The sequence below is a fragment of the Papaver somniferum genome, chromosome 7 (genome assembly GCF_003573695.1).
Source record: "Papaver somniferum cultivar HN1 chromosome 7, ASM357369v1, whole genome shotgun sequence".
In the NCBI taxonomy this organism is placed as follows: domain Eukaryota; kingdom Viridiplantae; phylum Streptophyta; class Magnoliopsida; order Ranunculales; family Papaveraceae; genus Papaver; species Papaver somniferum.
This window is the reverse complement of record NC_039364.1, coordinates 150,792,291-150,864,379: the sequence shown is the minus strand read 5'-3', so window position 1 is coordinate 150,864,379 and position 72,089 is coordinate 150,792,291. Positions and strand designations below refer to the sequence as shown.

General features: G+C 36.1%; 3 protein-coding genes and 1 long non-coding RNA gene across 5 annotated transcripts; 3 read left to right on the top strand and 1 right to left on the bottom strand.

The window, feature by feature from the left end:
* Positions 1-14,039: 14,039 nt before the first annotated feature.
* On the bottom strand, positions 14,040-14,654 carry LOC113295373. Its single transcript, XM_026543711.1, has one exon. It carries the CDS (start codon positions 14,652-14,654, stop codon positions 14,040-14,042), a length of 615 nt encoding a protein of 204 aa, XP_026399496.1.
* A 17,428-nt stretch (positions 14,655-32,082) lies between these two features.
* Positions 32,083-34,708, top strand: LOC113293072 (late embryogenesis abundant protein ECP63-like). Its single transcript, XM_026541838.1, has 3 exons — positions 32,083-33,753; positions 33,887-34,044; positions 34,159-34,708. Exons 1-3 carry the CDS (start codon positions 32,173-32,175, stop codon positions 34,460-34,462), a joined length of 2,043 nt encoding a protein of 680 aa, XP_026397623.1. The 5' UTR covers positions 32,083-32,172; the 3' UTR covers positions 34,463-34,708.
* Positions 34,709-34,880: 172 nt separating this feature from the next.
* Positions 34,881-39,319, top strand: LOC113298745 (magnesium transporter MRS2-11, chloroplastic-like). 2 transcript variants are annotated; one of them, XM_026547564.1, is made up of 13 exons: positions 34,882-35,407; positions 35,508-35,580; positions 35,753-35,823; positions 35,962-36,047; positions 36,155-36,245; positions 36,412-36,480; positions 36,974-37,054; positions 37,157-37,322; positions 37,442-37,487; positions 37,866-37,946; positions 38,327-38,409; positions 38,557-38,600; positions 38,757-39,319. In XM_026547564.1, the coding sequence occupies exons 1-13, from the start codon at positions 34,976-34,978 to the stop codon at positions 38,853-38,855; spliced, it is 1,422 nt and encodes a 473-aa protein (XP_026403349.1). In that variant the 5' UTR covers positions 34,882-34,975; the 3' UTR covers positions 38,856-39,319. The 2 variants fall into 2 exon arrangements, with proteins under 2 accessions (XP_026403350.1, XP_026403349.1); XM_026547565.1 differs by lacking the exons at positions 38,327-38,409; positions 38,557-38,600; positions 38,757-39,319 and having other exon boundaries at positions 34,881-35,407; positions 37,442-37,533.
* A 15,663-nt stretch (positions 39,320-54,982) lies between these two features.
* On the top strand, positions 54,983-57,880 carry LOC113298744. The gene is made up of 3 exons (XR_003334361.1): positions 54,983-56,458; positions 57,071-57,156; positions 57,647-57,880. It is a non-coding gene; the product is annotated as an uncharacterized LOC113298744 (long non-coding RNA).
* The last annotated feature ends 14,209 nt before the right edge of the window (positions 57,881-72,089 follow it).

The window sequence follows — 72,089 nt, the reverse complement described above, 5'->3', positions numbered from 1 at the left end:
ACTAGGTTCGCGGACTTAAGCAACCGGAAAGAGTTTACAAACTCCAACATAAAATCTCGGCAAAGACTTTCCGCCGGTTCGCGGACTGGTACTCACGCAGCTAGTTTGTCAACTCCAGCAGAATTTCTCGGGATGAGAAGTTCGGCAGTTCGCGGACTTGGAAACAAGCCATTCTTCCGGTTTCTCTTGATCAACAAAGTTCGCAAACTTTGGTTCAAGGGATAAGACTTATGCACATATGTGTTTCCACAACAATACTTATGTCCCTCATTGGTTATGTAATCTAAACTCTTATTCCAATCATTGAAACATTCTTAGAGGACGTTAGTTGTTACACCATTTCTCGTCAAAGCAATTTTCAAAGTAAACGAAACATATCATGACTTTCGTCACTAGGTAAAGATAAACATGGTCTAAGCGAAAAGCTTACCAACACATATTTCGAGATATAGATAGGCGAGGTATACTCGGCTCGAAATACCAAATGTGTATAATCTAAGTCTATATATATAGCATACGACTTTTTGTCTCAAGAAGTAGGAGGTAGAATAGATAGACTTTTGAGTGATAGATAAGTTCAAGTCTTCACATACCTTTTTTTCGAGAAGTTCCACCTGTTCCTTGAGTAGTTCTTCTTCTTGTATGATGAATCTCCATGAAGTCCTTGAGCTCAACTACACTTTCGATCCTAGTCCGAGACTCAGCTATAGTAGAATAGAAATCAAGACTCATAGTTTTGATCACTAACATTGACAAACATGCTTGAGATAGAAACGCATGCGAGTTCGACCGAGCAATGCTCTAACAGGGATGTTTGATTTAGGTTTTATTACCTTGATATTCGATCTCATAATGTGTGAACCCTTATTGTTTGGTGACTTTTTGATTTAGCGGGATTAAGTTCTAGCCCATGTTGGTAGGCTTTATCAAAGGATCATGAGGGGTTCCTGTAGAAACAATATGTGAAAAAGTCATAATATGTTGAATATTTTGGTTTAGCATAAAAGCATATGTGCTTCGAGGTTTCAACTTCGCATAGTTAAAACTGGTTTTCAACCTTTTTCTGGTAAAGGTTTCTCTTGGTTGTTGTTCTTTTGTTTTGGCGGGAGGATGACAACTTTAATGGGGGATAGTATTAAGTGAACTTGCGCTTAACAACATATCTTAAGGGGAGAAGAGGATGCGGAATTTGAGGTAACAATCTTGTTAGTTAATTGTTTTCCTGTTTAAGAAAAGCATAATTTTATTTCATATCCTTATTGCTTTTTCTTAACAAAATTTCGATACAATTGATGTTGATTCCATTATTTGTGTATGGATGTTTGATTGTGATTCAATTGTCTTCGGTTAAGAAAAACTATTGTTATCTTTCGTTATTGTTTCGTATCAATTGTTTAGGCTTACAAAATTTCGGTGCAATTGCAGTACTATAATGTCTATGTTTGTTTCAATTGCTTCCGGTTAAGATAAATGATTATGCAAGTTGATTTATTTGGTTTGTATGGATTTTTTATAGCTTAAAAAAAAGTGTTTCGGGATCATTTGTTTAGTCCAAGTGATTTCCAGATAAGAGAAACTAAGTTTTTCGGATCTTAGTTAGACTTATGAAATGTGAAGGTTTCGGTTATTCAAGTCTAACCGAATGTCATAACAAGAATTACTAGTTAACTAACCTAGTATTTGTCTTTTTTAAAAGTGAAAGGTCTAAGTTATTTTTAAGAATAATTAGAGCCTGATGAGAAAGATAAAGTTAATTTTGATCTTTATTTTGGTCTTATCGAACAAGCAATTGTATTTGTACAATCGGTTTAGCAAAAGAACTAAGGTGCTTATTCGATTTTTGATATTATAAACTATTAGGGAAAATTGCTTCAGGCAATTGTTTCCTAGATAACGTGTTAAAATAAAATTACTTGTAGTTTCGGTTTTGATATTGGTTATCTAAAATAGTATGTAAAACCCTCGTGCTCAATTCTTATAGGTTTGCAAATTCTCTTTGTGAGATTTGTAAGATCCTTTCGGTTTATCCTTTATTTTTTCGTTTCTTTGTCATTTTGTGACAAAAAGGGGGAGAAATATATGGATTAAACAAGTGATATTGACTTGTTATGAGTTGGTATCACTAAGGGAAAGGACGTTTGTGATAAAAAGTTTATTCTAACGAAAATAGTGAAAGCATAGACTAAGGGGGAGTCACATCCCCTATGATATGTAGTTATGAGGAACTACATGAAAATAACAAAGACGTGCGGATTGAAAATATACCTATCTTACCTTTAGGGGGAGTATTAGCTTTGTTATTATAATGTCAGCAACGGCATTTAAGGATTGAATTTAATGCAGGTTTTGTGCTGTTGAACTTGGAATCAAGCGTATGTGTATAATGAATTTTTGTAATTTGTTTATTCATATGATGTAAGAGTTTTGTCACTAAAATTTACAAAGGGGGAGATTGTTAGAGCATAGCTCGGTTGAACCCACCAAGCGTTGGTATGTCAAGTTTGGTTATGATATTTTAGTGAATCAAAACTCATTTAAAGAGTCGCTTGATTATATACTAGAGTCAACTTCGTATAGGTTGGCTTGAAAGTTTTAGGATATGAGAATTACAAGTATTACATGAAGACTTGAAGAATGTGAAGAAGTATGGAGCTACAACGACAACATCATCCTTCCTCTTGCGGTTAGTAATATTTGACTTGAACTGTTTCATTCCCGAACGTATCTTTCAAGTGGTGCATATTGAAAACATAAATGCGAAGCTGTGTATGATACTCTAGTTAAACATAGTATTAAGGAATACAATACGAGGTTTATTGCTTAGCCATTAAACTTTGTATATAAGACATCGACATGATCATACGAATGCTATTGTGATTATATATGGGTATGAGTGAAGATTTCATCCTAGGAAACAATGTTTTACATACGTTTAAAGGAAGTAAGTTCATAAACTTGTTTTGTGAATCGAAAGGGAAATCGCTAGGCTTATTGGTATTATTATTCATTGCAAATCTAATTACCAATATGTGTTTAGTATAACCTCTCATAAACTTGTTTATATATCTTGGTAAAACTATTCACAAGGCCTGATTTATGTATTGGTATGACTTTTATTAGTGAAAATGATCTTAAGTAATCACTCAAGATGGTATGATAGATGCCTTGTAAATAGAAACTTTTATCTAGTCATTGGGGAACCGATCCTAGTAAGAGGTGCAACGCTTTTACAAGAGGTAATCCATCCTTGTAAGAGGTACAACACGTTTTTATTAGATGGGGGAAGCGATCCTATGAACATGTGCAACAAGTTGGTAGTTTTGGGTGAACCGATCCTATGGACATGTGCAACCGAATACAGTTAGTTAGCATAAGTTGTGGGGAACTAATACTATTACCTAGTCAACCGAATTTCGGTAACTAGCGTGAGTATGCACAATACTCACATGGAGGTAACTGAACTTGTTTTGGTGGAACCGTGAAACCCATAATTGGTAATTTGATAGGATAATCAATCACATAGTTCTTGGAATTCAGACGAACCAATTCTAAACTTGTTTGGAAGTGTGGCAAATCGTTTCCAAGATTGTAAGTATGAAAAATGAATTGCAAAGTAAAGATGTCAACATACTTTGAACATGTGCAGTAACTCTTATCATTATTTATTCAAAGATATTTCTTAATAGCTAAAGGAGAATCCTAGGATCGAAATAAATTGAGAATCTTTTAATTAAGGTTTCTTAGTTTTTATATGCTATTTAATTTCCATAAATTAAATGCATATCTTTAGAAAATAATAATTAGAAATGTGCATTTACTGATTATATATTTTTCTATTGGTATTTCGGTCAATATTTGGACAATGCATTTCCAGGAGTTATGAAAACCGATTTTGTGTTTATTGCATATCTTTGAGAATATTCGGTTTTGGAAATTCCTTGGTTTCCAAACTTCCTTGTCTATAAATATTGAAGTTTGCATTTCTAGCAAACTAATCCTCAGAGCCAACAAAACTACCTAGTTGTGTTGTTACTAGTGGAGCCGCCTATTCGGAAAGGAAAGTAACCTAATTAGGCAAAATCTCTTATGGTCGCTAAGTTTAAAGACTTCTTTGGGATTGAGAATATCTATTAGTACCTTTGGTGGGAAACTAGATAATTGCAGTTATTATTAGTTTTCGATTGATTTGATTGACTAACGGTTGTTCAACTTTGATTGTACCTGGTTTGTTTATGCTTGAGAATCTTATCTTCTGATATAAGATTCACTCAAACTAGATCGAAGTTTCGACTGGGATATTTAGGTTGTTTGTAAATCTAAAGACGTCTTGTGATAATCCAACATTAACAGACTCCGTTATGTGTGTGATTGATCACAAGAGATTCAAGTTGATTGTGTGCAGATGCTGATTGAAGATTAAAGAAGATTTGAAGACAAGAAGACTTTTTGGGTTCATAATCTTTGGTGTGCATAATACTTGTTTCGGCTGGAAAGGGATCCAACTATAATCGGTTTATCTTTGTGATAGATTAGATTGATTATTTGAGTAGATCGACATCAATACACATCTTTGTGATTAATAGTATTGATTGCATAGTCTAACAATTACTTCGGTAGTTGTTGAGAGATTAATTTAAGGATCCGACAAAGGAGTTTATTGGTTAAACAGAAGAGCCTTTGTCAAACTCATATCACGTTGTTTGAAAAGAGTTGTTACCGAACAGATTTTTTGTTCCTTTACTGTTTGGAATACGAACCAAAGGAATTGTTCCAAGTGTGTGACTTATTACAAGTTGGAGGCGCAGGAATACTAAGGGAACTAGGTGAACTATAGGTTTAGTTGCTTGGTCTCAACTATACGAAGTTAGTTTAGATTTTGTTTAGCGGCTTAATTCTGAGAGTATTCAATTCTCGACAGGGTCCCGGGGTTTTTCTGCATTTGCGGTTTCCTCGTTAACAAAATCTTGCTATGTCTTTTACTTTTCTATTTCCACAATTATAATTGTTTTTATTATAATTAGAAGTGATATACACAAACATTAATTCATATTTACTTGATAGCAACCCTATTGTGTTTGGTTAAGTCCGAACCTATTATCAAGTAATTATACTTCGTTGTTGTATTTTCTCGATCTTGTATCAATAGTCAATCACACAATTTATCTTGTTGTCGTATTGTCTCGATCTCGTATCCATAGGCGATCACACGAAGTGTGAACCGATTAGTTGTATTGTCTCGACTCAGTCCATAGACAATCACGTTCGGAGAAAGGACTTATAGGTGGAAAAGTTTTTGATTGAGGTATGAAAATGCGGGTTTTAACAACCACAACCAACAATTAGTTTGGAAATCTGAGATTACTTAATCCAATACACTTTCTAGAGAATCAACTAGACAGTCAGACCCAATCTAGAGTAAAGTATATCAAAGAGTTTAATATCTCTAACTCTTAATTCAATCCGCAATCAACAAATAGAAATCCGCGGGCCCGATTGAATATAAGAGGAGTTACTTGAATGGTACCAAAGACCAATGTTCAAGTGTCAATCAATGTAAATCAAAAGCCAAAGGTTGGATATTCTAATTGACTGATCTTAACGCACAACCTGTGATATTTCAATTATATAACAAAATATAATGCTGAAAAGAAAAAACACAAACACCAGAATTTTGTTAACGAGGAAAACGCAAATGCATAAAAACCCCGGGACCTGGTCTAGATTGAACACCACACTGTATTAAGCCGCTCCAGACTCTAGCCTACTACCAATAAACTTCGGACTGGACTGTAGTTGAACCTAATCAATATCACACTGATTCAAGGTACAGTTGCGTTCCTTACATCTCTGATCCCAGCAGGATACTACACACTTGATTACCTTAGTTGATATCACCCACAACCAAGAGTTGCTACTACCCAAAGTCGAAGACTTGATAAACAAATTTGTCTCACACATAAAAGTTATAGATTGAATAAATATATCTTCCACAGAAATACCCAATAGTTTTTGTTCCGTCTTTTGATAAACCAAGGTGAACAGGAACCGATTGATAAACCAGACTTATATGAAGAACAACCTAGTATTATCAATCACCTCACAATAATCTTAATCGTCTAGCGAAAAAAGATATTGTGGAATCACTAACGATGAGACGAAGATGTTTGTGATTACTTTTATCTTGTCTATCGTAGAAATTAATCTCGAGTCAATTATTTCAATTATACTCAACACGATAGAATCGGACAAGATCAGAATACGCAACTACAAAGAAAATATTTGGGTCTGGATTCACAATCCCAATGAAGTCTTTGAAGTCGTTAACCTACAGGGTCTCGATAAAAACCTAAGGTTAAAGGAGAATCGACTCTAGTTTATGCAACTAGTAACACACGGGAGGTGTGGGGATTAATTTTCCCAGTTGCTAGAGTTCTCCTTTATATAGTTTTTCAAATCAAGGTTTGCAATCCAAGTTACTTTGGTAACAAAGAATTCAATATTCACCGTTAGATGAAAAACCTGATTCAACCAAGCTAATATCTTTCAACCGTTAGAACGAACTTAGCTTGTTACACACAAATAAAATGTACCCTTATTTAGGTTTTTGTAATCGTACCTAAACGTGTACACCATGTTGGTTCACAAATAGTTGACCGAGGTTATCCATATGATTACTCTCATATCAACCTTATTCATCTTAACCATCACTAGTTCAAATGACTCAAATGAAACTAGTTAAAGAGTTGTTCAATTGCTATATTCTCATAGAATTATACAAGAACACAATTGAAGCAAAATCGGCTTGATTCACTCGAATCAATCATGAACATTATAGACACGGTTTGCAAAGATTGTATTCCTTATTATATAAATGTTTATGTTCATGTTTAAATCCGATTTTAGAAATTTAACCTTCAAGTATGCAAACGGGTACGCATACTTGAAATACCCGGTCTAAGATTGAGTTATGCCAGTATGCAAACGGGTACGCAAACTTCAAATCCCAGTAGAAATTCTCACACATGAACATGTACGCCAGTACGTAACCGGGTACAATACTTAGGTTCCCTAATTTCTCAAACCAACAGGTACGCAAATGGGTGCACATACTATAGTTCCCGGACATGGATTACATATGTGCAAGAGTGCACAACATGACATATCCAATAATGGTTAAGTGTTCTAAACTCTTATTTCAATCATTAAAACTTTATTATAGGATGATAATAGCCATTTTCACACACTATTAACATCAAAGCAATTTTCAAGTTACTGAAATAATCATTACGAAACATTCCAAGACAACACCAAATGATTGTATCACACAAAACATATAAAATTTTACTCGGCAGTTTTCACATGATATAAGATGAACTTGGTTGAAGCGAAAGCTTTCCAACACATATTTCGAGAAATATGTAAGCGAGTTAAACTCAACTCGAAATCTCAAATGTGTATATAGAAAACTATATCGTAATACGACTTGTCGATGAAGTTCCACAAGCTCCCCTTAGTAGTTCTTCGTATTCAAATGATGAACGCCGTGAAAACTAGCTCAACTACACAATCTATGTCCTAGTCTGAGACATCTATAAATAGACTAGAAATCAAGACTTATAGTTTTGATCACTAACATTGACAAACATGCTTGAGATAACAACACATGCGAGTTCGACCGAGCAGTGCTCTAACAATCTCCCCCTTTATCAATTTTAGTGACAAAACTATCAACACATATGGATTACAAAATAAATAAAAATTTGTAGCTTCTCATCCAAATGGTTGATCTCCTTGGCATCATCAACACGACTCGAAAACTTCGTCACTTCCAAGTACTCCATGATTTTAAACGTGTTCAACTCAGCATCATAGATGTTGAAGATCCGTAGCGATAACAATGAGAAAACAAATGCTCTCAATCATTGTTATACAATGTCATAGTATTATTACACAACATCAAAGTTCAATTGTATCACAACTTTGACAACAATACTATGGTGATATGTATCACTCCCCCTTAGTCAATACGTCATCTCAACATGAAAACCACTCCCCCGTACATAATGATCCGTAAACCATATGTATTTGTAGTATGAAACTACACATTAATTCTCCCCCTTTTTGTCAATATAAATTGGCTAAGGTATGAAAACTAGTGGGATCCTCATGAAATTTTCGTAGAGATACTTCATGACCAAAAGAGAATTATATACCAACTAATTTAGATGCACTCATAAATTCGAAGCTAAATGCATTCATCAAAGAGTTTATAAAGATACAAGATAACCCCTATAATATTACACAGCCGCACTCCCCACAAAGATTTGGAAATTAAGCACAAGTTTAAAAAGAACTCTCCCCCATAATATGTCATTCCCGAAAGAACAACAAAGGCGACCATGCTTTTACAAGAAAAGAAGGGTTTCTTTGGATAAAACCAAATCACATGAAAACATGAATTTGAATCCCTCAATTGAATCAATCACAAAAATGATCATTTTAATTGGTCATGCTCGACATAAGAGAACTTACGAAGCAACACAGTATATGCACAAAAATGTGGATCGGAGAAGACCAATACTGCAGAATAAACAAGGATTCATTATATTTTTCATCACTATTTGCACAATGACATATAATAGACTTAATCCTTGTAAACAAAAGTTTTATCCTCTCTTTTATCAAAATAATGACATAAAAGGATTTTAACTTTTGTATTGTGAAAAGTTTATTCTATCTTTTATCAATACTTTAATACCGACATAATAGAGATAACTTTTGAACAAGTATGGGACAGTCACAGGTTCACGGACGTAAACAACATATCCCATAACAATTGCAATATATAAAATCATAAAGATTAAAATTGCAAAAATCATCTTCCAAATAACTTAGAATTTAAATAAATAAATCTAAAAAAATTGAAGATGAAAACGTTGGAGATAGCTATGTGTACTAAAAATAATGGCTATTCCAAACCCTAGTTATTCTTCTAAAAACACAAGAAATAATTTCTCATAAGAATATTTACTAGACATAAAGACAAACTCGTAATGCACATATAAGATGATTTGTCCTTAGAGGGTAAAATCAATATTTTTCGCATGGATTTACACCAAGAATAGCTACCAAAGGCGTATAAAAAAAGCTTCTTAATAAAGAAGAACATATAAAGTCATTAATGACCATGCACCATAGTTCACATAAGATGATTGTGAACATTCAAGAATTCCATAGCAATACGTACTACTTTCCATTCTTGAACTTCCTTCTTTGTGATTCACCAACAACATTCTTTTAAAAGCTATAAATGATCTTAGAATAGTATTACTCCAAGAATCCAAGTGCCGAAGTCCAAGAGAAGTGGAACAAGTGCGAGGAATCGGAGCAAAACACTCAAAAACAAGAGACATGACAAATACCAATCTTAACTCATCCAAATTCAAGAATTCTCATCTCCATTTCGAATAGAATTCAATAGGAAGATAATGCAAAAAGAATGAGGTCATTCCGAGTTCGGACGACGAATATACGTCGAAAACAAGTTTACCGAATATCGACGTCTACATGCCAGTATGCATACGGATCAGTATGCAAACTGGTATGCAAACGAATTTCCCTGGATTTTATTACAAAAACTCATTTGTAAACTGGTATGCAGACGGATTTTCAGTATGCAAACTGGTATGCAAACGAATTTCCCTGAATTTTGTTACAAAAACTCATTTGTAAATTTGTATGCAAAGGGGTATGCGTACCTGAAGTGTACCATGAAGGCCAAAACATCCCGAACAACTATTTTCAAACCGGAATATTTAAGAACCGTAAACACAAATCAAGTTAGGTAGACATGAATGATACATAAGGTACATAGATCATCATAAAACTTGCTCAAGTTTAGAGACATACCTTTTTAGAAGAATCCTATCGAATTCTAGAACGTTACCAAACATTCAAAATCATACCCAACATAATATGTGTGCCCCAATTATTGTGCTTCCCTCACCGTATACATAACAACGCATTTCTTGGTGAGGATGTACTTTCAACACAATCAAGTTGTGTTTAGGTGAACAATGTCTTGCTCACCATGGCACCAAGAAAGAGTTTCTTTCCAACTATTTTTGCATTCAACAAATTTGAGAAACATCCAAGAATCTGTTTTTACAAGTTTTGCAAAAGACTTTAGAGAGATACACAAAAATTTGAGTCCCTGATGTCTCATTTCCAAACTTAATAAAAACAGTGTCTGCAGATAATGTTTAGTACTGCGCAGGGAAACTTTTTTGGTGTAAGAATACATCCTGACATGTTTATAACAGTAAAAAAAACAATTATCATGACACGGTGTATCAAGAATTGACCAATGAACCGATTCATGCTTTGAGGTGATACCGTCAGATGACTAAGATTTAAACTCCTCTTGTAATATGTTTAGTTTACTACAACCAAGTGGATTACATAGAGAAGGAGCATTGCTCTCACTAATTAGTAAATCAATATAACCTCGACATGAGTATTATTTAGCTTTTTAAGAGATTCTTGATCTTTCTGGAGGTATAACTCAACATCAAGAGATAAGCTTTCAAGTTTCTTTTCAAGCCCTGAAAACACTTCAAGGGATTTTAAACCTGGTGGAGGTTTAGATATACTTTCTTCTATGGTTTTTATTAAATCAGTCATGGAAGAAAATTCTGTAATCCCTGGATCTGGTGGTGCATTTATTGAGATAGCACTACTGTCCATATCAGATCGCTACAAACACAGACTTATAAGGTCTCTAATGTGTTTTCCCGCTCTAATACCAATTGAAAATGCGGGGGTCTAACAACCACACCCAACAATTTGTTTGACAATCTGAGAGGACTTACTCCAATACACTTTCTAGAGAATCAACTAGACAGTAAGACTCAATATAGAGTAAAGTATGTCAAAGAGTTTAATATCTCTAACTCTTAATTCAATCCGCAATCAGCAAATAAAAATCTGCGAGCCCGATTGAATATAAGAGGAGTTACTTGAACGGTACCAAAGACCAGTGTTCAAGTGTCAATCAATGTAAATCAACAACCAAAGGTTGGATATTCTAATTGAATGATCTTAACACACAACCTGTGATATTTAAATTATATAACAAAATATAATGCGGAAAAAGAAATAACACAAACACCAGAATTTTGTTAATGAGGAAATCGCAAATGTGGAAAAACCCCGGGACCTAGTCCAGATTGAACACCATACTGTATTAAGCCGCTACAGACTCTAGCCTACTACCAATTAACTTCGGACTGGACTGTAGTTGAACCCTAATCAATCTCACACTGATTCAAGGTACAGTTGCGTTCCTTACATCTCTGATCCCAGCAGGATACTACGCACTTGATTCCCTTAGTTGATCTCACCCACAACCAAGAGTTGCTACTACCCAAAGTCGAAGACTTGATAAACAAATCTGTCTCACACAGAAAAATCTATAGATTGAATAAATCTGTCTCCCAAAGAAATACCCAAGAGTTTTTGTTCCGTCTTTTGATAAATCAAGGTGAACAGGAACCAATTGATACAATTGAGATGAAGTATTGACTAAGGGGTAATGATACATATCACCGTAGTATTATTGTCAAAGGTGTGATACAATTGAAGATGAAGTATTGACTAAGGGGGAGTGATACATATCACCGTAGTATTATTGTCAAAGTTGTGATACAATTGAACTTTGATGATGTGTAATAATACTATGATGGATCTTCAACAAGTACAGGATGAACACACGCATAGTTGAAGAACAATGAAATTAAGTATGTCGGATTTTGGAGCTGTAATGCTTTTAACAAGTACAATCCATATGTAAAATGGTTTTTTCACTAAAACTGACAAAGGGGGAGATTGTTGGAGCATTGCTTGGTTGAACCCACTAGCGTTGGTATGTCAAGTTAGTTGTCAATTTTAGTTGCCAAAATGCATTCTTGATTTAGTATACTATAGATAGTTTCGTATTAGATTAAGTCTAAGAAGTAGAATCGAAGCTATCCTTAAAGTATGAAGTTTGAAGACTACAAGAAGACATCGACAAGGACTTCATCAACAAAGGTATGTGGTAATTTATTTCATATGGATTCTTGATCAATTCAACCTTTCTAATCTATCGAAAAAAATGCTCACTCTATGGAACAATTCCTATGACGGTAAATGTACATTTATGTATATATACTCGAGGTTATTTGAGCCACGACTTTTGTGACAATAACCTTTATCCCTGTAAAGGTTCTCATGTTATAGTGGATGAGCTTACGAATTCAACGAGCAAAGAATCACTCAATTCCGAGTTATAACGATGAAGTTATGAGTGATTTATTAAAGTAACAATTATAAGTGTTGTTGTAATTGTTACAGTTTGTTAGTAAGAAATAATCCATGAACTGTTTGTAACGGTTCACGGACTTAAGCCCAATTACGTGACTAGAAGCCATTTTTGGTCATGTTTTTGATGTTTCCTTATCTAGGAAAGATAACTATTTACTCCAAACATATTTGATTACCATATTAAAGTGTTTGTGATTCCTTCCTAAGTTAAAAGGTGATTCATTCACATAAATACAATATTTGCTAATTTATTATTTATTAATTATTAATTATTTTGGCAAGAGTTGTAACTTAGGAAAGACTCCCATATTTAGGAGAGTCTTGAAAAAGGAAAATAGCTTTGCGTAGCATTCAAGTTACCTTTCACTATAAATAAAGGGTTCGTGAGTCCTACACGTTTTTCATCGCCTTTGGAAAATTTATGTAAGCTTCATAAGGTTGTTTTTCATGTCTTATGTTCTTCGTGAACAAGAGTGAGATAAAAGTATTTGTATTGGGGATCACAAAGCCGAGTTGGATTTAATCTTCGTGATTGATTATACAACTTGTAATCTAGGTTTTTCACCTCTTGTCTGTTCTAAGGTTTTCTCTTCTGATATAAAACCATTCAAGAGTTGTTTATCATAAACCCTAGGTTTTGATAGATTTCAGTTTCCGATCTTATACCAACACTTGTTACTCGAAATCGGGAGCTAAAAAGAAAACTTCGATTAAGGTATCTCGTAAAAATCCTTAAGAAGTTTTAAACAAGATATCTCTAGATTTATTCTAGTTGTTCTTGTTGTAGAATTATTAGGTTTTCTTAAATTGAAAATTGATCTTTGTAATCTCCCAAGTTCACTTACGAAAATCAGGTTCACGGACTCCTTGTGTGTACGCATACTGATTGTAAGTTAAAACCCTAAGCTATAAGTTTGTTTCGGTATCTCTACTTTTATCTGGTAGTTGTTCGAAACAAACACAAGATTTCCAAAACCTTGATTTACATCTAAAGGGAAATCGATTCGGTGTTTTGTGAAAACAAAAGATCGAAAAGTATCAATCGTGTTGGTGCGTCTAAAGAGAACTAACGTTCTGCTAGAAGATTTATGAGAAGAATTCCTAAAAAGAATTGGTGTTCTGCTAGGAGTTCTATAAGTGCTTGAATACAACTGAAGCAGGTATTACATCTAGTCCGAATTGGTGTAACAACTTATAATCAGTGTGTGTTTACTCTGGACTAGGTCCCGAGGTTTTTATGCATTTTAAGTTTCCTCGTTAACAAAATTTCTGGTGTCTGTGTTATTTCTTTTCCGCATTATATTTGTTTATATAATTGAAATATCACAGGTTGTGCATAAGTTCAATCAATTGTGAATCCGACCTTTGGATTGTTGATTAAATTGATTGACACTTAGATATTGTTTTTTGACCGTACAAGTTATTTCTTATATTCAATCGGGCTCGCAAATTCCTATTTGTTTGATTGCGGATTGAATTGAGAAATTGAGATGTAACTCTTTGATATACTTTTCTTAAGATTGAGTCTGACTGTCTAGTTGATTCTCTCTCTCTTTTTTTTTTTTGCTGAATCACATAAATTTTCATTTATCAAATTGAAAGTTTACAACTCACATAGAAGAGCTCATTAAACAGTTACATACTCAAAGAAAATCACCTAAGACTATTTCTTTTGATCAACAAAATCTATAGTAAATAACATCAGGCATTTCAACTATGAGCAAAAATTGAGGCCTACCAATGTGAACTAGTTTATTTCCTGAAGCTAGAGAAGCACCTTTTTTTGCAACATTGTCAGCTGAAAAGTTAACTTCCCTGTTGTAGTGTAAAAATTTTATCTGATTGAACCTCTTCATAGCCTTCAACCATCTTCCTTTAATAAACCATGGAAAATTCCCTTCAACAAATTCTGAAATCACTGTTTTTGAGTCTGACACTATTATAATGTTCTGCATATTCCATTCAACTGCCAATTCCATTGCACACATTCCATAAGTTTCTGCCAAATAGTTTGAAGCAATACCAATACCTCCAACAAGTGTAGCAATGACCTGACAATCTGGATCTCTTACAACCACTCCAAAACCTGCAGAACCTGGATTACCAAATGAAGATCCATCACAACAAAACATGACAAAACCTTTTTCAGGTGGATACCAGTGGCACCTTTTAATACATTGAAATTTGGAGCTTCTAGCACGTAAGTCAAATCTTGCAATTATTTCAGCATCATAATTATGATTCCACTTGGTGCCTGTAATTCTCAATCCCCCTTCATTTACTAGTTTCATAATTCTGCATTTAAAATCCTGAGCATTTGGCTTTTTTCATTCAAAGTAACACTTATTTTTTTGGAACCAAAATTCTTTTAGAATGGAATAGAACTACATTGTGTAGCACATTTCCATACATCATCAAAAGATTTTGGCTGACTAAATTTGAATATTGAGCAGATCCAAGCCCAAATGTCAGTGCTGAACTTACATTCCCATAGAACATGTTGCATGCTATCTTGTTCAGATGCACATATGCAACATCTTGACACCATATCATACCCATTTTTAACCATTACAATATCATCTGAGTACACACCTTTAAGAAGCTTCCACACATTGCTAGCAATTGAAGGGTGTAGATATGAATTCCAAATATGCTTAGACCAATAAACTTCTTGTTCTCTGTGTCTGATAATGTTGACAACATCTGGAACTAAGAATTTACCTTTTAAGTTACCAGTCCATATTGATTCATCTTCACCTCCATTGATATCAGGTAAACTTCAATTCTGCATTAGTTGTTGAAGATCATCTGGTATTGACCAAATACCATTTGAAATAATATCATCAACTGTTAAATGAATATCGTCCTTCACATAATCAGTATAACCAGTGTTATCTATGAGTGCACCACCATTAGTCCAAGTATCAAACCATAAAGATATCTGTTTACCATCTCCAATTCTCCATCTTATGTCTTCTTTAAGAGTTTCCCATGCCCATTTCAAGCCTGGCCAAACAGAGGATAACTGCCATTTTTTACTCCACTACCCATTTTTATCTTTGTATTTTGCATGAAAAAATAAAGCCCATTCTTCTTTGGATTTACGTATCTTCCACATCATCTTCATCAGAAAAACTTTGTTCAAAACTTCAAGTCTAGGAATCCCAAAACCTCCTTCCTTTAAATGTGTACACACCTTTTTCCATGAAAATTTATTATATTTCCTTGTATCCCCATCACGACCATAGGAAATTCCTAATGATCCTTTCACAAGTTTTGATAATTGATACTGACCACTTATAAATTGCCATACTGTAGACTGGAATGCTACACAAAACTGATTTAATCAACACCACCCTCTCCTGAAAGGATAACAATTTCCCTTTCCATGTAGCTAATTTCTTTTGCAAAATTTCCACCATAGGTCATACTGTTTAAACTTTAACTCTACCAACACAAAGAATAACTCCAAGGTATTTGTCAGGAAACTCACTTCTTTCCATCCGAATAAGTTCTTTAAGCTGATTTTTCCTTAACTCAGATGCTCCATCAATGAACATTTTACTTTAATGTTTATTTATGATCTGTCCTGAACATTTCTGGTAATCTTCAAGCAACTTCATCAGATTTAGAATACTCTTTTTAGCTCCATTGTTGAAAATGAATACATCATCTGCAAATATTAGGTGAGTTGGATGTATACCTTTTCTTTCAACCATTAGAGAGATTAAACCTTCATTGACCATTTGTGTTAGTCTTATGCTCAATGCTTCTTCCATCAATATAAAGAGAATGGGAGACAGCGGATCTCCTCGACTCAATCCCCTGCCCACTGAAAAGAAGCCACAAGGACCCACATTGACCATTACTGAAATTTTTGCAGACTGAAATAATATTTTGATCCATTCACACCATTTCATTGAAAAACCAAACTTTATAAGGACTTTAAACAAGAAATCCCAACTAACTGAGTCATATGCTTGAGATATGTCCAACTTAAGTCCCACATTTCAACATCTCTTTTTTGCCATTTCATTTACCATTTCAAAAGCTAACATAATTTGATCTTGAATGCATCTTCTCTTAACATAAGCCACTTGCTGAGGAGACACTAACATGTGCATAAGCTTTCCTATTCTTGTAGCTATAATTTTAGTGAAAATTTTGAAACTTACATTACTCATATCAATGGGTCTGAACTGATTTGGATTTCTATCACCTTTAGTCTTTGGAATCAGAACTAAAAAGTTGGAATTAAGCCCTCTGGGAATAAATTTTCTTTTCCAACAGAACTGTATTGCTTCTACAACTTCCTTATGAATGATGTGCCAACATGCTCTATAGAAACAACCTGAAAACCCATCTGGTCCAGGTGCACTATCAAGATCCATATCAAACAAGGTGCATTTAATTTCATTCTCATCAGGTATAACTTCTAACATATCCCGATCTTAACTATTTATTACTTTAGGAACTGCATCTACCACATGCTCCAGATTTTCAACTTCTTGATATTTGAATTTATTTTCAAAATGTTTAACTAAAACTTCAGAAATTTTCCTTTGATCAGATATAATCTCACCATTATTATCCTCCAGCTCACTAATTTTGTTTCCTGCTTGTCTTATCTTGATATTTGTATGTAGAAAGCTATTGTTTGCTTCCCCATCTTTTACCCATTTAATTCTTGATTTTTGCTTCAAGAAAGTATTCAGCTGCACTTCTTTTGAGTTAAACAAATTTTGAGCCTCTACCAAATCCCCAAGAGCATTCTCATCAAATGGATTATTATCTGAAATTTCCACAGCCTCTTGCATTTTACCTTCAGCTTCTTTTATTTGAACATTTATGTTACCAAAAACTTCCCAATTCCAATCCTTAAGAATCTTTTTTAGTTTTCTTAATTTTTGCTGAAATACAAAAGCTGGATCTCCTACAATTTCTTCAGACCAACATTGTTGCACAACTTCCATAAAGGATGGATGAGATATCCACATTTTCTGAAACCTCATATGTGGCTTAGGTATACTTGCACAACCCCCCAGCAATGGAGCATGATCAGATGAAATTCTCAAACCCACTTTATATTCCCAATCATGAAATTTTTGTAATCATAATTGATTGAAAACTGCTCTGTCAAGATTGCATAGTATCCTTTTACTTCCTTGTTGACAGTTAGACCAAGAATACTGAATACCAGTTTTGGGATCTTGTAATAATTCACAAATGTCTAAACAATTGTTAAAATCCATCATTGCTCTTTTATTTGGATTTTTACCACCAATTTTCTCATCAACTGAAGTAATCACGTTGAAGTCTCCAATGGATAACCAAGAGAGATTTAAACCACTAATCATCTACATCTCAGACCACAAAAATCTTCTTTGAACAACACCAACATGAGCATGAATACCTGATACCAGAACACCTCCTATCTCAACTGTGATCATCTGACTTGACATAGATACTACTGAAGGAATGGGTAAATTTTTATTCCAAAATAACCATATATTCCCTTTCTTATTTGCTACTGAATTGTGAATTACCATACTTTCCATACCTGGTAGATTTAACTTATTGCAAAATGAAGAATTACATACTACTTTGGGTTCTGCAACCCATACTACTGAAGGATTAAACTGATTTATTAGAGCCCATAATAAATTTTGAGACCTGGCTCTTATAAGGCCTCTTAAATTCCAAAATAATACTTTCATTGTTTGGATTGGAGGTCATTTGTGCCTCATTTTCCTTGATTTTTCCTGAAACTATATTTACTTGGGATTTGAGTACTATAAGAAACTTGAGTTGTTACCTTAACTGTTTCAGTACTGGTTGAGGTAGCATTAACATTTGATGGCTTTTGAACCACCCTTGACCAAGAAGTAACATGAACTTTTTCAGATGAAATTGTACCATCTTTTCCATTAATGAATTTAATCACACTTTTTTCAACTGAGTTATCCTCTACCAGTTGAAGTATCTTTGTTGGAGTAAGAATTTCTTGAGGCAAAGTTTCCTTAGCAGAGTTAACTAAAACTTCATTTTCTTGTAAAGAACTGAACCTTCCATTTGTAATAAAAACTTCATTACTTGATTTTGAGCCATTCTTATTAGGACTGCCTTAACCAATTGGAGGAGGACATATATCAAATGGGTTTTGAGCCATTTTTGGTGTAACATTCACTTTTTCAACAGTTTCAACTGATTGAGTTTCTTTAGGACTACCACCATTCTTCCCATGTTCTTCAGAAGGATGATCTATATGAGGATTCTTGTTAAACCTGCATTCAGTTAATAGATGACTTACAATTTTACATTTGGTGAAAAACTTTGAAGGCTAATTGAGAATAATTCCTTGTGAGAAGCTTCCATACTTCGTTATGATCCATAATTTGTTAAGAACTGTCTTTGCAAGATCAATTTCAACCAAGACTTTTGCAGCATATCCACTTGCATACTTAATGGTGTCATCGGCAACTTTTACCGGATTCCCAATTGCATCACAGATTGTAAATAGTGTTTTCTCATCCCAATACTCAAGACTTGGACCTGGTAGAGAAACCCAAATAAGAGCATGAGATGTTCTTTGGTTCTCAGGACAAAAGTTTGGAATCCAATTTCTAGTTTTCAAAACTTGATCCTGCACATACCATGTACTGCTTTTGATGTAGTTCTTGTCTACTTCATTAGATAGCTTAATTGTGAAAAAACCTTTACCCAAAGGAATTAATAGACAATCTCCAGTTAGCTTCCACTGGTTTTTCAAAATATTCATTGCATCCACAAATTTAATTTGAAGAAAATCTAATCTACCAATTAAGGAAAATTTCCATGAATCATACCTAGTATCACTTTGCTCATCAATTAAAGAAATCAAAGAACAATGTTTTAGCTGGAACTGAGATATCAACAACCCTAGAACCACCTTCATAATCATCATTTAAACTTTGTCGATCCATAATAATTCACTACTATAGATCCATTATTACTTATCTGTTTTGAAACAATAAATATTACCTGAACAAAATAATTCAACTAACAAATTTCACCTGAAAAAATGATTATGCAGAGATCGAGACGATGAGTTGAAGAAATTTTTTCTGAGTTGATCGCCCGATCTTCAGACTTTCTCTCACTTCAACTCACTCTGATCCAGCTGTATGTTAGGAGGATGGTTTTAAGTTGATTCTCTTGAAAGTATATTAGAGTTAGTCCATACAGATTTCCAAACGAATTATTGGGTGTGGTTGTTAGACCCCCGCTTTTTCACTCAACCTAGTTTATCTCTATCTATTCCTGAAGAGACGGGAGAATTGCTCCACACGTCACGAAAAGCAATCTTTATCTTCACCGACCTGATATTAGAGAATTCATATATAAATAAGTCCTTTATCTCCAAGCTACGATGATCTTTCTCATAAAATCTCAGAGCAATTCTTCTTCAAACCCTAGAATTCTTCGATCTCTTTCTTCATTTGCTTCCCTCCCTAAGACCAGCCCGAAATCTCTTCTATGTGATTGAAGCAGCCTTTGAACGGACACTGTGTGTGGTTTAGGTGAAGACTGTTCGTATTCAACCTCCCGTAACTCACTTTCAGAAATCCTAGAATCCCACTTCTAACCTCTCTCAGATTTTAGGTAACTACATCGCCATAATCAGGGGAAACTACACACTAACAGAAGATTGTGTAATTAACTTAAATGTTACATCGATTTCTCTCACATCACGGTCAAATCAATAAAAACTATTATTTTATGATTGGTGTAAAATGTCTCATTGTTCTTTAGTATAAGCTTTTGCCTCTTGAAGAGGAAAATACAATCACATCTAGCAAACAAGTAGCGCTCTATAGGAGGCTACTGGTAGTGCTCCAATTGAGTCTACCAAAGCATCTCCTCGTTTGATGAGAAAGGGATTATAATGCCAGTGGGCGCGGGTAATAGTAAGTCATTGAATTTTTTAATGTACGCATACATTCGAGAATCATGTGGGTGTTAAGTAGTTCCATATCATTTAGATTCCCTGGATTAGTGAAGTGTATATGCCTTGGGCAACCCTAACCTTGTAAGCCGGTTTTCTAGGTTAGTTAGTCCCATGAACTTTAACTTGGTATCAGAGCAGGTATTTAGGTGGTGTGTGGATGTGTGGATATTGTTTGGCCCGTTAGGGATTGTTTGTGACCCACTATGGGTATTGTTTCTTCTCTTGTTATTCCTTGTGTGACCCAGTAAGCGTATTGGTAGTGTCTCTGGCTCTATGTGAGATGGAGTGTTAAGTAGTCCCATATTGCCTAGTTACCTGGATTTGTGAAGTGTATAGCGCAACCCTAATCTTGTAAGCCAATTTTCGAGGTTAGTTAGGCCGATGAACTTTAACAGCGGGATCATAGTAAACTAATAATTGTCGAATATTCATTTATAGTATCCACTTGTATAAATGATGGTGGTTTTCAACCCCTCTGCTGAGAAATATCGATATATGTGATTGGTAATTTGGTAGGCACAAAATCCAAATTATTTTGGATTGAAATCTCGATCAGTTAACGCAATTTTGGATCCAAAACTGAGACCTTCAAATTTCCACGCATATTAACTACAGATTGGTGTAGTAATAATTGCGTTACATAAGAAATATATTCGTTGTAAAACGATTTGACGATTTTATTTTTTCTCAGACCCAAGGATGGTTCAACAGTTTTTATCTCCTTATTTGATGCATATGGCGTGGTAATCCTCCAAGGATTCATATTGCATTCACACAAGAAATGTGATCGGGGAACATTTTCAAATTTGTAATCCTTGGAGGATTCAAATAATATTCAGACAACCACCTGACTCGATTATGTCAGTTTAAACAATCCTTTATGTGTTTTTTTAAAATTTGGTGCAAGATCAAGAATCATCATAGTAAAAGGTATTTTACTGGACTATCACGTTGTACTTTTTTTTTTCCTTCGTCAAGGTTTTGTCCCATTGGGTGTTCCTTGTCAAGGTTTTAATGAGGCAACATATGCATGTCCCACTTCGTTCTAAGTTTACGCAAAATTATACTATTTTCCTTTTTATCAGGCTATATCCATTCGAGATTTCCTGACAAGGTTTTAACGAGGAAATTAGTTTAGACACAGTGTCATCAAGGGAGTGTTATAAACCATTGCTTATTTACTAACACGCCCCCGTGTCTAACATTATAATTTATTCTAGCTTTATAAGTAAAGACCTAATCTCTTGTATTCTATATGCATTAATATAAATATTCTTCTCGTTCTTCTTTTACTTTGCGGCTTCTTCTCTTTTCACAACATAAATATAGTTTTTTTTCTTCGTTTGATAGCTTAGTATAGTGGTCCGTAGACTATACCTAAATCCACTTGTTTAGAATTTCTTTCAGCTATTATAAGGGTTCGGCCACGATCTAAACCTACGCGGTGAGAGGGAGTACGAGAGCCGTAAGTAGTGAAAAATACTAGAACCTCCCTACTATATGGGTTTAACATATAGAAGCCCCAGTAAATGGATCCTTCATTGTCAACTCCATACTTTAAGAAAATGATATTACTAGGCCCAAAATATCAACTTTTCTGTCATATCTGGCCCATAATTAATTATTACCAATTTGAATAATGGCAAGATTACCCTTTACTATATATACAAGAGGAATATCAGAAGATATTTTCATTTATCTATTCTTTTTCTCTCTCGGCTCTGGCGAAAACCCTAGAAAAATTCTTCATCGTCTACAAATTTCACCGATCTTCATTTTTTTCATTTATTTCATCTCCATAATCTCATATTTAGAAATTATTCATCGATTCATCATTTTAAGCTCAGATTCGTTCATTTCGTAATCCAAAACCCATAAAAATTCAGTGAAAATGTCTGTGAAATGAACTCATAATGCGAGGCGATACAAACTTAAAACTTCTAGTTCAAGTATTTAGATAAAAAATCTACTGGTAATATCACAAGATCAGATTTGATTACTTGTTTCTGACTCAGATTCGACTCATTATGCTGTGTTATAAACTCAGTTGAATGAGAAACTGTTCAATGACGATATTCGTAAGGGATCTGTGGTTCAATTGATTGATTACATGTGTCATACTATTCAGAATCGAAAGTAGGTTTCTCTGAATTTCGATCTAATTTTAGGTTTAATTTCAATTTTTTGGTATTACGAATCTTTGAAATGATTCTCAGTTCAGATTATTAGTAGGTTTAATATGATATTGGTGTTGGTTAAACTAGAAATTATACCGTGTTATTGTGTTTATCAACTAAGAATCTGATAGATTTTGTGGTGTGTGTGCCTGCCATTTGATATAGATGAATACTATGTTGAATGCTTGGTGAACTATTAAGCAAGTTGGATCCAAACAGTTACAGGGTATCCGTAAAGGTCTACGTGGTGATTCTGTTGTATTGATGAGAAAGAACACTATGATGAAGCGTTCTGTTAGGCTTCATGCTGAAAAGAATGGAAACCAGGCTTTCCTTAACCTCATTTCTCTCCTTGTTGTAAGTATTTTTTTTTGATTCATTAGTATGTTTAACAGTGGTTAGTTTTGAATTTTGAGATTTAGTTTTGATTTGTTGATTGGGTATGTAGGGAAATGTTGGATTGATCTTCACTTAGGGAGATTTGAAGGAAGTCAGTGGGGAAGTGGCTAAGTACAAGGTTTGTTTACTTGGTTATGTTTTTAGTTTGGATTTGCTGTTTAGATTAGAAATACTTGTTTATGCGGTATTATATGCTTGATGAAGTTACATAAACTAGGTACTCTAAAATGATACTAGTATTTTGAATCTAGTGTTTAAATAGGAGATACATGTGTAATGATTACTCAGATTGTTGTCAAGATACACTCTGTTCATTACACTCTGTTCATGGATCCATGGAAGACACTATACTCTTTTCTGGTTATTTGACACAGAAAACACTACACTTGAAAATAATTGTTAATATATATGATTAAAAGGCTTATTGAAGCAGATGTAGATTCACAACTAGCCCAATATTCATTATCCATTTAGTTTGATTCGTGTTTGTATTGTATACATATGATTAGGTCTTTTTTCTCATATCTCGGTGGTCACATACTCTTTTAATTCTTTCAAGATGGTATATGTTATGCCTTTTTGTCAATTGTAAGAGCTACTGCAATCCCATTCAAGCCATGAACCTTAATTATGTTGGTAGGAAACCCATCTTTTGATGAAATTTTGTGGCAATCAACATGTGTATCTACTAGTTACAAATGCAAAAAAAAAACATGTGTATTTTCTAGTTACAGATGCATTATGATGTGTAATTTCTGGTTACACTTGCATTTTGGATGTGTAATTGCTGATTACACATGCATTTAAGTATGTGTATCTGCTGATTACACTTACTTAGATTTCAGGCAGAGAAAAGAAGAAAGTGTCTTGAGTATGGTGGATGTTATAGGGATTTGAAATGACTTGAAAATGGTTGTATTTATGGCTGTTGAATCTTGCTGTGAAGATCACTGAACCAGGTGGGTGTTTTTCATGGATTCTGGAAGTTCTGGGATGAATGTTATCCTAGTAAAAAGAATGGGAAGAATTCAAGTGGAGATGTTAACCGAGAAAACCGTGGAGTCACCAACAGTTTTCATTGTTCCTGTGATGCTATAGCCCTAGCTCATTGGTCCGAGAAAAAGAACTACATTTTTATCACCATTTGGATGCCTGCAAGTGCTTGACAGAGATCCTAAAAGAGCTCCCATGCACCTGTTCTACTGGAGTTTATAATGGACGTGTGCGTGATTGTCACTTGGCAAGCTAAGATTGATCTGTTTTTTACATATCAATTGGTGAGTGTGTTAATTTGGAAAGATAAAAGTATGTGTAGCTACTAGTTACACATGATAATTAGATGTGTAACTACTAGTTACACATGCTAATTAGATGTGTAACTTATAGATACACATGTTAACTGATAGACATTGAGAAGCTTCAAGATGCAGGAATTTACACCTGCAATACATTGACGATGCATACCAAAAAGGTTAAACTCACTTTTTGATTTTGAATTTTAAGTTCTTGAGAATGCCATGGTTTTGTCAAAATTTTAATTGATTTCTTTTCTTTTTCGTAGAGTTTAACTGGTATTTAAAGGATTATTAAAAGCCAAAGTTGATAGAATCTATGAAGCAGCCTAGAAAATAGTTGTAAGTATTTAAATCATCTTCCTAAACTACTCTGGATTTTGGATTTGTTGATTGTGTTATTTTCCTTTCATCTTTGTTCATTTCTGAATGTTGGATTATTCGTCGTTGTCTTGCTCAGAATTTCAGTTACATCACTGGACCAATGCCTTGTTTAGAGTAAGATCCTCTATATGTTTCCACTTGAAAATTAAAGTAATACATTTATTTTCTATACTATACGTGTATTTTTTTTCTTTTTGTTCATCCAACCTAATCTATGGATGTTTATTTCATTGCAGATATGCAAGCATTTTGGAGGGAGGAAGACAAGAAGGAAAGGTAAAGGTTTAAACTTCATAAAAGCACAAATAAGACGCATGTGTAACTCTCAATTACACTAGATAGATGCATATGTAAATCTCAATTAAACTAGACATATGCGTGTGTAACTTCTAGTTACACATGCTAAGAAATTATTGTAAATGAGTATTAAAGTAATATATGTATTTTTTGTATGCGTGCTTTTTGATGTTTATTTTTTTTGATGTGTAACTTTGCATTACACATGGCATAAGGATGTGTAACTTGTAGATACACATGCTATATGCATGTGTAACTTCTGTTTACACATTCACACTGTATTTTAATAATTCTGGGCCTAGATTTAATAATTTTGGGCTTAAATTTCATTTTTATTTAATTTGGGGCTTGACAATATATAAAAGGGCATGAATGTCTTTTAATAAATCGGGGCCTAGATTTAAACTTCTTTTAATTAAGGGACTCATATTATGGGTTATCCATGAGTTGGGCCTTAGCCTAATTTTCCCATTTCTTAAATAAACCCCATGTTAAAACCCGAGTTACAGTCGGTTTCAAACTCAAACTGTCGAACTAGCGAAGAACGCATGGGAAACTTCATCGAGATTACTTTACTCTGGAAGAACGGACGAGATAAACTTCTGGATGAAGTATCAAAAACACTAGCATGCTCGCCACGTGATACATAACATTTTCCGAGTGGACACAATGTATCTTTTAGAACTCTATTATTGGGGCTTAAAGGGTTGACCATTTTGGGGGCTTATTTGCTTTGGGTAGGAAAATTATAGATAAGAGGAGACTTAAGTGATTAAAAAGTCAGATTTACCCTTTGTAAATAAATAATTTAAAATCAAAACCTAATCTTAATCCTAAATCAAAACCAAACATCAAAATCCATTCATTTTCTATATTCTTCTTCTTCTTCTTCTCAAAAAAACTCTCAAAAACCTAATAATAACCAATCTCTTCCCCATTGATTCTCAAGATGGCAGCAAGATCAAGAGTGACAAGATCCGGCCGGTTGAACCTGGATTCTGAATCAGGTCAAGTTATTGATGTTCTTTTTCATGGAGATGTGGTGAACCAATCTCTCCAAACACTTGCAAATCCTCCTATGGTGAAACAATCTCTCCAAACACCTGCAAATCCTCCTGTAGTAAACCAATCTCTCCAATCTGTTCAAACACATGCGAATCATCCAAAAATGGCTCCTACTATGTAAGAATCGAAAACCCACCAGTTATTTTACCATTAGATTGAAAAAATAGGTTCGATCATCGTTTTAGGGTTTTGAAAAATGGTTTTCTGAAGCGTTTACGACCGGGATATCATATCGTCCTGGCCGTAATGTACACTTAACGGTTGGGACATCAAGAACTCCCAGCTGTTATTGTATCACGCGGTTAGGAATATTTGAGAACCAACCGTGTAATACTATTACGTATAGGACTTTCCCAGCCGTAAGTTGTCCTGTGTTTGCAGAGTAAAATTGAGTGATGAGTGTTTCGGCTGGTAGTTTCCTAACCGTAAATAAATATTCCTAACCGTTATTTGTATTTTCTAGCCGATATTTTGTTTACGGTTTGGTCGTCCGCATATTTCTAAGCCGAGACTATGTTTACGGTTAGGTTGTCTCACTTTTCCCGGACGATATTGTTTCTAACGGATGGGTTATCTGTTATTTCCAATCCGTAATCCTATCTTCTGATATGTTTTTCATCATTTTTAGGAACCCTAGGAAGGAGAAAGAACCACAGGAACTACCAATGTGTGATATTGCTACGATGATGGTACGTAGCCTAAGTATATGATTCTTTTTTGGTATACGTTTCTCAAATTATGTACCACTATTAATTGAATGATGTGAAAATAGGTCAAGAGAGCTAAGTGGATTGCCAGGGAACTGAGGCATAACATTGAGGAGGTTTTATATTTGGATTGCGAGGAACAAAGAAAACTGATTCTCAGGCTTCTAGAGTTACATAATCCAATAAGGGATGATCTATATACTGACGAAGTAATTGATGATTGGATTAGTCTTTCCCAAACTCCCGACAGTTCTTCATCATTTTCTGAGGATGTTCCTTCGATTGTTGGTCGTAGTGGATGATTGTAGATAATTTACTTGTTTAAGTCATTCTAGCTTATGTTTATGCAGACTTTTAGCATGTTTAAGGTTATAGATTTTGGTGATTTACTTTTCAGAGTTACTTTTCATTAACCTTGAATGAATGGATAATAGTGTTTTGATTCTTAATTTATGAGATTCTTAATTTACGTCCAGGATTACCAGCCGGAATTTTTGGTAATGACTAGAATAACCAGCCATAAGTTATATTAATGGCTAAGATTACCAGCCGTTGAACTCTCTGTACCCAGAATTACGGGCAGAAAACATAGCCGAAATCGGGTTTACGGTTTGGTGTCTCAGCCGTAACTTAATAAAATCTGAAACTGGGATTACAGGAAAAGTTACGACCAGGATTACCAGCCGAAAGTTTTACATTACCCAGAAATACGGGTTGAATTCCTAGCCATTACTGAATGTTCGGTTAGGTTTCCCAGCCGTGATTATGCGAATTGCTCACTTGGGTCATTACGGCTAGGTCGTGTTAGCGTATGACCTGGCCGTAAATACCTCTAAATAACCTCATAACTTTATCATATTATCATTACAAACACATAATAAGAGTAAAACTAGATTCTTCATATATAATGAGTGATTCAAAATACATAGGTTCACCACATTGTTATTGTTATCATATACCTTCACACCACATTTACTCATACTCATCCTCATCGGAACTCATTAGTACACACAACGGGCCACCCCTCGATAACTGTAATGTATCCCACAATTGAAATCTTTCCTCGAACCTATGACACCAAGTCGTTGGTAGTTCTCCGTCACATCCGTCTACCTTCCTTAATGGAGGTAATGGACATCCATCTTTCAATTGGAGGCCGATATAATGGTTCATGCTCACGAACCCCATGATGACTATCTTCGGAGATTCTTCTTCGGTAAAAACACGTCTTGTTGGTGCGTATGTAACACTATCTGCATAGGATATGGAATGAATAACGCAATGGAATGCGTTGGCGAGTAGATGGCCACATATTGGCAATCTCATCCAATATTCACTTTTCAAAAACTTGTTGCCCATTAAACGTCGTTCAAATGCTTTGAACTCCTCGTTTAGCATCGCCTCTGTGTCATTTCTTTCGAATCTCATCATTGGCTTGTAGAAATCAGGGAAACCACGTAGTTCAAGCAAACACTTTTGCCTAACATAAGTAATTTGGTCGTCACCCCAAAATTTTGCCTGCTCAAAAGGTCCAAGTTGATCTACGAACACATGGTACCCACAATTTCCATCGACCATTGGTGATTTTCCTTTGACATCATTACCTCGGCTTCTCGCTAATTTCTTAATACCAACCGCACCACTAGCCTTTCTTTGGACATTACTAGCTTCTTTGGTTGTTGAACCTTGTTGGGGTGGAACAACCGGGTCTTTAATTTTGACTCCACTATCAACTTTTCTTTTTGAACTTGATATAACAACCACATTCTTCTTGCGGCGTTTTCCCTTCATTTCACTAGCTCCGCTTGGTCCGCCTTTTTCCATTTCCTTTCTTTTAAGTTTGTACAATTCGTTCAACTTCTCATAAGCACAAGGATCTCTTCGCATTGAAGGAGTCAATTGTGGACCTTCTTGAACCTTTCTCTTAGATTCTTACATTTCTTGTTTCTTTGTTGTTTTGTTCGAAGGCCTACCCTTGCCCTGCCCCTTATGAGGTTCTAAAATATCTTGTCTAGTATCTGGACGGTTGAATCTCCGCAATTCATACAACCAAAGTTGTATTTGCGCCGGTAGTAAAGAAGCATACTTGTCAAAAAGTTCCTTGTGTGCCTCCGTGTCGCAAAACACTTCTCCAAGACCTTGATTTGGTGATGGATCTTTAAATGTTAGTTGTTGCCAAAATGGATCTATATCTTCAATTGGAATCATCCTTGTGGGATAATTTGCTATTAAATGCATACATGGGAGCCCCAAAGCCGACTTAATCGGAAAATTACATATCATTCCCGTTGGAAAATTGTGTTCCTCCCAAGCCTCCACTTCCGTTATCATTTTTAGGATTGCCCATTGAGAAACATATAAACTTATTCCCCGGAGCCAAGGGCTATCCCGGTAGTCGGTAACGAGTCTAGATCGGCTCTTTTCAAAAGCCCATTTAATTCTATCGAGATCACGTTTGAAATACTCAACCATGGCTTCAAAAACAACAACGAATCCACCATCACAACCATTTAACTTAGTCTTGAACCGATAGTGAGCCGACTCCACCGTGCTTGTGGCTTGATTTTCATAATGTCTATAACGGTTTACCCATGCACTAACAAACTTTTCTTTGTGGGGATCCAATAACTCGTTCTTCAAATATGTTATAACGTCCGGGTAGGTTGACAATTTTTCCATTACAAAACGCTCCCTTTGTAAATATAATGGTTCCGTGAGCGACCATATTAGTTGTTCCCAATCACCTTAAAAATCCGCCCAAAGTACCTCGGCTATCTTTTCATTCATCTCAAACTTTTCTTTCTCTTCTTGTTGTATCTCCAACGGTAGATTTTTGATCCTCTCCATTTCGGTCTTCTTTGCTGGCCATATAACCCTCTTGCAATTAGTTTGCACATTGTTCCATATATGAAACGTGCAAAGATGATGACGCGCATAGAGGAAAGCACGTGGTACGTCCCATATCAATGATTGCTCCTTATCCGTAATCAACACCGTAGGAGTATAACCTTCTTGATATAATAACTTGACCTTTTGCAATGCCCACAAATAACTTTCCTTCGACTCGTCTTTCAAGAAACAAAACGCTACGGTAAATGTCGACTTGGTAGATGTTTGCCCAACAAAGTTCAATATCGGCATGTTGTACTTGTTCGTTTTATACGTGCAATCCATAAAGAGAATTTGATGAAACCATCTTGCCAATTGTACACATTCCGGATTCGCGACGAAAAGATATTCCACTTCGTTTTATTCATTCCTGTCATACGCGGTAGAGTACTTTGCCTCCTCAAACAAAAACAATAATTGTTGCATAACCACTCTCTCTTCACATGACTCTTTTCTAAATTTTTCTCTTTCCTTATAGATAGTTGCCAATGAGGATGAGTTTTGGGGATTTAACACCTTGACGCCACTAAGAATATCAATAGGTCTTGTGCGTCTTTTACTCAACACGCGTACTAAATCCTTTTCTAAAGGGTTGAGCCTTGCCGAATAAGGATGGTTGATCAAACTTTCCGGAATAGGATGATTATGATAACCCGAGACGACTTTTTCCATATACCACATTTTGTTGTCGTCGTTAAATTTAAATTTAAGCTTAAAAGGGCATCCGGTCTTCTTCGTATTATATACTCCCTTCTTCCTCGCAGTTTTTGGTTTATACTCACTACCCTTTTTCCAGTGGCTCTCATACTTTCCACTACACTCGCAAACCATTTGAAAGCTCTTGTCTGTAACTTGTTTATTCTGGACTATAATGCACATCTTTTTCAACCCTTGTGATTGAGCCCACAACTTTGCATCTTTCTTATCTTCCCACTCATAGTTGTTTGCATAGTGAGCACTTGTGTCCTCGGAAACTTGCACAGGTGGGGGTTGATCTTCCATAACCACCTCTTCCTCTTCAATAACCACCTCTTGATCTTCCACCGGAATGTACGGTACAATCTATAATAAAATGACATATGTCACATAATTATTCACAAAAGAAATTTAAACACAGAGAAGCGGCTGGGTCCAAGAGTGATATTCCAGCCGTCAAAGTGTACACGGCAGGGTCGACAAGTGATATTCCAGCCGTCAAAGTGTACACGGCTGGGTCGAAAAGTATTATTCCTAACCATAAACCATTTACGGCCAGGAATACCAAGACGTATAGTTTCCTGTAATTGGAGGAGTCATCTTACGGCCTAAAAAACGAGCCGTAAAACTGGTTACGGCTGGGTAACCCAACCGGTGCCGCCAGCATTAAATAGCATTTAATATTTTCGGACATGAAACCTAACCGCCACCGACAATATTAAATGCTTCCCATGCACGTAGAAAATATCTGGCCGTAATTGACTAGTTACGGCTATGAATTTTCCATCGTTCCATCCGTAAGGTTTAGTAACGGCTGGGAGTTCATGAACTGTGAGCCGTATAACTCAATAACGGCCAGGAGTTCATGGTTTCCCAGCCGTGATTGTACCTTGCGGCGGGAAACCTACGGTTTTCGGAAGGAAAAAATCGAAACTCTGAGCTTCAAAACTGAAATAGGAGTTAGAATAGAGGTATACCTGGTAATCTTGAGCAATTGTTTCTTCGATTTCTTTTTCTTCTTGGGTTGGTCCTTCGAAATCGTAGTAGGGTTCATAAGGGTTATTTTGAGTTTGAGAAGAAATTTCATGATTTTGTGAAAAATCAGCAAAGAACTAATCGTTGTTGATGGGTACTAATATGTTATCGTATTTTGAAGATGAGGGTTCACCTACATCAAAAGTTTTGCTTGAATCACTGATTTTCATTTTTTTCCCAATTTTTTTCCCCTCTTCTTCTTCTTCCTCTGTTTTTTTGTTGTCTTGATTTTCAACTTCAACACTTAACTTAAGAAAATGAATTAGTGTTGATTAACTAGCTAATCATGATTAATTAGTAACATTTATCAAGTTTATTATGTAAAATCAGTAAGGGATCATATTAGTCATTTTTATAAATATTGATGAGATGTCCCACTTACTATTTGGCAGCCCTTGACAGCCCCAAAAGACCATGACTTTTCAAGCCCCACCGATAGGATTCATCTTTTATCCATACGTCAAATATGATTCCAAGAAAACAATTTGAAATTGCCAGAAGTTAGCCGACTCAGCATATTTTTCTACAAGCAGGTCGACAGCTGTTAAGTTACTAATTACTAGACACCTGCATGCCGGTGATAACGTGTCATCCTGATCAATCCCAAGTTTAAATCAAGCCAATGTCCACCGACACGTGTCAAGCACCCTATACGTGTCAATAAAATGTATCACTTCATACCATGTGTCATCATATCATTAAATCAGTCCCCTTATCTTTACTTCGTGTATATATACAACCTTCGGTTTGAGCAGGTAAATTCACTAAAATTTTCATTCCATTTTGAGAAACAAAATATTAGAAACTGATCTTCGTTCAAGCGTTCGTGAAAAAATCTGAAAAAGAACAGAAACATTTGTTGAGAGAAATTGTTAAGCATAATGGCATCAAGACAAGCAAAAGAAGAGAAAGCTGAGCATTTAGCCAGGGAAGCAGCAGCTGAATTAAGAGATGTTAATAGAGATAGGAGGTATGAAGAAGAATCGAAGATTAAATATGACGAGGAACCACAGCAACAACAACAAAGACCTGGTGTTATTGGGAGTGTTTTGAAAGCTGTTCAAGGTACTTTTGATCATGCCAAAGAAGCTGTGACTGGTTCTAAAACTGCTGCTCATGATTATGGCACTACTGCTGATCAGACTACTACATTGGGTCAAGGAACTGAGTACTATGAAAGTGGTGTCCCTATGGGCTCTGGTTATGGCGAGGACTATACTGCTACTGCTGCACAGAGAACTAAGGAGATGAAAGATACTTCTGGGGAGAGAACAAAAGAGTATGCCGGGAGTGCCGCTGAGAAAGCCAGGCAGGCGAAAGACTCTACGGTTGATACCTCCAGAGAGTACACTGGCAGTGCTGCTGATAAGGCAAGGCAGACGAGAGAAGCTGCTGAAAGGAAGACTAGGGAGTACGCAGATACCACCAAGGATTATGCTGGAATTGTGGCTGAAAAGGCTAGACAAGCAAAAGATGCGGCTGTCGACACAACCTATGATTATGCTGGAAGAGCTGCTGATACGACCAAAGAGTATGCTGGGGCCGCAGCTGAGAAGGCAAGACAAGCAAAGGATGCAACTGCGGACACTACCTATGATTATGCTGGCAGAGCCGCAGATCAAACTAAAGAGTATGCTGGCGCTGCAGCTGAGAAGGCAAGACAAGCCAAGGATGCAACCGTGGATACAACTAAAAGTTATGCTGGAAGTGCAGCAGATAAGACTAAAGAATATGCTGGATATGCAGCTGATAAAGCAAGGCAAGCAAAAGATGCGACTGTGGACACCACAAAGGAGTATGCTGGCTATGCTGCTGATAAGGAAAGACAAGCCAAGGATGCTACTGTTGACACCACAAAAGAGTATGCTGGATATGCCGCTGACAGAGCAAGACAGGCCAAGGATGCCACTGTTGACACCACAAAGGACTATGCGGGAAATGCAGCTGAGAAGGCTAGGCAGGCCAAGGACGCAACAATAGACACCACAAAAGATTATGCAGGAAGTGCGGCAGAAAAAGCTAGGCAAGCCAAGGATGCTACAGTAGACACCACGATGGACTATGCTGGGAGTGCAGCCGACAAGGCGAGAGAAGCAAAGGATTATACTGCTGAGAAGGCTGTTGAAGGCAAAGATACTGCAGTTGGTAAGATTGTTGATCTTAAGGACTCTGCAGCTGATGCCGCAAGAAGAGCTATGGATTTCTTGACTGGTAAGAAGGATGAAGCCAAAGACAAAACCTATGACACTGCTCAAGCTGCGAAAGACAAGACGTATGACACTGCTCAAGCAGCCAAGGACAAGACGTATGGGGCAGCTCAAACAGCCAAGGATAAGACCTATGAAACCGCTCAAGCAGCCAAGGACAAGACGTACGGGGCAGCTCAAACAGCCAAAGACAAGACATACGAAACTGCTCAGTCGGCCAAAGAGAAGGCAGCTCAAACTGGTCAAGCAACCAAGGTATATATATAAAGCCTTACAACCCATTTTCAATTCACATCAGTTTCTTGCGTTTTAATTCTATTTAATTGGGATTTGAATTTTAGATGGAATGGTTTCATTGAGTTAATCTCTTAAATTACTTGTAATAAAGGACAAAATGGGTGAAACGGAGGAGGCAACAAGGCAGAAAATGGAAGAAATGAAACTAAGGGGAGAAGAGTACAAAGAAGGGGCTAAGCAGAGAGCTGGTTCTGCTCATGCTTATGGTCACGATGATCAAGGTCTTAGACATGTTGATGAAGGTGAAAGGTATGTGCAATGTAGTATAATCAAGGTCTTAAAACATTTTTAAGTTTCTAATTTTTTGTTAATCAAGTTGTGTATATTTACGATTTATTGTGTTAATGTCATATTTAATTGCAGGGGAACTGCAGCACATTCAAACATATTTGGTGCAATTGGAAGTGTAACAGAAGCAATCAAAGAAAAATTTACAACACCAAAGGATGTTGTCGAGAGAGCAAGGCTTCAGACTGATGATTCCAAATCCGGAACTGGTCATGAGAAGATTACTGTGGATGTGCAAAGAGAAACACCAGCTGGTCAAGTTTCATCTAGATTGAAAGCTTCCGATCAAATGAGTGGTCAGACTTTTAATGATGTTGGAAAGGTGGAAGATGCAACCACGACTGTACGCCTCAAGCGTGATAGCCAGGGTAAAATGTAATCATCTAAATGTGTCAAGAGGAAGGAGGCAAGAAATATTTTGGAATGTGATTAGTAAATACGTCCTCATGGATGGATACTATGTTCTTTTTTTCTGGTTGTATTTTGGTTTCAGTTTTTTTTGTTTGTTGTTTGAGTTTTAACTTCGGGGTTTGAAGGTTGATGATGATGATCTTACATTCCTGTTGTTATAGTTAGTTTGTGTTCTTGTTTTTATGTATAATAAAAATACGACTCCTTCTATGTAGTTCTGCCGGTGCTCTTGATAAATTTAGTGCTGGTATAGACTTATTTCTCTCGACAGTCGACTGATAAGATATTTTGTGGACTTATTAGAGCTAGATTATTACACTTAAGAAGACACGTGTCGGTTACTTAACAGTCGGCTGTGGTTCTTATTCTGTTATCTGAAACGAACAAAGAAATCTATACTAATCCTTTTTATTATCAACAACAAAATCCTCCTTCCAGAGAATGAGAAATTTAGATTGGACTGAAGTGGAATCTTGATTCAATGGCCGTTTCACATCGAACAAATCTTCGTCTTCTTCAATTTCCACTCATCTCTTCTTCGGAGAGAAAATGCACTTCTGTGATTTCAGAGGGTTCTTCAAATTCAAGCTCTCTATTTCGGTCTTTGTTTACATCGAAATGTAATTACATATCTCTTCGAAGGAGGAGTGCTTTTTTGTTTGTTCCAGTTACAATATTGTTTTCTCGTAGAGTGAGATGTTCAACAAAATCTACTGATGAGAATTGGGCACTAGGAGAAAGTATTGACCAAGAATGGAACGATGATGGTGGTGCTGAATTGAGTAGTAATTCCAGAGCTGGTGGTGATTTTACTGGTCAAGAAGTTTCGGTTTTGGGGAATCAACACTTGAATGAACCACAGAAGTTGTCTAGTGATTCTCTTTCATTGGGAATAAAGGAGCCTATTTATGAGGTAATGTTGGTGTTCTTGCTGGGATTTTGGATTTTTGGTTGTGGGTTTTATGTTTTTTGGTCATTTATGGTCCTAATTTGTTATAAAAATGTGTATTCAGGTGGTAGAAGTGAAGTCGAATGGTGAACAATCGATTCAGAAGATTAGTCGGCGGCAGCTGTTGAAATCCAGTGGTGAGTAAGATGACTCTTTGAAGAACTTGCCAAGTTAATCTGTGTCTGACATTACTTGTGTTAAAACAGTTGAATTTATGTTTACCTTGCCAAGTTAATCTTTTGCCAAGTTAACATTACCTGTCAAGACACTACGTTTCTGCTCAAAATTTGTAGTTATTTTTACCTTTAGGTCTTCGTCCACGTGATATTCGGAGTGTGGATCCATCGCTATGGATGACAAACTCAGCGCCCACTTTGCTGGTATGTTTGGACCTCCTTATCACTTTGTGCTTCTTAGACTGATGTTTAAACTTCAGGACTCTTTGGCATGAATCCAGATATTGCATTTTTTTAATCAGATTAACATGCTTTCAGAATCTCATACTTTCTCTTTGATAGGTTAGAGAACATGCTATTCTATTCAATCTTGGCTCGCTGCGTGCAATTGCTATGCAAGAGCGTGTGCTTATATTTGATTATAACCGGTGAGATCTTATACTGCGATTAACCATTTGTGGTTTTTTCCAAATGGATAACAAATTTGTCTTGTGAATTAAGAATTTACTATCATGTACATGTTGAGCGTCTCTAGGAAGGGAGCGAAGGCTTTTCTAGAACATTTGCTGCCTCGGTTAGTCCCTAAAGATGTAAATGGAGTGCCATCAATGCCATTTGAACTAGAGGTTAGTTGTTCACTATCCAGGTCAATATTGAAAATATGTTAATTCGTAACTATTTATCCGTGAGGGATAACTTTGCTATGGTTGGAATTGTGATTCTAGTGCCTCTATTGTTTGGGGGAAACTTGGTGGGTCATTTGTATCTTGTCTTTTTTATATATATTATTAGGTTGTTGAAGCTGCACTGGTATCCCGGATACAGCGTTATGAGCGAAGACTGATGGACGTGGAACCTCGTGTGAGTATGTGAATTTGTATGTATATCTTTGAGTATTATTTTGTTGTCTCTTATATTGTGGTGAAAGAATGCTGACCTTTTTGAGACTTCTACAACAACAACAACTACAACAAAAGTTCCTGGTGACTCATAACACTGGAAAGTATTTAAAGGGTGGAACTAGTTTCTATTTGGCTATAATTTTGTGGCATATGCTTCAACTTGTGTTCCTATTTCAAGGTCATTATGGTGAAGGGTTTACTAACTGAGAGCTCAAATGGGCTTCAGCTGCCATTTATCTCAACTTCATTCTTAGTAGAAGATCATTGTGTAGGGAAATTGGGTTAGTACCCAAATGAAGCGAGTTTTATATACTAAAGTTTCATCCATTCTTCTTTCTTTATACTGATTCCATCGTCTCCATGCTAAAACGTTTCCTATTCATTCTTTGAGGGGAAGGGTTTATATTCTATATGTTCTTTTGTCCCTCTCACCTACCGGTGTTCTCGTGTAGGTTGTAAAACTACTGGAAGTTTTGCCCAATCGGCTGACAGCTGATGTATTGGAGCAACTTCGTTTGAGTAAGCAAACCTTGGTACGGTTGAATCTCGATTTTACTTTGAGTTATCTGCAACCAACTGATTTCTGAATCTGTTGGCATTAGATAATGTGTTGCATGTATTCTACTTTTTGGAAGGTTGAATTGGGTTCACGAGCAGGGGCACTCAAACAAATGCTGCTTGACCTTTTGGAAGATCCCGATGAGATACGCCGTATGTGCATCATGGGAAGAGATTGCACCATTAGGAAAGGGAGTACTGACATGGATTGTGCTTTTGATGTAGACAAACAAATCGCTGAAGGTGTTTTGCACAAATTTTTCTTTGGTTGTGTGTCAACAAGCATGATCTCTTTTGAGTACATTCCACATCTGCTTTGCTTAATCGTTTGTTAGTTATAAAATGTGGTTACCTTATTGCAGAAGAAGAGGAAGAAATAGAGATGCTCTTGGAAAACTATCTACAAAGGTTGTGCTCAGAGCCTTTTGCATATTTAAAGAACTTGAGCGATGCGGTATTCTGTGATCACTGATTCTACATATTGCAGAGCTTTAGAATTCAGCATGGGCCGTATGTTATTTTTTCTTTTATTTATTTTCTTGGAATGAATGCAGTTTGTTATGTATTCCAAAGCCTTGTTGGCATTGGGTAGTTATTACAGCTTGATACGTGTAAAATGGGCATAGTAAAAACCTCAAATGTGCATGTGATTGAAACTACAAAGCATCTGATCACGGAATCCGATTATCATTCTCTGTCAAAACATAAAGCGGCACATACGCAGTAATATTAAGCACTAATTAGTTGTCAAATGTGTAATCTGACCATTAGTTTCATATATTGCAGATGTGAATCTTGTCATGCTCAGGCTGAGAGGCTGCTTGATTCGGCAAAAGAAATGGAAGATTCAATTGCTGTCAACCTAAGGTTCTGATGATATTTCCTTTATCTTCTCTATTTTACAAATTCTGAGAAAGCCATCAACTGCTTATATCAGTTCCATATACATTTAATAAACGTACAGTAAAAAAACCTCCTTAGTGGGTAAACTTGTGCCTATGAGTTTGGTTTTCATAAAGGGGGGGGGGGGGGGGGGGGCTATGGATTTGTAGATCCATTGAGGTTTTAGAAAAAAACAAGTTCTGGCTTAAGTTTGTACAAGGGACGTTAATTTTGTGAACAATAAATGTTGAAGACAATCGATACAGACTTCCTGTTATTGCATGCCATTTTGCTTATGTGTTTGTTAAGTCATATAACTGGCCGAGGTTGATGGATGGCCTTTCTTTTTCTCCACCTACTTTCAGTTCTCGGAGACTTGAGGTTAGTAGAGTGGAACTGCTTCTGCAGGTTGGCACATTTTTTGTAGCTATTGGTGCTCTTGTAGCAGGTAATTTTTTTGAAACTAAAACACCACCTGGTAATAGATGTGATAGGTTTTGGAACTTGAAGAATTGGTTGGGCCTTAGCTCTGCGTGAGGTGTTACATCTGAATAGGCTCACGCCCACACTGAAGGTCATTTTTCTATTGCTGCAGGTATATTTGGTATGAATCTGAAGTCCTATCTGGAAGAACATGTGGTATGCATCTCAACTCGTTTATCTTATCATTGTTGATTCCTTGCTCCCTGACATCAATCCTACTTTAACTGTACTGCTGCCTTCATTTCCTGTGCAAGTCTTGTCTATCATTCCTCAGTTTTACGTCTAGCCTTCTAATACTCATCCTTCCTGCAGTTTGCATTTTGGTGGACAACAGGTGGAATCATACTCGGTGCTTTTGCGGGATTCTTTCTTATGTACACTTACCTCAAGGCGAGGAAAATATTGTATTAGATGCATTCTACAAGGTAATGAAAAGCCTTCCCACGGAAGCACTGGTGGTCCAGGCAGAGCCATACCAAGCTTTTAGGAGCTCTAGGCAAAGTGGGTTCAAAATGAAAATAAATCTACAGATAGTATACATTAAAGCTTGCAAATCAAAGAAGAAAGTGCCACATTTCAGGGAGAAAAAAAACAATAAATTGTTGTTCTGTGAAGAAAGATTATATTAAAAAATGAGAAGATTACAAGTTGCCAGAGAAGAAAGACGGGATAGTATCCAGCCATTCTCTCCGACTTCTAGTTCCTCTACAAAACTGAGCTGCTCTATCAGCTAGATCATTATAATCCCTACTAAAGAAATCTACTTTGGCATAAGTAACAGCATTTAGATTATATTGTACTGTTGGACCAACTTATCTGGTTGTTATATGAATACTGATAAGAAATAACTAATTAAGCAGATTTTGTTTTGTCTCTATCTTTAGCCTACACTGATGACTCCAACTAAAGCAAGACTTTCTGCCTCGGCGGCTCTAGCTATCCCTTGGATGATCTTGCAAGCGCTGTATTCAGTTGAAATAATCATCATGACAAGGCCAGTTTTATCATAAGAAGCATCACAATAGGTAAGTACACATCAGCAGGGAGATTATTAGAACAGAATTCAAGTTGTGAATAATAGGAACATTGGCAGCATTTTGCTCCTGGTTGTTCGAATCAGACAAGTAAACTTCTGTGTCATTGACTAGCTTTATAGCTAATCTGCACTCTGCAGTGGTCCGATGATTAAGGTTCCCTTGGAAAATCTGAAAGCACACGTCCGTCCAAATACTCCAAGTATCGGTAAACACAGCACAAATATATCTTTATATAGATCATTACACAGCCATTTGAAAATCCAATACTTTATTGTTGAAATGTCAGTAATTGAAGAAGATATTTTTATTACTCTTGAAGAACACAATAGAAACAGTTGATCCTGTCAATTGTCTTACTCTTCACACAATGTACGTGACTACACACAGATGTACGTACTTATACAGAGACTGTAACACTAACAGCGAAGCAAGAGCCAGCCATATACTAACACGACTTAAATAGACAGCTATTTATTGTGTAAGAGAAGTGTAAGCAAGAAACTATAACTGTTATTAGCCACCCTCAAGCTGAAGTTGTCGTGCAGAGAAAACTTTCAGCTTGTCGCATAGAAAACTAAATCTTGGACCAGCCAATTCTTTGGTGAAGATGTCCGCCACCCGATCAACAGTAGAGATGTAGTTAACTGTAAAGACCCTCAAGCTCGTCAACGCTATTAGACCAGTCAAGAAACGAATTAGCTGATAATAATTCGATTAGTCAAACACGAACGTTAATTAATAAAAATTAATCTAACAACGATTTAGATACGAAACTAGTACCATTGGATAGATCTCGAAAAGTTACGCGGAATGGACTACTTAAACGTGTCAATCGGATGGATGCCGGATGAAGAAGATTTATAAATTTGTTTTCGGAGGGTAAAAGTAATTTTGAATATTACCCTTGTGGCTGCACGTGTCGAAGCGAGTGGGTGTCTCACCAATTCGGTCGGCCTTATCTAAACCTAACTGAGAGGATTATTCTTCTTTCTCATCTTTTCTTTCTTTCTTCTTTCTTCTTTCTCTTTCCTTCTTCCTCTGTTCTTCTTTTCTCTGCGTGCGATTGAGAATCGGTTCGAGAAAATTAATTGATGAGGGAGATGGTGAGGTTGTGAACCAGGATGAAGAACAACTAAGGGAGTGTTGGGTTTTTGTCTGTGGTGACAATCAAAGAGAAGCAGAGTTAGGGTTCTTAGATTTGATTATGATTCTGAAGATCTAGAAGATGAATATGGAGCTACGGTTAGATCAATAACAATGGGTAGATGTTTAATTGGAGTTTTGAAGTCGATTCAGTTGTGAATCATCGATGAGAATTGGATTAGGGTTTCAGGGGAATTACATAAGAGAATGGGAAGATGAAATTGATACCCAAGAGGATTGATTGAAGATGGGTTTTACCTGAGTTAAAGTTTGGGTTTGAAGAATAGATCAGAATCAGTAGTTAGGGTTTGATTAGATTTTAATGAAGGTTGTTGTATGTTGGCTGTGGTGAACTGACAGATAAGGGAGGAAATTGTAATGTTTTGTTTGAGTGAAATCTTCTTAAGGTAATTGTTTCTCAGTTAATTAGTGAAATTATTCACTGTTGATTCTATATGATGATTTATGAGATGATGAGTTCCAGATGGGTTTAATTAGATTGAAGTTGAAATTGATTATATGGGTTTCTAGTAATTGTGTTGTTGTAATTTGATGATAATTGAAGTTGATCGAATTCTGGGAATGAAATTGAGAAATTTCCGAGAAGCTGGTGAGGTTTTTATATTGTTGAGTTTGTGGGTTTGATCATGAATTATGATTTGAGATAGCTATGGTGGTTTATTATTGAGTGTTAGGTGGATGTTATTGTTGAATTTTGTTGATTCAAGTTCTTTTAAATGGTTTTTTGTGGAGTCGAGAAGTAGTGGTGTTGTTATGAAGTGATTTTGTTGTGGAGGTAATGGTGAAGCTGTACAGGATATGGTTGGTGGTGATAACTGTTGCTGCTGGGTTTCAAATTGAGTTTACATAATTGCCGGAGTTGGTAATGTTGAACTGAGCTTGGTGTTTTCTGAGTAGTTTTTATTGCAGAACAGAAGTTGTAGCTTATGTGTGTTTGGTTAAGCTCAGAGTTTGGAGATGGAGGTAAAGTAAATGTAATGGATTGGTTGTGATTGTGTTAGCAGATTCAAATTGTGTTTAACAAGATAATGGTATTGGGGAAATGTAGAAGATGTTGGTGGAGCTGTAATTAGGGCTGCACATGGGTCGGTTTGGGTCGGTTTTGGCCTCACCCACCACTCAACCCACTGATGGCGGGTAACAGAAGTTGTCACCCATAACCAACCCGACATCATAGTGGGTCGGTTTTAACCCGACCCACATTACAATGGGTTGGTTCGGATGGGTGGCGGGTTAACCCGTCATAACATGAAATGAATTGTATGAACATGACAAATAACTAAAAGTGCAGACAATTAGCATCATAACAAGTTACTTACAACTAAAAGTGTTTACAAAATAAAAATGAGTTCAATTTCTAAAAGCTCAAATGGTGAATTACTAGCCTACTGGCTACTGTACTAAATCCTAATAACTATACTAGTAGCTGGAGAAAAGAAAGATCATGAGATGTGATTCATATCAAGCGACCAGCTTCCTCCATCGAAAAATGTAGACGGTTTATCCCTGAATGCGCTGGAAGCCTGAAATCAATCAACGTATGTCAATTAGTTACAACTTACAATAACGTAGATGTAACAGACCAACGAACTCATAATCAATTTACTGACAGTGGCCTTTGGCGTCATTACCTTGTCTAACCCAATAGGAATCAATCATCTATGATGATGTAAGAAGTAGCAAGGTCACCAAATAGATCTGCAAGGGAAATGAACAATTAAAATGAAAGTTGATGTAAGTAATCAAAGCACCGACAATGGGGTATAATTCTGCTATGCCATCCATGTGATGCAACCAGATGACCATGAGAATCATACAAATTAAATGTCATACAACTCAAGCCTCAAAACTAGAGAGACTATATCATACAAATTAAATGTCAGACGTATTCAGTCACCAAAGAGATACATATTGTTGTTTGATTGTATGAGTTAACTTCTACAGTTCTGGCACAAGTTCAATAATCATCATCCATTGCAGAATATAAAACAACAAACGAATATCACCACAGAAAATTATAATAAGAAAAAAGCCATTTCAGGGGAGGATGAAAACATTGCAAAACATATTGCCGTTGATAATTACAGTGCAGGGGGGTCAGTCAGAGCAGCAGAAACCAAAAATGTAAACCAGCTGCTGCTTATGATGATTGTACCTAGATAACAGATTAAAGCTATCTGCTGCCAATTTTAGTTTAAGCAACTCTAAAAGGGGAATCCACCCATAGAATTAGAGCCAAGATTTTTACTCTTTCTTATTTTCAAATACAAACACTAATTTTAGTTTTAAGCTATTTGCTGCCAATTAAAGCTGTCTGCTGCCAGTAATATCACTTTCCATGGTGAAAGATTGAGGATGGATGTTAACATCCATTAAAATAAAGTAAAATTGAAACACAAAAAATTCTGTAAAACAGGAAGTATACCGCACTGTTAGAAACAATGAATCAATTCGTTTCTTATTTACTGCCAATGTGCTCAAGTAATAACATGTTACAGTCTCAGATTTTTAGCAATCATAGTGACCATAAAAATACCATTACACTAACAAAATCCCCAAAATCATTAACAAAATCTCAGATTACTTTTAGCTCAGAATCAATTGGATGTTGCCAGATTGGATAAGGGTCATAAGTATACTACCTCAGAATCTCAGATTACTTTTAGATCCTTTAAGAAGTGAACAAAATCCCCAAAATCCAATTCCAATATACACAAAAGATTAACAAAACAAAGTCAGAATATCGCAAGATCAATTAATCAAAGATTATAACAAAAATAGATACCCCAAATTGAAAAAAAAACAACAAAACCCTAAACAGATACCCCAAATTCAAAATCAAAGAATCTAAAAATTATAAATATATCAATTAGTCTGACTTACGATTCTTACCTTCCGTTATTGGATTTCTGGTGCTGATCTGAGTTGAGAATTGATGCAATTGAAGTGAAAAGGCACAACCGAGCGAAGGAGAGAAGAGGCTGAAGAGGAGTGAAGTGAAAAGGGGTGAGAATGAAAGTTGATAGGATTAGGGTTAGGCATTATATATGGTATTTTCTATGGATGAGATTAATCCTAGGATAGATAATCTAAGGTAAGGAAATTTTGGCGGGTAGGCGAGTAGGGTCGGGTGATGGAAGCAGCTACCCGCAACCGACCCATCATACAGCGGGTTTGGTCGTGCTCACCCATAGTCAACCCACTCCTAAGCGGGTTGGATCGGGTGCGGGTTAATCTTGGCGGGTGCGGGTTGGGTCGGCAGGTAGGGTCGGTTATGTGCAGCCCTAGCTGTAATTGTAATTGAGTTGGTGTTCAATTGTAGTTGCAGATTAGAAGTAATAGTAACTGGAGGTGGTGTTGTTTGTGAAGATGTAGTGAAATGGGGTTGAATAGAGCTGAACTAGTAACAAAGGTTGGAAATGAGTAGTATGAATTGAATTTTAAATTGGGAGCTTAGGAAGAACTCTAGGATATTGTGTGGTGGTTGTGTTCTGATGGTTTGCTTGAGTTGAGAAGATTGTACTGCAGCTACTGCTTTTGCAGGTAAGCTTAGTTTAGTGTTGTATTTGAAATATGAAGTTTGTTTAAGATATTTGATTGGGTTGTTATTGTTTTGTTGAATCAATCTGGTAGAATAAGAATCTAATGAATCAATGGATTAAGATCTATTAGTCATTCCAGTCAGTTTAGCTGACTCGGTTTATCTGACTGAGTTGAATCGGTGTTAACTCACTGAGTTACAGATCCTGACCTGAGTTGACTTGACCTTGACCATTTACCCAAGACTTTGACCTTTGACTGAACGTTGACTGTTAGTTGAACCATTTGACCATCACTGACCGTTAGTTGACCCAGTTGGGTCAGCTCTTGTGTAATGGGCCGAATCTAGTGGATTTGGGCTTAGTGCCATGTATCCTTAGTTAGATATTTTGGACCTTTATGGTCTGAATTGACCTTTGGTTCCTTCTACAAAGTTGTAGATACTCATAAGACATAGCTAATGGACTATAGAATCAACCTAATTGATTTAGTAACTCTTAGATATGCTAAATATAGATACTAAAAGATATAGAATTATAAATGGGCTTAGAACCATTAGATAGAACTCTACGATTCTTGTATGAGCCATTTTGGATAGATTCTTAGAGTGCTTGTGTGATTAACAGTTAGTCTATATTAACAACGATCGATTCAAAGGATGAACCAATGGATCGTGGATCTTGAGGTAGGCGTGGCTTGTCTGCAAAAAAAGGTGGGAATACTTTTAACTCTTTTGTGATTATTGTTGTTTTCTTTTACCAAAGTTTATGTTTAACAAATTCATGCATTGTCTGGTTGTGCTTTCCTTGCATTGTTTAACTTTGACTTACGAAAGGTGTGTTATTTCTTTTAATCTTTCCATTGCTTGGAAAGGAATTGTAATGCTTTGTTTGTCTTTATGAATTGTTTGGGAAATGAGAATTTCCATCTGTGGTATATAGGATACTACTCCTTCATTTATATCTACATGAATTCGAGCTTTTATGCAATCACTAGGTGCGGGACGAGTCACCATATAGCTACATAGGTGCAGGACGAGTCACCATATTATATATTGTTTGGAAGGAGTTAGTTCCATATACATGATTGTTTACCTCTGTGATTTGGTTGTGTTTAGTGTTAGAGAAAACATGAATTGTTTTCAAATCATTTCAATGATTGCATGAAAGTTAAATGTTATTCCTACGGGGCACCCCTTTTAGGGATGATGTGCTCACCCATTCCCACTTTCAGTTTCAGAGACAGATCAGAGTTGCGCAACGGAAGCTTCGAAAAGTTGATTTCATTAGTTGAATAACTTCTACTATGTTTATTATATTGCATATTGTATCTGTAGACCTAATGACTATTGTATATATATCATTTGAGAGGACTTCTTGTATATATATGTTTCTGAACGGGTTAGTTTTGGGTTAAGTTTTGTAGCACATTTTTTAGTTGAATGATTAAGTATATGATTTAGATTTCTAGTGCCTCTATTTTTAGTTAATCTCTTGGATTAGTCAGCTGCTAGCTTTGGGGGCGCTACAGTGTTGGTATCAGAGCTCACTATTAGATCTTATATGGGAAAATTAGTTAATAGCCATTGCCAGTTAGTGAAATAGATTAGTTTAGAACTGGGTTGGGTTTGTGAGATAAATCTTAATCACTAAAAGCTATCAATAATTGAAATATTTATTTGATTGATTGAATTGTCAGCATTCCTGAGAAGCAAAAGATTGAGAGTCCAGGCGGAAAAGACATGCATAGATAGTGGTCTCATGACAAGGGCCTTGTTTTGTTTTGGTTGTTTGTTTGTTATGAAGTAAAAATTGTAGGGTACACCAATTTGTAGTTAATAAGGATTTGAGAATAATTAATCTAAAAACTGTGAAAACGTAGACAGTTTAATACTAAAATTAGTGAAATCAGTATTATTGATAAATCTTGAAAGTCACATAGAAATTTATCGAGTACCTTGACTTATACGTAGGGTCAACAATTTATAATCACCTAAAGGTTAGTGATATTTTGGGACTTAATAAGATTTGTAAGAGTGGTTAGAATAATAATTCGACCATCAGAGTTAATAATAAAATATTATATTAGTAACTAAAGATGATAATAATAGTAATAATAATTTTTAATAAAGAACGCTAGCATTTATCAATTAGTATCATATTGAACACAACTTAACTAAAATCTCATTGAAGACATATAACGATAAAAAGATAATAATTATGAGTAAATAGTTATGGGAATTTGATAGCGCTTATTTACGATTAAGTTTAGTAAATTAAACTAATTACAAATTAAAGATAAATGTTTTGGCGTTTAAATTAGATAATTGATATAATACATATTAGGCATTAGACTTAAGGAAGCGAGGATATAATATATAAGATAAAAAGACACTTGTTAGAAATCTTGTACCGAAATTATCTTTGGGCTAACAAATAATCCAGTAAATCTTTAAAATGAAACAAATATACGTGAAGTAGTAGTATTAGCGTTCAGATACTTAGAGTAATATTAGAATTTAAAAGAAAATAATTTCGTATATTGTTAGGATCCTTCTTTGTAAATAAATTCAATCATCTTTTGAAATGCGAAATTAGGATGACGAACTTAAACTGTTAGAATTTAAACTAGTACTATATTGAGCATAATTTAAATTAAAATCTCAATAACAAATATATAGCGATAAAATAATGATTAAGATTAAAGAGTTATGGAAAATTATTAGTGCCTATGTACGATTAAGTTTTGCAAAGTTAACTAATAACAAAATAGAATTATGTGTTTTGTATTCAAACCAGATAGTTAATATAAGATTTATTCGGTAGGATTAAGAACACGAGGTTATATAATGCATAAAATAGAGACTAAACTTGTTAACAATCGTATACCCAGATTATCTTTAGTCTAATAAATGATTCACTATATCATTAAATTATACACACGAAGTGATATTTATAGTACTCGAATGCTTAGAACAATATGAGACTTAAAGGACAATAAATTTTCCTATGAATAAGATGTTTATTTTTAATACCAAAATCTAGGACATGTTAAAATTTGTGCAGACTCAAATTTAAACCATATTAAATTACCAACGCCAGTCTTTAACAAGATATAGTATACGGATTCAATATGAAATATCAATCCTTACGTGAATGTAAAATTATATTCAAAATATTAAGGCTTAGTGTACCAACTGGACTATTAAATTAAGAATGATAAAGATGATAAAATAATTAAGACAATAATTTTTGATAGGATGAGCAAATAATAATACTATATAATGCTAATTACTATAAAATTTAAAGATGTTGTGAATATCATTTGGATAACAATTATTGGATAGTAATAGCAAAATGTAATTTTATTAATAGTACAACTTAAGGATTATTTAACAATAATATAAATTTAAGGAAATAAAGTTAGATCAAATCAAATCTAGTATTAATAATAGAATTAAACTTGACATTATTATTAACTTTGATCAACTTTTATCGGCCTACGAAATAAGAAATAAATATTATGATAATAATAAAGCATTAATACCAAATAACTATGGAAAAATTGTTAGCGGTTACTTATTTATAGCAAATCACATAGTGAAATAAACAAATAGATACATTGGAAATAATAATAGTAATATTTGGATAATCGATATAACGGTAGTACAACAATGCTAACATATTAAATAATATCAGATATTGTAAAATTGATGTGAAATCGAATTTGGAATATTTGCATTGAATAATAAATAATTCAGATAACTAAATTGCTTAAAATGTTGTGAAATATGTAAATAAATTACGAAGTAAATTTATCAGGAATTACACCAGTTAAGATAGAAGTTAAAGACTAATTAATCTTAATAAAATAAAATTAGCACTTAGTTAATCTTGATAAGTTTGCACTTAGTTAATCCAGCACTGGGGAATAGTGAGGTTGGTAATTCTGATGTGATCGGGTGATACTTGTTACGTAGGTAAGCATTGTCAGGAGTCATGAACCTAGACAGGGCAACTGCATTCTTGTATCACTAGGGATTGAAAGGAGACTTGCTTCTTTTAGTGGACTGATAGATCCCAAATTTTACTTAGAAACTTATTTATAGAGTATTTCCTCTTGTAATTAAAGACACATGTCTTATAAAATATAAATTGTTAATTGAACCTAGAGCCACAAATTTTAGTTGTAGAACGCCATTTAAGTTTGTTCTTTGTTTCTTGTTGTTTGCGTTTAAACGAGAGATAGTATTAGTTTTATAAGGTGGGTAGTTTTGGAAGACTATAAGGATGGTTCGATTTTCGAGGACGAAAATGTATAAGGTGGGGAGAATGTAAAGACCCTCAAGATCGTCAACGCTATTAGACCAGTCAAGAGACGAATTAGCTGATAATAACTCGACTAGTCTAACACGAACGTTAATTAATATAAATTAATCTAACAACGATTTAGATACGAAACTAGTACCATTGGATAGATCTCGAAAAGTTACGCGGAATGGACTACTCGAACGTGTCAATCGGATGCCGGATGAAGAAGATTTATCAATTTGTTTTCGGAGGGTAACATAGTAATTTTGTATATTACCCTTGTGGCTGCACGTGTCGAAGCGAGTGGGTGTCTCACCAAATTTGGTCGGCCTTATCTAACCTCGCGTTTTTAGGGGCCACCCGAAAGGATTTAGGGGCCATCAATTTATACCCAGCCAAAGACTCTAGTTAAGGGGTACCCTATATGATATTGAAGTTACATAAATTCCCTTCTGGTAAAACTGTATAAAAACCAAATCAAAAAATTCTACTCATTTCAACTGTATAAGAATGCGAAGAACGCGTACCCGGCAATGTAGTCGGTGGTGGCGATTCCGATAGTCAAACACTTCATCAACTTCAAATGGCCCCAATTAGGTAAGAATCTATCATTTTTGGGGTTTATTTCGCTTTAATTCGTCGAATCGAGAAAAAAAAATTCTAGGGTTTTCGGTTATTTATCCAGATTCGGGCGATATTCATGCTTATTTAATTCCGAATGTAGTCGTGTTCTTCATTTCTCAAGAATATCGACAGTATTTGGGAGAAAGATTTGATAATTATCTGCCGAATATTGGTGGCCATATCTTCCTGGATACAAACTGCTAATAATCGGTAGTTTAATGAATTTTTTGGCTACCGAATATATTTAAGTAGACACACAATATTCGGAAGAACACTCACTACCGAATGTATATATTGAAAAAATCTCAAAATTTCTGATATAGGAAAAATCCCATTTTGGGGCCAGTATTTGGGCCATCGTACATTCGGAACTTTACAAAAAACCTATCCTCCGAATATTACAAGTTCAAAACAAACCACGCCATGGCTCCAGGTGGTTCCAAGGGCCAATATTGAAGGTTAGATAGCCCACATTCGGAAGTTTTGGTAACTAATTTAACTTCCGATTAGTTCAAAGACAAAATTTGAAAAGTATAAGTTTTTCCCAAATTCTGATTTTTGGGCTATCGTACATTCGGAACTTTACAAAAAACCTATCCTCCGAATATTACAAGTTCAAAACAAACCACGCCATGGCTCCAGGTGATTCCAAGGGCCAATATTGAAGGTTAGACAGCCCATATTCAGAAGTTTTGGTAACTAATTTAACTTCCGATTAAGTTTTGGTAACTTCCAACTTAATCGGTAGATACGAATTTAAGTTTGCCACTGAATGTCTTATTCGGGGGTAATACGTGTATCGTTAACAACCGATTGTAGTGCACCAATGATACGAAACCTCAACGGCCATATTTTCAGAAACCTCAACGGTCATATTTTCAAAAATTAGATCCGTTGGAACTCTAATCTATATAAGGAGGGTAACCCCTCTCAGTTATTATTGAGTAAAAAATCGGAATGAAAAACCTTTTCAATGGAAATTCCATCATCAATCGACAACATACTTCGAAGATGCAAGCGAACAACTACATCAATTGCAACAATGGAAGGAGAAATACAAAAAAGGAACAAACAACCCAAAAAAATTAAACCATCGTTAGTGGCAACGGAGGAGGAGGAAGAGGAAATCAAGGCTAAGAAGCGAGGTCAAGAACAATTCCATCATAGAGAAAGATTAAAACAAGTTGAGGAAGAGACCGAATGGATAAAAAATTATTACATTGTGAAAGATCTACCCAAAGAACAGCAGGACGATCGTATATTTTGGATTAACGTTTCATTGGGTCCTTTTGTTGGTAAGTACAAGAAGCCACGCCACAATTATGAACCATCGCATGTTTCTTCAAGGGTGCACCATGTTATAAAATTGTGCACCGAGTACAACCGTATTCTTGCTAGGCACAGAGACGACAGGTTTGCGGCACAAGATGCTTATTCCAAGTGGAGAGGAGAGTCGTTTCTACATTTCGAAGCCGCGTTGATTGTTGCATCTCGGACTGGGAAAAAAGAATAACATGTGATGTTTGAGTGCTGTAAATTAAAATTTTTAAATTAAAATATGGAATTCTCGAATATGATTAATCGTTGAAGTGTTATAATACTGTTGTTCCGATTACATAGTTTCAAAAAAAATTATAGTAACTCAGCCGATTCCTCGAAAAAAAACGATCAAACATCGTCATCATCCGAGGGGATCAATTCGAGTAACTCAGCGGGAAAGTTGTTGCCCATAACACGATCCCAATCAACCATGTTGGACTCATATTGTTTCACTCAATCCTTGCAATGGTTCATCGGGAAGTAATCGTGCCACTTACTCAACGGAGGTAACAGACAATCTTTCTTTACTCTTAAACCGATAAAATGCATTTCATTCACAAATTCCATTACGATTCTTCTACCTTTAACCGACTCGTCGCAAGACGTTCTTGTGGGTGCAAACGTCATGCTAAGTCCATACATAGGAGGAACAAAGAAATGTACCACGCAATTCAAAACGTCCGCTAGGGATTGTCTTCAATCCCTTTCGACACTTCACACGCGCAACTAAGTCTTTGAACTCTTGTTCTTTGTCGTATCTATCTCCTCGCCTCATCATCTCCATATAAAAACCCTTGTCCTTCACTAGTTGTACCGCCATCTTATTTCTTAAATATTGGCATTGGGTGACATCTTCGATATCCGCCTCTCTAAAGTAACCCATTTGTTCCGTAGCAACGTGAAACCCACAATTTCCATCCCCATCAACCTCGTCGGTCGACAAAACAAATGGAATTATAAGTGGAGGGAGTTGTTACAAATACTCTTTGTATAATGTATATGTGGATCGATTTGGTCTTCCATTAAGATCTCTAGGGCAACGAAGAGTACCTTTGTCCTCTTTTATAGTAAGAATTTCCATTGGTTGGGTTTGTTGCGAGGCGTTCATTTGATCAACAGCTTCTTCAACAACATTGGGTTGACTTACTTGTCGGGTGGTTGGTCCACTTTGATCATTTCTTGGACGACCTCTTTTCTTAGGTTCCGGCTCATCTTCAAATTCGGCTTCCGAACGCTCGTGCCTAGACAATATTCTTTTATTAGACAAATACTCCTTCAACTCTTTTCTTTGGATGGTCCTCGACACTTCGGTGTTCGGCCTACCGGTGTTCTTTTGCTTAATAGGTTCATCAACCTCCCTTAAACAAGGGTGAAGGGCTTCCTCCAAATTATGCATCAATATTTGCTTTTTGGTGCCGTTTGATGTAGCGTAACGCTCGGCTATTCGTGCACACAATTCCGACTCGAAGAAAGACGGACCATCAACTACCGGGGTGTTCGGAGTGAAATTTAATTGCTTCCAAAATGGGTGAATATCATCGATGTCAATCACTTCAACATACCTACCCAACTTATGACGACATGGGAGTCCAATACCTATCATATCCTTGCAAACACAAACCGTATTCTCGTCATCATAAGTTTTATATAACTTCAATTGTTTCATCATGCGATTTATTCCCATCTTGAAACTTTATGAACAACTCCCCTTAGAAGCAATTTTTCCTTAATGTTCCATCGGGAATTGGTGTACACTAAATTGCATACATTTCCTAATCTTTACGAGATCACGATTGGTGAATTCATGGATTGCTTCTTGGATCGACACAACTCCATTTTGACTACCAATTAGTATTTTCTTTAGTCGACCATGAGACCCCTCCGCAATGCTTGTCGCCTCGTTCTTGAAGTTACGATATTCATATGTCCATGCAAACACAAACCTCTCCTTAATCGTTAACCATTGTTTTTTACAATACTCAACCGGTTTTGGGTAGTCCGTGCCGTATTCATCCTCAAATTTCTTCAAGTTACATTCGTAAATTTCCTCGGTCATCGACCAAACGATTTTGTCCCATGCTTTCATGAACATTTTCCAAATTATTCCATCCTCCTTCCACTTTTCTTCAAATAGCCTATCCTCTTCCTTACGTTCTTCCACGGTTAATTTACTAATGCGCTCATCCTCTTCCTTTGACCTCTTGATACCCTTCCTTGGTCTTTTAGCTCGGAAATGATGATGTCAATTGGTTTTGAGATTGCATTGAACGTGCCACGTACATTGCAAGGTTTGGGCTTCCGGAAACACTACCGCTATTGCATGCATTAAGGCTTGATCGTTATCCGTTACAATAACCCTTGGAAAATTATCACCATTATAAATGGACCTCAACGTCTCCAACATCCAAATGAAACTCACATTGTTCTCATGATCCATTAAACCCCGTGCAATCGTAAACGTGTTTTTGTCCGAAGTATGGCAAGCAATGTTCAACAACGGCATGTTATACTTGTTTGTCTTATAAGTAGCATCTATCAACAAAATTTGATGAAAGCATTGAGCCAATTGGATCATTTCGGGATGTGCCAAGAAAATACGAACCACTATACCATCCTTTTCTTCACTTCTCAAGGTGTAGCCGTGTAACTCCGCTAACCACTCCGATTGTTGCATGACCGTTCTACCATCCCAATCATTCCTTTTGATCGTAGCTAGGGCCGACTTAATTGTACACAAAGAAGAAAAGTTGTCGGGATCGTCCGCCTTTATTTTACTTAAGATCGCACTCGCTTTTTGGATCCGCATAGACCTCACCGTCTGCATGTGATTTGGTTTTAACTTGGCAACCATTACATGTCCAATTAAATCCAACGAATCATCATGGTTGTGACAACCTTTATCAACTTTATACATTTTATACTCTTTACCTTTAATACCATCGGGATTATAGAAGACAATCTTAAATGGGCATCCTATCTTCTTGGTATTGCTTCGGTATTTCCTATTCGTCTTCCGTATGTACTTACTATTCTTTCCCTCGTGACTCTTTCGCGTCCCACCTCGATCACAAATCATTTCAAATCGAGTGTCACTAACATGATTATTTTGAACTACCACGCACATGTTATCTTTTTCCTTGTTCATAAGCCATTCCTTTGCCTCCTTCTTACTTACAAATGTATAAACGTGCATAAAACAAAACAAATCTAATAAGCATAACCATTTAACATATAAATTTTGAAAAAAAGAAAAAAGTAGTAATGAGTATACCAAATCGTTTGCATAGTATAGGGAAGTGTCGGGCCTCAAATAGAAGTCATCAACAAACTCTTCAACGGCCTGCATATGAAAGCAACAAATTATTATACAATAATCGGAGGTTATTAAATAAGTCAAACTTCCGAATACTCTATATTCGGAATCCTATCGGTTACCCAAAACACCCGATTTATGCAAATGAATGTACACAGTTTACTGAGTGCAAAAAATGATGTAATCGGAAGCTAAAATATATAGTAAACCAGCCGAATATAAATAACCGGAAGATAACTTTAATCGATAAACATCCGATTTTCAAGTTTTCGAAAATTTTATTTCGAGGCCACTGTTATATTCGGCAGTCAAAGAATGTTAAACTATTACCGATTGTAAAGGATAAGAATACTGAGTTTTGAAATTTTCCGAGGAATTCGTTTTTGGGGCCATTCGGGGGTAAATAACTCTACATAACTACCGAATGTAGATATTTTTGGAAAACCAGTTTGGGGTTTTTTCTCATCTTCGGCAGTAAACTAGTATCTTGTAACTACCGAATATACATATTTGGTACTCAGTGTGTTATATTCGTAGGTTTATTCTACAAATTATCTACCGAATCTGGGTAGTTCATGGCATTCAATGCATGCAATAATCGGTTTTTCTTGTTTACAAAAGCACACAAACACATGCAAATCGAGTATTTGAGTTTCTTAACACAATACCTGTGTTTTACATGCATCGTTAGCTTCAATATCGGGCGATTCTCCATTTTCTTCCATGAAAGGGTCGTCTATGTTTTCCTCTCCACAAAAGTTTGGATCATTCAACATATACCCCAAATCGTCTTCTTTAAACGGTCGTGAACCCTCAACATTTTGTTCTTCGTCATGATTCTCACCTTCTTCTTCATATCCATCCATTTTTGTAGTGATAAAATGGGTTTTCTCTTTTTTTCCTTCACCCTCTTCTCTATAACTCTAACAACTCAAAAATGAAAAAGAAATGGAAAAAATGAAACACAAATCATTCTAGTACTGCACCGACTACAATCGGAAGTCTGGGAAATATTTTGGCTTCCGATTGCAATCGGAGAATAACAATGTTATCATATCCTCCGAATATATAAGGGTAATTTCCATTACGAATTACGCGAGATAAGAGCTGGCTACATTTTCCCTTTGGGTGACCTTTTTTGTTTTATTGTTGGCCCCTAAATCCTTTCCAGTGGCCTCTAAAAACGTGAGGTTATCTAAACCTAACCGAGAGGATTATTCTTCTTTCTTATCTTTTCTTTTTTCTTCTTTCTTCTTTCTCTTTCCTTCTTCCTCTGTTCTTCTTTTCTCTGCGTGCGATTGAGAATCGGTTCGAGAAAATTAATTGATGAGGGAGATGGTGAGGTTGTGAACTAGGATATAAAACAACTAAGGGAGTGTTGGGTTTTTGTCTGTGGTGACAATCAAAGAGAAGCAGAGTTAGGGTTCTTAGATTTGATTATGATTCTGAAGATCTAGAAGATGAATATGGAGCTACGGTTAGATCAATAACAATGGGTAGATGTTTAATTGGAGTTTTGAAGTCGATTCAGTTGTGAATCATCGATGAGAACTGGATTAGGGTTTCAGGGGAATTACATAAGAGAATGGGAAGATGAAATTGATACCCAAGAGGATTGATTGAAGATGGGTTTTACCTGAGTTAAAGTTTGGGTTTGAAGAATAGATCAGAATCAGTAATTAGGGTTTGATTAGATTTTAATGAAGGTTGTTGGATGTTGGCTGTGGTGAACTGACAGATAAAGGAGGAGATTGTAATGTTTTGTTTGAGTGAAATCTTCTTAAGGTAATTGTTTCTCAGTTAATTAGTGAAATTATTCATTGTTGATTCTATATGATGATTTATGAGATGATGAGTTCCAGAGGGGTTTAATTAGATTGAAGTTGAAATTGATTATATGGGTTTCTAGTAACTGTGTTGTTGTAATTTGATGATAATTGAAGTTGATCGAATTCTGGGAATGAAATTGAGAAATTGAGAAGCTGGTGAGGTATTTATATTGTTGAGTCTGTGGGTTTGATCATGAATTATGATTTGAGATAGATATGGTGGTTTATTATTGAGTGTTAGTTGGATGTTATTGTTGAATTTTGTTGATTGAAGTTCTTTTGAATGTTTTTTTGTGAAGTAGTGGTGTTGTTATGAAGTGATTTTGTTGTGGAGGTAATGGTGAAGCTGTACAGGATATGGTCGGTGGTGATAACTGTTGCTGCTGGGTTTAAAATTGAGTGTACATAATTGCCGGAGTTGGTAGTGTTGAACTGAGCTTGGTGTTTTCTGAGTAGTTTTTATTGCAGATCTGAAGTTGTAGATTATGTGTGTTTGGTTAAGCTCAGAGTCTGGAGATGGAGGTAAAGTAAATGTAATGGATTGGTTGTGATTGTGTTAGCAGATTCAAATTATGTTTAACAAGATAATGGTATTTGGGAAATGTAGAAGATGTTGGTGGAGATGTAATTGTAATTGAGTTGGTGTTCAATTGTAGTTGCAGATTAGAAGTAATAGTAACTGGAGGTGGTGTTGTTTGTGAAGATGTAGTGAAATGGGGTTGAATAGAGCTGAACTAGTAACAAGGATTGGAAATGAGTAGTATGAATTGAATTCAAAATTGGGAGCTTAGAAAGAACTCTAGGAAATTGTGTGGTGGTTGTGTTCTGCTGGTTTTCTTGAGTTGAGAAGATTGTACTGCAGCTACTGCTTTTGCAGGTAAGCTTAGTTTAGTGTTGTATTTGAAATATGAAGTTTGTTTAAGATATTTGATTGGGTTGTTATTTTTTTGTTGAATCAATCTGGTAGAATAAGAATCCAATGAATCAATGGTTTAAGACCTATTAGTCATTCCAGTCAGTTTAGCTGACTCGGTTTATCTGACTGAGTTGAATCGGTGTTAACTCACTGAGTTACAGATCCTGACCTGAGTTGACCATTTACCCAGGACTTTGACCTTTGACTGGACGTTGACTGTTAGTTAAACCATTTGACCATCACTGACCGTTAGTTGACCCAGTTGGGTCAGCTCTTGTGTAATGGGCCGAGTCTAGTGGATTTGGGCTTAGTGCCTTGTATCCTTAGTTAGATATTTTGGACCTTTATGGTCTGAATTGACCTTTGGTTCCTTCTACAAAGTTGTAGATACTCATAAGACATAGCTAATGGAGTATAGAACCAACCTAATTGATTTAGTAACTCTTAGATATGCTAAATATATATACTAAAAGATATAGAATTATAAATGAGCTTAGAACCATTAGATAGAACTATATGATTCTTGTATGAGCCATTTTGGATAGATTTTTAGAGTGCTTGTGTGATTAACAGTTAGTCTATATTAACAACGATCGATTCAAAGGATGAACCAGTGGATCGTGGATCTTGAGGTAGGCATGGCTTGTCAGCAAAATAAGGTGGGAATACTTTTAACTCTTTTGTGATTATTGTTGTTTTCTTTTACCAAAGTTTATGTTTAACAAATTCATGCATTGTCTGGTTGTGCTTTCCTTGCATTGTTTAACTTTGATTTACGAAAGGTGTGTTATTTCTTTTAATCTTTCCATTGCTTGGAAAGGAATTGTAATGTTTTGTTTGTCTTTATGAATTGTTTGGGAAATGAGAATTCCCGTCTGTGGTATATAGGACACTGCTCCTTCATTTATATCTATATGAATTCGAGCTTTTATGCAATCACTAGGTGAGGGACGAGTCACCATATTATATATTGTTTGGAAGGAGTTAGTTCCATATACATGATTGTTTACCTCTGTGATTTGGTTGTGTTTAGTGTTAGAGAAAACATGAATTGTTTTCAAATCATTTCAATGATTGCATGAAAGCTAAATGTTATTCCTACGGGGCACCCCTTTTAGGGATGATGTGCTCACCCATTCCCACTTTCAGTTTCAGAGACAGATCAAGTTGCGCAGCGGAAGCTTCGAAGAGTTGATTTCATTAGTTGGATAACTTCTACTATGTTTAGTATATTGCATATTGTATCTGTAAACCTAATGACTATTGTATATATATATCATTTGAGAGGACTTCTTGTATATATATGTTTCAGAGCGAGTTAGTTTTGGGTTAAGTTTTGTAGCAGATTTCTTAGTTGAATGATTAAGTATATGATTTAGATTTCTAGTGCCTCTATTTTTAGTTAATATCTTGGATTGGTCAGCTACTAGCTTTGGGGGCGCTACATTAACGTCAATAACTTTGGACTGCAAAAGTTCTCTGATAAAGTGGTTATCAACTGCTAAATGCTTCATACGACCGTGAAATACAGGATTGGAGGAGAGAGATATCGCACTAACATTATCACACTGTATAACATGAGGTATTGGTAAGAAGATATGAAGATCTTTAAGAAACTAACACGACCAAACAACTTGTGCTGATGTTTGAGCATGACTTCTGTATTCAGCTTCCGTGGAGCTTCTTGAGACTGTGCTTTGCTTCTTACTTGACCAAGAAATGGGATTAGATCCAAAGAAAATACAATAACCCCCTGTATTCCTTCTTGTATCTGGGTCTACATCCCAATCAGCATCACTAAATCCATGCACTACCATAAGACCTTTAGTAAACAAAATACCGTAATCAATGGTTCCTTTGATGTACCTGAGAATTATTTTAGCAACAAGAAAATGCACATTTGTGGGAGTTTGCATATGCTGACACACTTGGTTAACTGCATAACTGATTTTTGGTCTAGTCCAAGTCAGATATTGCAGTGCTCCTATTAGTGATCTGTACTCAGTGGGATTGACAAGAGGTGTGCCATCAGAAGCACTTAGCTTGTAATTGACTGCAACTGGTGAAGAGCAAGGTTTAACACCTGTCATGTCTGTTTTATCCATAAGTCAAGAGCATACTTTGTCTGGGACAAAAATAAACCTGAAGAATTCCTTTTAACCTCTAAACCCAATAAAAAATATAGAGCACCTAAATCCTTGACTGGAAAATGTGTACCCAGATCTTTTATTACTTCATTGCAGTACTTGGAATCATTTACTGTAACCAGTATATCATCCACATATACTAGAATAGTTGTAATTCTAGTGCCTACTTTCTGAACAAATAGAGATGTGTCAGCTTTAGAAGATATAAAACCATATGATAATAAAACAGTGTTCAACATTTCATACCATGCTCTAGGTGCCTGTTTGAGCCCATAAATTGCTTTGTGAAGCTTGCAGACATGATGTGGCTTTTCTGGATCAACAAATCATGGTGGTTGCACCATGTATACTTCCTCATAAAGGTCACCATGCATAAATACATTACTTACATCAAGTTGAGAAATATTCCAACCAAAATGAGTTGTTAAAGAGAGAATTACTCTTATTGTTGTTGGCTTTGATACTGGGCTAAATGTATCTGAATAATCCAGACCTTCTTTTTTGATATCCCTTTGCAGCCAGTCTAGACTTAAATCTCTCAATGGTTCCATCAGGGTTATATTTTATTCTAGACACCCATTTACAGCCAATAGGATTTTGAGAAGGATCTGGATCCACTAAACTCCATGTGTTTGCATCTCTAAGAGCAGTAACTTCATCAACCATAAAGACTCACCGTTTTGGAATTTTATTTGCCTGAGTAAAGCAAGTTGGAGTAGTAGAAGGAGCCTTTGCAAGAAGAGTAGCAGATAAAACATGTTTAGTTGAAAAAGTATTCTTTTTAGATATTCCATTCTTACCCCTTGTAACCATATGATGATTATTTGAAATTGGTGGAGCTACATTGGATGCAGGTGAAGTACTTGAAGTACCAGAAGATATGGAAGTAGCAATACAAGGTTCTGAGATAGGCACATGTGTAACTGATAAAGGAATAAAAGAAACTGCATCTTCACTGTTGATTACAGTCTTTGTACAAGAAGACAATTCCAAGTTTGATGTGCTTGTTGGGTCAGCTGGTAATGTGGGTGATGCAGTAGGAAACAAAGACGTAGACCTCAGAGGAAAGACGTTGTTCACTTCTAGGATCTAACTTGTGAGAAGTGTATGGTCTCAACCATGGATAACAAAGACAAAACCAAAAGCCCTTAAAGAAGTGTAGTCTGGTACCTGATGACATAGTATCTCATATGGGGATTTGAATTGAATTGCTCTTGTAGGAAGTTTGTTGAAAGTATAGTTGGCAGTTTGAAATGCTTCCACCCAAAAAGAATCTACAAGACCTGATTGAATAAGTAGTGTTCTTCCAACATCTACTAAATGCTTGTGCTTGGATTCAGCTACACCATTTTGTTCAGGATGATGTGGACAAGAGATCTCATGAAGTATACCATTTTGAGAGAAAAAACCAGTTAATTCATTATTAATAAACTCACCACCTCCATCAGTTCTAATAACTGCTATATTATATTGAAGCAAATTTTTAATTTGAGATTTCAATTGTAAGAACACTGTTTTGAAATCAGATTTTTCATATAAAGGATAAATCCAACAATATTCAGAGTAGTCATCAACAATATTTACATAGTATCTAAAACCAGAATTTGAAGTAACAAGACTTGGACCCCAAAGATTAAGATGTAAAAGTTTCAATGGTCTTGTCCTTGTATGAGTAGATACAGTAAATGGTAGTTTATGACTTTTACCTAGTTGACATTCATGATAAAACAAAGGTTTCTTGCATACTTAATGAAGATCCAAAAGCTTGCACACATGTTGAAAAGTTTAAAATGAAGGATGTCCAAGCCTCAGATGCCATTCTTCAGCTGAAACTTGACTCTTAGCTTGATAAGCTTTATTTTAGGTGGTTGTTGGTGTAATATTCTTTGAACAAGATGACTGAAGAAAATGCAACGGATAGAGTCCATTACATTGTTGACCTTGTAAAGTGATCTTCCCAGATGAGAGATCCTTGGCAGCAAAACCACATCCATCAAAAGTAATTGAGCAATTATTATCCTTTGGAAACTTTTGCACAGACAAAAGATTGGCAGAACTCATTGGTACTAGAAGAACATTATTTAAAGCAATAGAAGCATTTGAAGATTGATTAATAGAGTTACCAATATGTGTTATTTGCATACCTTCTCCATTTTCAACATGAATTTCCTCAGATCCATCATAAGAAGCAGTATATTGTAACTCATATTCATCAACAATAATATGATTGTTTGCTGCAGTATCATCATACCATGGATTTCCTCCCAATATATTTGCAGTAGCAAGTATTGCACTCAGGTTATGAGGAGTATTAGTATTATGATAAGAAAAATTGAGTCTATGCCTACAAGCCAAAGCTTGATGACCAGTTTTGTTGCAGATTTGACATGGTTCTTCAATAGAGATGATAGCTGATGCAGGCGTAGGATTTGGTGGAGGAATAGAAGGAGGTCTATAGAAAGTATTTTGTGATGATGCTCTTGAAGGCAAATGAAAATTACTTCTATAGGAAAGACAATTACCTCCATAAGATGGATTGAAATTATAAGATCCTCTAGGTCTAGGCCTGAATGATGAAGAATAAGGAAAAGAATAACCTCCTGAGGATGATGATGATGGTATGTGTACTGCAAGATAAGCTTGTTGATATTGAAAAGCTGCAAAAGCTTTATTATTGGATTCAGATAGCAGAGACTTAGATCTTTCAACAACCACAATTTCTTCACTTAACAACAGATTGTGAAGTTCATCAAATGAAACATGCGGATATCTAATACGAATAGAAGTGCTGAAAGAATTATAATCTTAACCAATTCCATTAAGAACTAGAACCACAAGTTCTTCATCAGAAATCTCAGATCCATAAGCAGAGAGTTGGTTTTTCAAATTCTTGATTTCTGATAAATATGTAGCTATAGAACCAGATCCAAGCTTTGATGTTTATAACTTGGTACGAATTTGAATAACATGAGTTGTTGATGTTCTTTCAAATCTTGATACAATATCATTCTATAATTCTCTAGCAGAATCAGGACCAAGTACATGATATATTACTGTATCTGAGATGGTTGATTGTATCCACAAAATAAGTGTATTATCATCATCACACCAATTTGTGTAAGAAGGATTAACATTTCCTTGATCTAAATCTTCTTGAGTTAAAAACTTTGGAGGACATAGAATTGAGCCATCTAAGAAACCAGATACTTTGTATCTTTTCAATAATGGAAGAATTAAGCTTTTCCGGGTGATGAAATTATCATCTCTGAGTTTGTATTGGATGATATTAGAGATCTGATTCAATGGAATATTAGAGATTCTTGAGTCATACTGAATTGCAACCATTGAAGACGAAATCGACGTAAAGGGTTTGAGTTTAATAAAATCTTAATAAAACACCATTAATGGTGATGAACAACGGAAGAAAAAAGGATCGAAAATTTAATCTGATACCATAATAGAAGAAGATATTTTTATTCATATTGAAAAACACAATAGAAGCAATTGATCCTGTCAATTTTCTTACTCTTCACACAATGTACATGACTACACAAAGATGTACATACTTATACAAAGACTCTAACAGTGACATCTAAGCAAGAGCCAGTCATATACTAACACGACTTAAACAGACAACTATTTATGACAGTGATAGTTACAGTTATTGTGTAAGATAAGTGTAAGAAAGAAACTTTAACTGTTATTAGTTAGAAGAGGCATCTTGCATAATATCAACTTTTTTTTACTCGGTTACTAAAATTCAAAAACAAACTAAATAATGTACAAGCAGATTAGACCATGCCTATCCAACTAGCCACAGTGGCCACCTAGAAGGGCAAAGCCTATTTAAAACGTAAATAAACCTTGCCTGGCCATTCAACAGACTGAATGGACGCTGGCCTACCTTCAAAAAATTCAAAAATATCCTCAGTCAACAAACAAGCTTGTTTGGCTAACGCATCAACATCAAAATTAACTTCTCTATAACTATGTATGTAACGAATGATATTATAAAACACATGCGCCATCTTCCACTTCTGAGCCAACTCCCATGGGACTTCCCATTTATGAAAGGCTTGTATGAAGCTCATTGAATCTGATCTAATGCAAATCCTCGAAATATTCCATCTTTTAGACAACATTAGGCCATAAATAATAGCGCAAACTTCAACATAATAATTTGTCTTCCATCCAAGGCTAACACAAAGAGAACCAAGCACAGTGGAATTAAAATCTCTAAAACAAACTCCCACACTAGCTTGGCCTGGGTTACCAAGAGAGGCACCATCACATCATATCATAATTTCTCCAACTTCAGGTGGTGACCAAAAAACTTCAAGAGGCATTGAATTTTTATAGGATCTATGATGCACTTTGAAGTAATTCATGATGCGCAAATATTCAAGAGTGTTAAACATATGTCCCTTCATTCTAATTGAATTATCGCGGATCACCTGATAAACTCGGCCCTTGAAATCCAAGCCAATTAACAACAACACCTTCATAGTGAGTCTTATTGTGAAGCTTCCATAATTCCGTGGTAATTGCAAGATTTTCAACTAGCCACGGGTCTTTGATCATCCTGTTGTGCCCTTTGGCAGCTTTATAAGAGGCCACCAAACCTTCACTAGGCCGAATATTAAAAATACCAGTAACCCAATCCCAAATACGTTTGGCAAATCGGCAGTGCCAAACAATATGGTTGATAGATTCTGAATCTTTCTTGCAAATGCTACATCGAGTTGGCATTTGCCTCCCTGTCTTATTAATAACATTATCTTCAGAAGCACAACACTCCTTTCTCCAAATCTTAATAGCATCGCAGTCGGCTGATCTTCATAAGTTGTTCTAACTGCAGCCTTGGCAGACTTGACAGAAAAACTCTTTTGATATCCAGATCCCAAATTTTGTAATCATCTCCACCAGCAATAAGCGGTAAGTTGTCAACATCAATATTACACCTCTCCATAAAATCTCGAATTCTAGGTGGAATCACCCAAGCACCATCAATAATGAGATCACTTACCTTGGACTTAATATCATTTGGGCCCAAAGAAGTAATTCTAAGCCTCTTTGCAATCGAAAAATCACCATACCAATTATCAAAGAAGAAGATCTCTATCGTCAATAATTGATCGCGTATGCCGTTGAATAAAATTATATACCCACCTGATTCCAGGAAAAACAGTTGAAATCAATTCGTAATCAATCAGGTTGACATTTATTTTGAAATATTTGGCCTTCAAAAATCTCGCCCATATCTTGTTAGAGTCACGTATGGTAACCATCAACTTCATAAGCATGTCCTTATTCGCCACAAGCAATCTTTTAACTCCTAGGCCACCTTCGCTTCTCGGACAACATAAGCTATCGTAAAGTACCGTAAAGTGTTTACATTTTTCGGCATCACCAGACCAAAGAAAATTCCTAATGGCTCTTTCAACTTGCTCAATAATCGTTTTTATCCATTTGTAAACAGCCACTGATTGAATAACATAACTAGAAATCACAGAACGAATCAACACCAATATAGCTTGAAAAGATAAAAGCTTACCCTTCTATATGGCTAGTTTATCCATAATCTTCTCAACCACATGTCTAACGTGCATGTGGCGCACAATACCAGGCTTCAGTTGTATATCCAAATATCTATCTGGAAATAAAGATCTTCTCATGCCCAAAAAATTAGAGATAGCAATAGCCCGAGAACCACTGTCATGCCCCATAATAGAATGTGCTTTCAGTACGGTTTATGTACATACCAAGCATGTGCATTAAATTCTGCAGACTATGGAAATTTCCTTTGCAAAAATTTAGAATGTCATCCGCAAAGAGAAGATGTGTAGGAGCCACACCCTTCTTGTTGACCATAACGTTCATACTCTTTCTTGCAAATAATTTAGTGAGATTACGAATAAAAATATCTTCAATAAGCACAAAAATCAAAGGTGGAAGAGGGTTACCTTGTCGCAAACCTATGGTGATGCTTAAGAAACCTTCAGGGCTTCCATTGATAAAAGTAAAAATCTGAGCCGAGTGAAGAATACTAAGTATCCAAGAGCACCAATTCTCAGAAAAGCCATATTGACGAAATGCCTCAGCTACAAAATCCCAACTAACCGTATCAAAAGCTTTGGAAATGTCTAATTTAAGGACAACATTCCTATGTTTCCTTGTCACAACAATCTCATTGATAGCTCAGACGCCAAAGCAATATTCTCATGAATGTTTCTTCCTTTCATAAACGCAACTTGGTCTTCAGAAATCAACTTGTTCAGCACTGTACCAAGTCTGGTAGACAAGATCTTAGTGATGATTTTGAAGAAAAAATTGCTCAAACCAATAAGCCTATAGTCCTTAATTGCATCAAATGCATTATTTTTTGGAATGAACACAATAAAGCTATAATTAATGTTATTAGGGATTTTCCGCATCGCCCAACAATTTGTAATGGCACTAAAAATATCACCAGAAATCATATCCCAGCATTTTCTGTAAAAGCAACCTGAGAAACTATCCGGACCAGGTGCAGAGTCAGCTCCTAAATCAAAAACAACAACTTTAATCTCCTCCAGAGTTGGCATAGCATCCATAAAATCACTCTCAGTGGCCGAGATACTTTCATGATCAATTTAGAATGATTTTGGATCAATATTAGTGGCGCCACCATTGAACTTTTCTTTGTCATAATTGACAATATAATCCTTTATTTCATCCTGCAAAAACAAAGTAGATTTAGTGGAAATCTTAAGTTCTGAGATTGTATTTTGGCTCCTCCGCATTCGAATGCTATTGTGAAAAAACCGTGTGTTTCAATCACCATCCTCCAACCAAGAAACTCTCAACTTTATCTTAAGTTGAACTGTCAAATCAGTTCTCACATCATCAACGACTTTTTTTGCATCCATCACCTTGTTAAACTAAAGCTCATTAGCCGCATCATAATCCAAAAGATTAGTCTCCGCCTCAAGCTTAAGTTCAACCTACTTCAACCGAAGCTGTAAATATCCGTAAACAGTTCTATTCCAAAATTTCAAAGTCTTCTTCAACCTTTTTAATTTTCTAGTAAAACAAAAGGTGGAGCACCATCAAGCCTCAGTTTCCAATTATCCTCAACTAGCTTCATAAAACCTGGATGAGATAACCACATCTTTTGTATTAGAAAAGGAGCCCTGGAAGGCCTGGAATTTTCAAAAGCATATCCAAATAGAGGGGAATGATCTGAAGTAATCCTAGGTAAAGCCTTGCAATGCCAATTTTCATACTTATAGAGCCAAGCATCAGTAACAACAGATCTATCATGTTTAGAAACAATTCTTCGTCAACCACTCTGACAATTAGACCAAGTATACTTTTTTACCAATAACATCCGCCTCCACAAGTCCATTATCAGAGATCCAACTTCTAAATTCATTCATATAAATAGCCAAAGGAACCTTACCACCCTTCTTTTCATCTAAGCGAAAAATACAGTTAAAATCCCAAACACCAACCAAGTAATAGATATAAAATCCAACCCAACAATTGCCATAGAAATTTTCTAGTAACTGGACTAAAAGAAGCATGGACAGTCGTAATATAATCACCATCAATATCCAAAGAGATAGCTTGACTAGAGCAAGATAAAATACCTAGCCGAGATAAAGAAGATCTCCATAAAACCCAAATATTACATTTTTCACCATCAGCTTCATTAGTAATACCATCATCACTAAAATCATCCAACCTCAGATTTCAAACAAAATGAGTAGTGCAAAAAACCTTAGGCTCAGCAATACAAATAATGTCTGGTTTGTGAAAATTATAAAGCTCTTTCATCTTGACTTTTGCACCATCTTTAGTGAAGTCTTGAGCATTCCAATAAAAGACACGCATTAAGAAACTGTATCTCTAGAAGGGATTGCCAAACCCTTTCTTGTTCTTCTTCCTCTTCTTTGAGCAACCTGATCCTCTCCATCATTTGTTTTTGAAGACCCGGCTTCACCTGGCTTCTTCTTCTTCCTAACAGGTTCCTTTGGTTTAGAAGTACCAGCCTTCTTAGCCAAAGCATCTAATTTCTTCTTTTCATCTAACTCTTTCTTTTCACGATCAGCTTGATCAGCATCTGCACTCCAATCCAATTTCCTAGCTTCCTTTTCCACAGCTGTAACACTCAGATTAATTGACTGTTCAGGTTCAGGTGGCCTGTCAGAATAGACCGACTCCACTTATTCATCGATTTCCTCAGTCCCATACTCAAATCTATCGGAAATCACAAGGGCTTCCTGTGATTTAGCTGGTGAAACTCTTCTAGTAGTTCTAGTTGGCGATCTAAAACCAGTATCATCAAAAAAAAAATTCTATCACAAAATTAGTTTGAATAGAACCCGATCCAATGTATTCAACTCGTATCTATGGAGCTTTAATTTTGCTAGCCTCCTCTTCGGCCTGTTTTTTTGCTAGCAACCTCCTCGGCTTGTTTTTCCTTCTCCATGATCAATCTCCTCTTCGCTTGTAAGTTAGCCAAAGCCTTCTCTTGTTCAAGTCTAGCCAATTCAGATAGTTAAACAACTTCATTGGCTTGTCTTCTCAACTCTTCATAGTCTTGGAAGGCCAAAATTTCCTCATCTTCCAATTCATCAGCACCTGGTTCATCAAATGTAGCGCCATCATGGCTGACAGCAGTTTCCGTATGGCCAACAGGTGTAGTAGCGCCGTTGTGTCCATCAGACACATCAGCGCCATCACTGCCTGTATCCTCAGCGCCATTGCGGCCTGCAGAGTCAGCGCCATTATTGCCATGTGAAGAAAACTCATTCTATTTTGTCACATCTTCCGTACCAGAATTTTGAGGGCTTGCGAAATAGGTGTGAGTACTAGCAAATTCAACTCCTTTGTCTTTTCCAACAGTATCATTGGGCTTGTTAACTTTAGTATTTTGTTGTGTAGTATCATCTTGCTTCTTTGGATCATCAGTTGGTTTTTTAGGAACTCTCTTCTTACGTCATTCATTCTTTAGTTCTTCCATTTGATCATAAAGAGCTTGTTGATCAATAGGGTTTGTTTCAAGTTTGGCCTTGTCCTTCAATTCATTATATTTATTGGTTCTACAATCACTTTTAACATGGCCAATATATTTGCAATAATGACAGAAACTTGGCTCATTCAGAATACAACGCCTTGGTAAAAACCATCTTCTCCCTCCGCTCAATAAAAAATTCATATTTGATAGGCTGAGAAAAATTAATATCAATCAAAACACTAGCAAAATAACCATACTCATGTCTCAAAGTTCTAGCATCAACAACCACGGGTTTACCAAGAACCCTAGCTATACGAAATAAACATTCTTCATCCCAAAATTCAATCGGCAAAAAAGTAAACCTACAATACCGTAGCCCTAGTGATTGTCTCACTTTTTGGACAAAACCTAGGCGTCCATTCATGCACCTTCAATTGTTGATTTTTAGCTTTCCACGAACCACCATAATTCACACGCTTCTTGTCAACATCGTTTTGTTATTTGATAATGAAATATCCTTTGATCCGCGGGATGAACTGAACCAAACCCGTTAATCTCCATTGTATCAACAAATCATTTTTAGCATCATCAAACGTAATCTTCTTAAAATCCAGGCGTCCCACCAAGCTAAACTTTCAAGCTTCACGATCCTGAAGATGGGTAGCTCATGTAAGCGTTACCACAACCTCGCTCGTGTAAGCGTTACCACAACCTCACATATTGAAGTACGAACTGGTGGAAGAGATAAAGTATCTGCGTTAATTTTTGATAGTTCATGTGTACTTATTTTAAGAAAACCATCATATGATCCACTTTCCTTATCCTAGTTTGCAACACCTTCCTTGTTCTTGCTTGATTCACCTTCAACAGCGACAGAAACATCCGGTTTTCTAGTCACGGAAAAACTAGTGTTTTCATTATTTTTTGGTTTGTAAACGTATCGTGTTCTTGATTTTGATCTTGATCAGTGATTTCTATTCCTAGGTGGAAGAGGAACATGATCAAGGTCGGGTTGATCATGAGGATCATGAGGTTTTGTTTGATTTTGCGCCATAATCCAGCGCAAAACCTAAGAGAAACGAACGTGAAAACAAAGAGAATTCTTGGAGGAAAAATCAGAGCTCTTCTCGTGTAAACCCAAAGTTTTGCTTTGTTTTTTTTGCATAATATCAACATAAAAGGGACTAAGGGACCATACGGCTCTAGCAAAATTGCATCTAAACAAGATGTGTTCAGTGGTTTCTGGATAACCAACATCACACATACTGCAAGGATTATCATGAGAGGTACCACAACTAAAAAAAATCTGATTTAGTAGGCAGGATGTTTTCATGACATTTCCAGATAAAAAACTGAACTATTGGCAACATTGCCAGCTTCCGTAAGGCCTTGTAGAAAGGATTAACGGCTTGAACGTCTGTGTATGGTTGATTTGGCCTGTAATCAATTCAATTTACAGTGTAGACACCATTTTTGGCATTTTTCCAGATAAGTCTGTTGGCATTATTAGGAGTAAAGAAAACATTACCCATACTAGGAATCTATGACCGGGTGGTATAAAAATAATGCGCAACAGTTGTGCATTATTGGCAACATGGCATATGCCAGAAATGCGGTGGCGCATTCATAGTTGCATCTAGACCAAGGCTTGTGCCAAACAGGGTTTGGACATGTACATTGATGCAAGATTAGCATCAAGAGATGCCAAATAAGTTTGGAATGTAAATTGTATGCATGTGGCGTGCAGGCATGCAAGCAAGACTTGCATTAGCACACTTGCATCATTGGGAGAATGATGATCGACCATGATTGCGGGACTTTGGCTGGTGAATGTGATCATTATGCAACAAGGCTGGATGACATGTGCTAGGCACATGTCCTTGACGGTTACAAGTTGGTTACACGAAAGTTGTTTGCTTTATGCTTTCTTAGAGGATATGAATTTCCTGTTTGGATTTAGGGGAGCCGTTGGCAAGTTGGCCAACTGCCATATGTAAAGTAAATCTGTAACTTCTAGTCAGTTATTTGTCTATAAATTTCGTAAGGCTATATAAGCCTCATCTTGTGAAGGGATTGGGTAATCCGGAACAAGAAGCGTTGTGTAACCCTAAGTGTCCAGTGGTAACAAGGCTTCGGCCTAGATTAAAACTAATTTTGTTGGTGCATTTGTCCCTTTGTTTTGGCTTAATGTTTTATGCATTAAGTAGGGTGTGTGTATTGATTTGAAGGCTTGAAAATATTGTGAATGGAACCTCTGTTTAGTATGGTCTGGATAGAGTTTTGGCCAAGAAGTGAAGAAATTGGCTAAGTGCGAGTTGGGTGAACTTTGTTCTGGAGTATAGTGCCATTGTCAAGGTTGGCTGTTGCATTTGGGTTGTGTGAACCTGTGACAATTCGGGTATCAGAGCCCTGGTTAAGGGTATCTCTGTTCACGTTGGAATATAAAAGGATGATTCAGTTTGTTGTTGTTCTTGAAGTTAGCCGTAATTTGTGTTTGAAGTGAAGGATCCACACAGAAAATACAAGGCATAGAAAGGATGGGGCGAAGATTATGCCAAAGGTTTAGCATTAAAGGTATGTGAACCCTTTATTCAAGAATATACAAGAAATAATCAGACACGAAGGATGTCCTCGGAACAACTTGATGAGGGTGAAACGAGTTGTTCTATATATCATAATTATACTAAGGGTACGTGAGACGCTACAAGTGCTGATGAGAAACAACACGATACTGGGAAGGCTTAGCATGATGTTGTCCCATACCAACATTGCAACATCAATCGTTTGCTAGGGAACAAAGCACACACCAAGAAGAAAATATCTTATGGACTGATGTACATTGATGTGAAGATCAATGGAGAATGGGTATTAGCGACGGCTGATACCGGTGCTACCAAGTCCTTTATTCATCCAGACGTTGGCTTGGCATTGAACTTAGCAGTTACTAGCGCTGCTAGCACCGTCAAAGTTGTTAACGCGAAACCACAAACCAGTCGAGGGAAAGGTCGCAATGCATATGTTCAAGTTGGAAAATGGAAAGGAAAACTAGATTTTCTAGTGATGGTCATGGATGATTACGACCTGATATTGGGCATGGATTTCTTTTGTGCGGCGAAGGTGTCGCCATTACCTCATAAAAGTGGGATATTGATACAACACCCTCAATACCCATGTTTTTTCTCTATGGTGAGTTAAAGTGAACCAGACAAGACACTGAAGCCACGTTTGTATGCTTTTCAGGTGAAAGAAGGTACGCGCCAGGGCTTGGATACTTTCCTAGGCATGTTGGTTGAGATCAAACCAGGAAAGGTAGTAGAAGTTCAGGATGGAATAGCTGAGGTCTTAGAAGAGTTTGCAGACACGATGCCTGCAGAAATGCCTAAGATGCTACCACTGCGGCGTAGGTCATATGATTGAGCTGGTTTATAGACACATTTTTGTGTCTAAGTTGTCCTCAATTTTCTATATTGTTGGTACTCGATTTTGTGCTTATTTTGGTGTTTTGTGTGTTTATAGGTGTCTTTGGAAAAATACACTTGTGTGGAAAAAGTTGCTCGAAAAGTGCTATTTGGACCCCCGAAGAAAATGTTAAAGGCATCCTCATTTTGGATAAGGGCACCCCCAAGGCCCCCGGGTGTTAAAGGAACCCCTACTCTGGATAGGGACAGACCTTATTCTTCATTTCAAATTCAAGGTTTTGGCGGGAAACTTTTGCAGACTCGCAACAGATTTTGGTTCGAATTTTTGGTTGTGTTTGGATGAACTCAACGTCTGAAATCGTGTGGGGAGGTGTTATGGGATCAACATGCGTGGTAGAGGTGCTGGATTCAGTACAGTTGGACTAGATAACCGTGTGGAAGAAAACAGGGAGTACGTGGCCGGAAAAGATAATCACGGGATTACAACAAATTCAGACGTGTACTCACGTGTTTGGATATAGTTGCGTTACTTAAGAAGCGTGTAGAAGTTAAACAAGGATATTTTGTACGCAATTCACAGCTGCAGATGCATGGAAAAAGAAAATAAAATATTTTCTTTAATACCGAGTAATGGAGGGTTATTGGGAATGAATGAAGAAGATTTCTTGGTGTTGTTGGATATAAATAGGTTGTTGGGGTTGCGAGGAGGAGATATAGAGAGTTAGGGGGTAGAAGAGAGCGAAAAGAATCAAGTTGCAGAGCCATGTTCATCATCAGCATAGAAGTGAAGAAGAAGAACAGACTACACTAATAGTCTGTCATTTATAAAGTGTGATATATTCTCACTACTTGCGACTGTTGTACTGCAACAGTTTTGAGCAATAATTTATTTGTAACAGCATCCCTGCAACATTTACTTTGAATTTGCAACACCACTGTAACAGAGAGTCTTTGACGCCTATAAAGCGTTCCAAACTCACTGCTTTATGTATTTTATCCATTTCCACCACTTGTAAACACTTTAG

Coding starts and splice junctions, on each gene's coding strand:
- LOC113298745 (XM_026547564.1), top strand. CDS start 34,976: ATGGCCGTTTCACATCGAACAAATCTTCGTCTTCTTCAATTTCCACTC. Junction 36,048..36,154: donor CTTATATTTGATTATAACCG/GTGAGATCTTAT, acceptor GAGCGTCTCTAG/GAAGGGAGCGAAGGCTTTTC. Junction 38,601..38,756: donor CCTATCTGGAAGAACATGTG/GTATGCATCTCA, acceptor TCCTTCCTGCAG/TTTGCATTTTGGTGGACAAC.
- LOC113293072 (XM_026541838.1), top strand. CDS start 32,173: ATGGCATCAAGACAAGCAAAAGAAGAGAAAGCTGAGCATTTAGCCAGG. Junction 33,754..33,886: donor AAACTGGTCAAGCAACCAAG/GTATATATATAA, acceptor CTTGTAATAAAG/GACAAAATGGGTGAAACGGA. Junction 34,045..34,158: donor CATGTTGATGAAGGTGAAAG/GTATGTGCAATG, acceptor ATTTAATTGCAG/GGGAACTGCAGCACATTCAA.
- LOC113295373 (XM_026543711.1), bottom strand. CDS start 14,654: ATGAAACTAGTAAATGAAGGGGGATTGAGAATTACAGGCACCAAGTGG.